This window comes from Neofelis nebulosa, chromosome X, assembly GCF_028018385.1.
Source record: "Neofelis nebulosa isolate mNeoNeb1 chromosome X, mNeoNeb1.pri, whole genome shotgun sequence".
Lineage (NCBI taxonomy): Eukaryota > Metazoa > Chordata > Mammalia > Carnivora > Felidae > Neofelis > Neofelis nebulosa.
In genome coordinates, this window is record NC_080800.1 from 116,100,904 (window position 1) to 116,170,158 (window position 69,255).

Below are 69,255 nucleotides of genomic sequence, written 5' to 3' on the forward strand. Positions count from 1 at the left end.
AACCTAAGGGATGTATGTTAATTGCAGAAAAGTTATTATATCATCAGAAAGAAACACGACCGAACCCCCCATCCAATTCTACCATCCATAGAAAGCCCAGACGTAATCACTCTTAACATGTTGATGTATAGCCTTCCAGGCTTCTTTGTGTACATTCGTTCCTGTCCACATAAGTTATACAAGTGATCGCATTATACATACTGTACAACAACCTGCTCTTATTTCCTTAACATGTAGTCAATATTTTGTCATATTAGTGTTAATATTTACAGATGAAGGTTGTTTTTGATCTGGTTGCAGGTCATCCACTGCTTTTCTGACATATACCTCCAGGAGCCATGCTGATGAGTGGGGGTAAGGACACAGATGAATTCTGTGCATTATTTGTTTTTCTCTGCATATGGTGTATAATAACAACACTGATATGGGGCCTGAACTTCTGTGTGTAATTTGAGGATTGCAGAAGGCATTAGGCATCTCTTTGCTGAGGCCCATGTTTAGGTCAAGGGTCTAATGACCGCATTGCACCAAGGGAGGGCAGAAGAACAACCTGTCCTTAGAATGGAATGTCACTCCAATCCAAAATCTTCCTCTGGAGAACTTGTCATTGAATGCCTGACCCTCCTTGTTACTGACCTGGGGAAAACACATACTGAGCAACAAAATGCTACCAGAGACTAGACCTTGTCGGTGTTCTCTGATGCCTAGTAGGACCACTGCAGAAACCAATATTAATGAGACTGTTGCTAGGAGACGGGAGAGCCAAAAGCCCATGGCATTGTAGGGGTTCCACGGGAAACCAAGGCAATTTAAGTGTGGTTTAGATCAGAGGTTTAGCTATTAAAATCTGTTCCTTGATGCGCATGTGCTTTTTGACATGTGATGTTTAATATGATTTTACGTTTTTGGAGGAATTTGACGATAATCCCAAGGCATTTCATTTCTTTGCATAGAGCTAATCCCTTCTTCAGAACACAGCTCATTTTCAAGTGGCTGCTGCTGTTTTTCCCCCACCCCTTCAGTGCGACAGCCTCAGAGCTGGTGGAAAGGCAGAGCGCAGGCAGCTGGTAAGTAGCTGAGAAATCTTTTGTAAAATAGATCCCCAAAATACGCTTTGCAAAGTGACCAACATGTTTTGATGCAGTAGAATAATACAGAACGATCTAGGAATCCCTGATTCTAATCACCAGTATTTGGAAAATGGATTAATTAAATTCTAAATATTCCACAGTCACGTTACTAGTTTAAAGCTTGTGTCTTACATGGTAAGTGGGCCGCCGGAGGGAAATCTAGAAATGTCCCCTTGTGATTCTGGTAAGATATTTCCCAACATATGACTTGATGAAGTTGTTACCAAGATGAGAAATTGTGTTCGGAACAGTATCTCAGCTTTATGATGTTTGGATGAGGCTTGAGAAAATGGGTTACGATTCAAGATGTTCTCAGATCTGAGTTCCTGTCCCAGTGTGGAAAGAGTATGAGAAAACTGTTACTTGGCAATGGGAAGGATACCATGCCTCATTTTTTTTTTTTTTAATTAAAAAAATCATGTGACTGGATGTCTGTACAGGAGAGAAAGTGAGGAGGGCAGCCTGTAACGTTCGGCTTAATTGCTTCATGTGAGAGATGAACATGTGTTGAAGGGGAAAGATTAAAAGTTGGTTTTAGGCTGAAAAATCGTGAAAATGAAATAATGAATATTGTGGCTGTGCCTTTATTTTGAAAATCATCTATCTGTACTTGTGGACATCAATTTGTACTGTAAAGGCAGAATATTCTCAGTGCCTCTTTATTTCAAAAGGGATGGAAGAAGGAGACCAGAGATTCTTATCAAAAAAGCTTTTATGTTTGTTTCTGAAAAGTGTCTGAAAACGTGTAAGATGTTGTGCCCCCTTTTACCTAGAAATTGGCATTTGTAGATCCATTTCTGCAAGAAAACAAACCAAAAAAGAAAAAAAACTGGAGCAGTTTATTTCTTTTGAAATTCAGACTCTTTTGACACTTCAGCAGGAAGGAAGGAGGAAAAAAAAAGCATACGTAGATTTGTGACTTAGATGACAAACAGCGATGAAGGAGGAAACATAAGAAAGAAAAGCTTTAAAGAAAATCCACAAGATGGGCCATTTTTCCAAGCTGAAAATGTCCGCTGGTGGCATATTTTGCACGGGGAGTAGGGGAGAGCGTGCCGAAGGCAGAGGGAGGGGGGCATTGAACTGAGCACTGCGGCAGAGAGAATGACTGACGCATCCTGGGACATGTGACCGTTCTCTGGTGTAGTGAAGAAAATTTTCCAGGAGTCCATCTTGTATAAGAAATTCTACACCTACTAACCTGAAAATAATACTGTAATCTTCTTGTAACTCACACTGAGTTTGTTTTCCTGGATCTCCCACTGGCCCATAGGTACATTTAGGCTTTGTTTTGCTTGTCTTTATCCCTAGACTTTCTTTTCTGTGCTCCCACTGCTTTTATAGCAGTCATGAAAATACTGTCTTTCCCCTTTATTATAAAAATTTTGCATATTAATTGTTTAACATTTGCAAAAATTACCCTCAGTTCCTCTTTCCTGAATAGGTACAGATGAATGTGTAGAAATGTATATTTGTATAGGAAATGAAAATCTTATGTGCATACAGTTTTGCAACTTGCTTTAATCATCATTAAACAACATATGGAGAGCGATTTGTCATTTTCTAAGCATTCCATAAGAATGCAGGGTTCTATGGATGCATAATTTCTGATCACTTAAGTGTCCCACTACATGTCTAGTTATCGAATGTTTATAGGTGCAGTTTTTGCTGTTATCATTTAAAGAATATCTTTCCATATAAATCTCTGTGTGCTTTTCTGGTTTTTGTTTCCCTAGGATAAATTTGTAGACGTGGAATTTCCGGATCAAATGGTATGAACCAGTTTAAGATTTGTCCTCCACCGCCTCCTTAAACACTATCGCCTAATTTATTTATCATATGTGGTGACAACATTATTTCCCAGTTGTTGTTTGCCTATTGATTTTGTACCATTTATGCAGCTTTTTTTTTTTTTTTCCCCATGTTGCAGCCTTATAGTTTTAGATATCCACAGCTATCAATTTTCTGATTTGGGGATTTATTTCTTTTCATTGATGAGTACACTCACCTGCCTTGTTTTCCGTTCCGTTGCTTCATTTTTTACAGTTAACTCTGATTCATCTGGAATTCATTTTGGTGTATGGTATGAATTTGAAGGAGGATCTAATGTTGTTTTTTTTCCAAATAGGTCACCAATTGTTTCAGCATCATTTATTGAATAATCCAACCTCCTTCCACTGATTTCAAATGGCAACAACTTCTCTCCCGTTAGCTAGGGCAATAGTGTCCACAGGTCGGCCATTTTCTTTCTGCCCCAGGTGGTCCCTTTCCGCAATAGTATTCGTACCTTCTTGCAGCTTCCGGTAGCATTCTAAAGCATCACGTTCGTGCTTATGCCTTTCAAGGATTCTAGACACATGCAGTATAGCTCAGTGGTTTTCAGACAGGATTTAAAAATTTTAAATACTCCCAAACTGTACTTTTATCAGATGCTTTTTACAAATTAAAACTGAGGGAAGTGAATATATAAAACCGCTGTCCCAGATGTCCTATTCCCCTTGGACACAGTTGGCATCCTAATCGTGGGTTCAAAACATACCCCCCACCCCCCGGGGTTAGTGTTACTGGTAAGGTTCCTCCTTCAACCTCTTTTTCTACTCCTCAGGTGCTCGGAGAATTAAAGCTGTCTGGACTCAGTTCCTGGAGTTTTCTAGAATGGTATAAGAAGGAAATGTAAGAGCTGTGAGAGGAGCAGAAATAAATAACGCTCGCCAGCCTGTTGCTGGCAGTAGTCTGATCTAGGGATTTAAAGGAGGTAGACTGCAACCGTCTCTTGTAGGTAAGGACACACCCCAGTGCTTCACCTCTTTTCACTGCAGGCGGAAGGCTCAGGCATGAGACAGACTCTTAGTCTTAGTGGGAGAAGAGTTAAGTGTTGCTCACAGAAATATTTGATTATTAAAATCACCTGCCACCCACTGCTGACACCCCCCCCACCCCCACCCCACCCCCACCCCACCCCCCATCCCCACATCTAACACAGCCTTCTTTGTCTCTTGACTTCAGAGTCTGGCCTCTAGCCTTTGCTGATTCAGGAAGAAACACAGGGGGCATTGGGTGGGAGGATGCCTTGCGTGCCTTCATTGCAAGGGGCTCTTTTGGCTCACAGCCACGGCCCGGTCACTTCTTGACTTGCCGCATTAGGCTGTGATTTGTTTGTGACTGGAGGCTGGTTTCCCTGGCAACAGCAGCTCGTCAGGGCATGCGTGTTGACTCCTCTGCAGTGGCAGAATGCGGCTGTGGGGGCCGCAGTCACTGAAGGCGCGCTTGTGCAGTCATGATGTCAGTTTCTCTGGGCTAAGCGGCCGTCGCTATTGCATATCGAGTGTTGTGTTATCTTGTAATACTTGGAAGGCTTTGAGCTGCTCCCTTTTCCTTTCAAATTACCTGCTTTCGCTGTGTCCAGCAGTGACCACGAAGTATTCCCAGTGTTTGAGGCCACTGATGCCCCCCAGGCCCTAAGGGGATTCATGGTAGTGTGGGCGCACGAAACCGGCTGCTTGCTTTCAGACCTCCACCTCTTGCTAGTTGCGTGGCCATAGGACGATTACTTAATGTCTCTGTGCTTTGGCGCTCTCAGATGTAAAATGCAGATTAATAATGGCACTTTTAGAACAGTGTCTGTTACATAGTAATGTTTGTATGAGTGTTGGCATTATTATTTGTAGATAGTAAAGGACAATTTGCCCTGAAATAGACCTGGGCTGCAATGTACAAACTTACCCTCTAAGGCCCGCCAGTCACTAACACACACACACATTTACCCTTGCAGCACGCACACTCTGCCCACGGCACATGGACAGGCACACAGTCATCTCCCACGTCACTCAGACTCCCCTAAAGACACACATACTCTCTGCGAGGCAGAAAGTCTCACGTCAGGGACATAGACCTGCCCCACATGACGCGACCCGCCCTTCCGTAAAGACTTTCCCACGACCCACCCACAGTCCCGACATCACAGACTGTCCCAATAGCACGCGAGCCCTTGGTGTGGCCCAGGCTCTCTAGCAAATACGGACTTACCCCACAGGACACAGACATGTCCTGCAGGACACACACCACAGAACGTGGCCTCTGCCCACAGCCCACAGATTTCTCCTGGTGCCCCGCTGACTAAATCCAGAGCTGAGATTCTCCCGACTAAATCCAGACTCCCCTCGCGTCCCGAAGACACTCCCTAGAGCACGCAGGCGCCCCACTTCAGGGCACGTGGCCTTACCCCATAACACAGATGCGCCCTAGAGCACGCGGACCGTCCACAGAACACAGACGTCGCCCCAGAACATGGTTCCTGACGCAGCTCAGAGACCCACGCGGGAAGGCACGCTCCCCCACGGCAGCTACACTTGTTCCATGGCACAAAGAGAGGCACCGCGGAACGCACGCACACCGCCAGGCCCAGACTTGCTCCCTAGTGTACAGAGTACCCAAATCGTACTAAACCCGTGGCATGAAGTGTCCCCACAACACACGGGTGCTGCCCCCAGCCAAAAGACTGTTCCATAGAACACGTTCTGTGCCACAAACTGAGACTCCCCACAGCGGAGACGCTCCCTACAGCCTGTGAACTCACCGCACAGACTTTCTGCATGGGACTCGTGGTCCCTACCCACTCCAGGCCGCCGGCCCTGGGATGCACGGTCTCTCCCCAAGACGCAGACTTGCCCCCCAGCACGAGGACATGCCCCTCCGAAGGCACACTCACCCCAGAGCCCGAAGACTTACCCCATGGCACACAGATGAAACCCAGAGCCCAGAGACTCTCCCCGCAGCACCCAGACAAGCTCCCCCCACGTCTCCGAGATACAGTAGCACGTCTCACAGCGCCCACGGCCCCCCGGGACGCACGGGACTGCGCCACAACACACGGGCTTTTCCTGCAGTGTAGCAGTTCGCTCCACAACAAATACAGTTACCACACGACGCCAACCCTTGCCTCACGGTGCGCTCGTTTGCCCCGCGTCTGGGCCTTCACCGGCCACGCACACTTGCCAGACAAGGCGTGCCGTGTCCCTCCGTCAACATACGTGCCCCACTTTCCTTAGACACGCTGCAATAAATAGCCATCCCTCTTCCCCAGTGCACAGCACCGCATCGCAGCATGCACGCGGGCCCGACAACGGACAGGTTGGCTCCACAACAGACACACTCGTGCCGCGGCACCACCTAGTCTGTCTCCAAGGTGTCCGGAGCAACCCCTCAGGGTGCAGTCACAGACATGATCCAGACTACCCTCACTCATTTCGCAACACAGAGGCCACCCACAACACACAGACCCATCCCACAGCACGGCACCACCCTCCCCCCGCCCCGCCCCACAGCGCACATGAACGTGTCCCAGCACATTAGCAGACATACTCGCTCTGCAACACACGCAAACCCGACCGAGCCCCGAAACTCACCCTGAGTGCACGGACGAGCCCCGCCGTGTAATCACACTCACACAACTTACAATTCATGGGCTGCCTGTAAACACATAGATTTCTTCTTCCGTGCACGCATCTGGTCATAGCGTGGACTCATTCTAACACAGCATACCTATACCTCACATGCACAGTCCCCAGTTCGTAGACACGCAACATGCGTATTCCGCCTGCGAGGCGAATGTTTCCATCACGGATCGCGGACATAGCTCACCACATTACTGAGCTCCAGCTCTGACCTGCAGCACAGACACAGCTTGTGTAGTGGTTAAGAGCGAGGCCTCTGGACCCAGACAACCTGGGTTGAAATCCAGATTCCACCCCTTTCTAATTGTATCACCTCGGGTAAGTACATGTCTCTGTTCTTTAGTTTGCTCGTCTGTAAAACAAAGGTAACGGTAGTACCTACTCAGAAGGGTCGTCGTGAGTAGTAAATGAATTAAGATACGTGAAGTGCTTAGTACAGGCACCTAGAAACTATGCAGCTGTTCGTTTATATGACCGTCACTCCCCCCACCGAAGCCTTATGTTAAAGTGAAAAAGGCCTACCCCAGATACCTAGAATCATCCGACAACACAAAGATTGGCCGCGTGATACACGGGCTGGCTTGAGAACATGTAAAAACACGCTACAGCACACAGATACGGCCCCACAACCCCCTCCCCCCCCGAGCACACACAGAACCCTAAACCAGATGCCACTCACAATAGACACAACTGTATCCCAATCAACAAGTTTGCTATTCGGTGCACAGGCTTGCTCTATTATACGCAGGCTCACGCCACAGTATTCGGACCGGATGCGTAAAGCCCGGCCTCACCCCACGAGGCACAGACCCACAACACAACACACACCCACGTACACACACACCAACACGCATCCATACACCCTACAAGTCAGCAATATGCCCCGTAGCACACCAACACATCCTCCCGGGCTCACATTTTTGTTGTATAACATGTGCATATACTTTCTATTCACAAACATGCTCACGAATGTACAAGACTTGCACCATGATACCGAGACTCATCCTGCGACACACAGACTCACCCAACAATTCGGGGGTTCCCCAGGAGGGAGACTCATTATAATACACAGACTCATCCAAAGACACCCAGACACACTACACTACGTAGATGTGCTCCAAAACAGCTTAGCATGTCCAGATAGACCCTGTACGATACACGGAATTGCATCATAACATTCAGAGTAAACCCCCAACGTAAGGCCTCCCCTATAAAGTAAGGCTTGCCTCATGAATACGGAGAACACTCCATAATACCTATTACGTATCCCGGGACACCTAGGGGTACTTCAGGATGGACGGAGAAGCCTCACCATGCTCTCCATTGCACGGTGCACCGTGCACCACAGCCGAACTCCGCAGCACACAAATTCATCCCCCCGCAAAACGCCCACTTGCCTCTGTCGTACAAACAAACATGTCCCACAACACGAAGACGCTTCCCATGGATATGGACCAACCTTAAAATGCACAGACACATTCCTCACGAACGCACCCATGTGCACGTGCCCACACACACACACACACACACACACACCCTACAACGCCCAGAGGCAGCGCACAATGCACAGACGGCCCCTCGGGAAGGTAGCCGTTAGCCCCAGCATACCTGGAGACCCCACGGCACGTGCACACCTCGCACAGCACGCGTGGTTCCCCCGTGACTCGCAGAACTGCGTCACAGTGTACAAACCTACCCTCTAAAGCAAAGACTTGAGCAGCTAGAATGACTCCACAAGGCACAGGTACGTGCCGTAATCCAGGCAGTAGACTCTCAAGGAAACACACCTTTCACAATAGGTACTCACACAAATGTGCCAATTTCTTTGATTGCTCACAGAATCGCATAACCACATGACTTTCCCTTCAAGCAGAGACTTCATGCCACTTACGTAGTTGGCCCACGACAAAAAGCCTGCCCACGCTGACAGTGCACACATGAGCCCCACATTACTTGGATCAAACATATAATCCCTAGGTGTCGTGTGATGCAAGACATGCCACCACAGCTGGGCATGCCCCGCAAGGCCCAGAGACATTCCAGAAGCACAGCACACCCCAAAACAAAGGGGCAGTGTAGATTGCGGTTAGAAGCTGACACTTAGGATTCAGACTGCCTGGGTTCCAGGCCCACAGGGACTGTTGACTAATTGTGTGACGTTGGAAAGGTCTCTTAACTGCTCTGGGCCTTAGTTTTGTCAGGTGCAAATTGGAATAATAATAGTACCCTACTTAGTAGGGCTGTTGAGAGGAACAAATGAGTGAACGCCTATAAAGTGTTGAGAACAGTGCTTGGCACGGAGTTAGCGTTATCGACGTTAGCTAATCTTGTTGTTACTGTTATTGTTGTTGTTTCTACACATGGAACTGGACTGTGCTGCTAAGACTTAATTGGAAAAAATTCGAATCAGCCCATGACACACAGAGTCCACCTACACGGAGCCCAGAATCCCACCATGGCTCCCACTCTCACCACTGTTTGCTTACGATTCCCAAATGACTGCACACAACACACCCACGATACAGATTCACCCATCCATGCGAGGATTCACCATGTCGGATTCACCAACTAAACGCAGCCTCTCCTGTACACACGTGCTCTTACAACACACACGCTCAGCACGGAACACGCTGGCCGGCGTGGCATAAGGAACGGATGAGCCCCACAGTGCTTGGATAAAATGTGTAATCCCGAGTGTTCTCCGTGCACAGAGGAGCCTCACTTCAAAATCCCTGGAAACAGTCCACGACACGTAGCCTTGACCACCACACAAAGTCACATCCCACTGTAGCCGTCACAGCCCACACATCTCACTCGTACACCCCAAGTTGCTCTCTTTCCACAGGGCCCACGCTTGCTCCACCATACCAGGCTTGTCCCTCAGCGCGTGGACTGCCCCCTTCCCTCCAAGCAGATCTGGAGCACACAGAATCACGGGACAAAGCAGACCTACCCCGCAGTGCCCGTGTCAGGCACGTAACACGCACGCCGGCTCCGGTAAATACCTTCGTTTCACAACACCGACGCTTGTCCTGCAACGCACAGACCGGATCCACGGTACCTCGGCGCCTCGCCCGACCACACACTCAGCACCACGGTGCACACTTCTCCCACGCAGCAGAGACAGGCCACACAGCACGCCGTCCTGCCCCACCGTGCACCATAGCCTCACAGCACCCGGACATATCCCCTAATGCACAGGCACTCCCACAGCGCCCAGCTGCCCAAGGGAACAGAATGATATCACAACGCAAAGGCCCCAAACACCTTCGGTTGTCTCCACGTAGTCCCCCGAAAGATATGCAGGTGCAGAGAATTCAGATACAAGCTGTAACCACAGACTCATCCCGCAACCTGCAGACATGTCCCATCATACACAGGCATCTCCCACAATGCCCACGTGTGCCTGCATCACCCACGCTCACATCGGAACATTCAGGGTCACCTCGCTGCCCACAGATTACAACCCACAAGCTTGGCCCACAACGTACGCACGTGCCTCTCAAAGTATGGACCTAACCCTAACCCACAAGCTCGCCCCATATAGCGCAGAGTAATAACAACACGATGCCAGGGTAGGCCCCGCAAGGCCCACACTGTCGCACAACACACACAGTCATTGCGTAGCATAGTCACGTGCCACAGTGCCCCGTATGCCCCCCAACAAAGCACAGGTAAACCCCATGGTGCACAGGCCTGCCTCCTAACGCAGGCGTGCCCCGCAACACAGCCTCTCCATGCACAGGTCGGAATCACAACACACAGACTCACTCTCTAAAGCTGATTTGCTCCACAACATATGCAGTCACGCCACAGTGAAAATACTAGAGCCACGGCACCCAGGCTCACCGCAAAGCGTTCTCCCCCCATTTCTCTACCACACGGAGGCCCTATAATGCATAGATAATGCCTCTCAACTCACAGACTTGCCCCTTCACACCTGGACACACCATACAGTGCGTAGACAAATGTCGGAGCATCTCATGCTCAACACGGACATGCCTCGTGTAACACGTAGTCCACAGTGGACTTATCCCACGACGCACAGGTCCGCCCTACTGAGTTTGATCTAATACCACAACCCCTCGACTTGTCCCCGGACACAAAGGCATATCCTGAGATGCACAGACATGTGTCACAACGTCCAGAACCACCCATACCAGAGTCACTCTACAATACCCCTAGCTCCTTGCACAGCCCACAGAATTGTAAAAAACCCAAAGCATGGACACAAATGCACAACTCAGACGTTTCCCATAAAGTACACAATCATTGCAAAGCACTGATATGCCCCCCACAATGCACAGTATCAAGTTACAGTGGGGACATGACTCTCATGCCACAAGACTTCCCGCAAATCAGAAACATGCCCCAACATGCATCTCTTCCGCGACACAGTCATTCGGACATTCTCTACAGTTCCTAGGTCAAATGCCAAGACTCTGCCCACCACTCACAGACCCACACAAAACCACACCAGAGTGTGCAGATTTTCCATGAGTTGTATAGGGTCAACTCATGGCGCATAGATGTACCACACAATATTCAGAGTTCAGACACACACACACACACACACACACAACTTTTACACACATGCCTCAGCAAAAGATGGAGCCAGAAACACGCGGGGTCCATGACAACACTCGATCTCCTGTCCCAGCAAGGTGTGGAACAGCATCACAAGGCACAATCCATCCTACAACGTGTAGAACAATCCCACAATTAACAATTAATGAATTAATCCCACACTTACCTCACAGGGCAAAGATTTGCCCAAGTGCTGCACGCACATGTACTGCAACTGGTAAGCACACCCTACAACGTAGGGTTGTGCTCCCAGATGCACACTTCTGCGACACACAGGATTACATCACAGCACATCAGCTCACAATTCAAGATGTAGATAAGCCCGACACACTTTTGCCTCACACCACACTAACTCCACAAATCCCAAACTTGCCCCCAAACCCTAACTTGCACAGACTTGACCCACAGCATCTCAAACTCACAGTATGACACACAGACTCTAAAAATCGCTGCCAAGTCATATTAAAACATAAAAATGTGCCCCCATGGAAACCCTCACCGAGCCCATGCTTGCCCTGTAATGGATAGAAAGGAACAATGGCTTTCAAACTCAGCTCAGGTTTTTGAGTTGCCTCACAATGTGCACAACCATGACCAACAACTCACAGACCAACAACTCACAGACCAACGACTCACAGACCTGCCCCAGAGAACAAAGGCTCCCCCACTGCACACTGAACGCAAAATTCCCAACGTTGGGCCAGACACTCACGCTTGGCCCCGAGCGCGCAAACCCAGCCTAGCCTGCATCAGACACAGCATAGCACATAGATTGACCCTCACTTAGAATCAGCTGAGAACCCACATTCGTCCCACAATGCCCAGACGTACGCTACAACGTGCCGACAACGATCACGGCTTAGATGCTCCCCGAACAGTGCCCAGATTCCAGTAACAGTGCAGAGCTGTCTCTGTGATATTCACTCCACAGCGTCCCAAATCGCATGAGCACCCACACTTGTTCCAAAATGGACAGCTTCTCCCACAGCTGCAGACATCCTGCAATACATAGATGTGTCAAATAAGATACAGGACCCACCCCGAAACACACAGTATCGCGTAACACCTTAGAGACGTTTCTCAGAACATACACCCCGGGATCAGTGGACTCCCCTAAAACATCCAGTCACATCCTCAAAGGCCTATCCGACCCCACCCACTGCCACCAGCATTCTTGTCCAGGAGGTCTAAACCACACCACAGAAAACAGACTTGCCCCCCAGTGCATGGATATTTACACAACTCTCAAACTCCTTCTCCAGTGCACAGACTTTCACCCCTACACACGGTGCTATCCCACACTGCAGAGACTCAAACACAAAGCAAATAACGAACCCGTCACCTACCACAACTACCAGATATCTGCCCAAACACACAGACGCACACCATGACATGCCTGTGAGCTTCACAATATCCGACTGGCCCATAACCCCCACACTCACCCCTCAACACTAAGGCCAACTTATGATGTCACACATGCTCCATGACGCAGAATCCCCACCACAGCCCGTGGGATCCCATCACAATGCACAAATTGACCTCACGATGCAAACATTTTCCAAAAAAACGCCGAGACCTACCCTGTAAGCCATCCAATATTACCATAATACCCAGATTTGCCTCAAAACTCAGTTTTTCACCATAACACTACAGAAATGCCTCCCCATACCTACAATGAAGTTACAACGAACAGACTTGCCCCACAACGCCCAGACTCACCCCATAACATCAAGACGTGCCCTGTCACCCACAGTTAAGTTCCACAATGCATCATCTCCCTATAATGTACAGTGTCACTCCACCACATAAAGTTACCCCACTGTGGTAAGAATAGACTGCAGACATCCAGCCGCACCCCCGAATTCGGTCTGGCCACACAATATGAAGACAGGTCTTACCATGCACAAAATAGCTCCATGGTACCCAGATACAGCTAACTTGCTATAGGCAGAGGTGCCTTATAGCACATAGGTTTCTCCCACAAGCACAAAACTGCATTCGGATGCAAAGATTCAACACACACACACACACACACACACACACACACACGCACGCACACACACACAGTCATTGCACAAGACACATACCCCCACAAAGAAAAACGTGTATCCCCCAAACCCAGAATTGCCCTATGACACACAGACTTGCCTCACAGGATGAAGACATTTTTCACAGTTTTCACCTCACCAGACATTCTTTATAACTGAGCCTTGCCCCACAAGGCACCCTTGACCTCCACAACCTAGACACGGTCTATAGTGCACACACCCCCACGACACCTTGGCAAAACCTCCAACGAGAAGATGCGTCCGACAATGTACAAAGTACCTTGAAAACACACAGGCCCTCCGCCACAATCCCAGGCTGGCCACACCATGCTCAGAGTTTGCCCGACACCATGTTCGCGATCAGCCTGTATCATACACACTTGCCCCACAGTACACAGCATTGGACCACAACTTCTAGAAATTCCATATCATGTACAGACACAGTCCCATACCTGAGAGACTCTCCCTGCTTTAAAAAACCCACATAGATACCCCACAAGGCACAGACATACCCTACCACGCACACTGGCTCTATGACAAAACAGTTTGCTATAGAATCTCTAGGAACAACCCATGACACATAGTCTCACCCCATTACTCCAATATATATCCCACAGTGTGCAGATTGCAATGCATACTCCACACCTAGACATGCCCTACAACGTGAGGACGTGTTCCACCATCCCCAGAGTTTCCTGATAGTACCTCCAAAGAACCACAGCCACGAGAGTCTCACAACACCCAGAATCACTCCCACAAAGCAAGTGACTCCAAATCAGAAGCTCAGGACTCACAGGACCCATATTTCATAGAGACACCCCAGAATCCACGGCTTCACCTCATCCCCACCTTGCTACGCTTCCCTTAATGTGCACCGAGAGCAGCCTCGCAGGACACACATGAATCATGCGAGTCACAGACTGACGTCACAAGAAACGCACTCACCAGACCAACAGTTTCCTGATACACCACAAAACCCGCATACGTGCCCCACAACATCCAGACCCACCTACCCTCAGACAGGCTCACCCCACAATGTAAAACATATCACCCCAAAACGTGTAACATCAAGGCACGGTACAAAGGGGTTTTGCCGTAACAGAGCTTCTCCACCGTGGTCAGACTCACCTTACCTTACCAGACTCGCCCCACAACACTTAGCGTCCCACCGTAGCACAGAGATTGTGTTTTAAACATAATTTATTGTCAAATTGGTTTCCATACAACATCCAGTGCTCATCTCAGCAAGATAGCACAGAGATTATAGCTATACCACCAGAGACCTAACTCAAGACACATTCACCACATGGCATCTAGCGTCACAGGGCTGCACAGAGTGCCGCCTAACCCGGGAACTAGATCTGGGACACTCAGACTTGCCCCACAGTCCTCAGAGACTCATACCACGGCACAGACAAGATCCACACACGGAGACGTAACCACGACACGCGCGTTCACCCCAGAAGACCCACACTTGCCCCCAACTGCACAGTCTCATTACACAAGTCTCAGGAGGCCTCATCCACCAAAAAGAACAGCACAGTATGTATGCTCACCCTGGACTTTACGGCTTCCCTTCACGAGGCCCATGCTCACTCTATCACACTTCCTCCTCAACAACACGTTGCCCCACAGGGTACGAACGGAGGACCTCCACGCTCGCACAGAACTTTGACGAGTGACTTGACTTTTCTGAGTCTGGACGCCCATTTGTAAACATGGACAGAGTGCTTCCTTTGAGGTCATCCCGAGAATTCAGTAAGATAATTTCAAGAAGGAACCAAGGTTTAGAGCACGGTCTTTGGAGGCAAACACGCCTGCTTACTGGCGCTGGAACCTGGGCACATTCGATGGTAGAAATGGTCAGCGGTAGAACAGAAGGAACGTGGCTTTGGTGTCCATCAGGCCCGTGTTTGAATTCTGTCTCTGCCACTTGTTGGCCAAATGACCTATAGGACGCACTCGGACTCTCCGATCTTCAGCCCTCACTTGTAAACTGGGGGTGACGCCGGCTCCGGCCTCTTAGTCCATGATAAGGATGAAATGACACCAGGCCTCTTCATCTCAATGTCGAGGCAAAGACAAGGAGGATGAGCAAGAAAGTGGGGGTGACTCTGGAGCCCTCTGTAATAGGCAAGCCTGGGGAAGCGGAAGGTGCGACGGAGGCTCTGTGATGAGTGGGCTTTGGACGGCCAGGCGGCGGCATGCGGGCTCTGCCTGGGGCCGGAGAGGAGGAGGAAGGTGGGTGTGCGCCAGGGTCCCCCACATAAATGCCTGCGACGGCGGCGGGATTTGAAGAACTGAGGAGCCACCCACTTTTTGTCTTCAAATTATAAAAAGCCTGTGTTCTTAGACCATAGTCACCAGCTTCCATAATCTACATTTTTCCAAAGAGTCCATATTGTAATGTTTATTTTCTTGGCTGCTTCAAGAGTAGGAAGAAAAGCTTGAGCTCCTTCTGCTGGCTGAGTCATAGACAAGCAGGTGTGGAAATGACCAGAAACGTTTTTCGGGAAGGAAGTGCTCACATCTGTGCACACATATTCATCATAGATAAGTACACGCTAGAACACACACACACACGCACACACACACACAGTGCCACAGATATTCACACTGGCCCAGACCTACAGGTGTGTCATAATCCCACGCACCATAGATTCCTACAGCCACAGCCAAAGACTATGTTTTCCCAAGTATGAACATAAAATTTGGAGTCCCAACAGGGGTCATCTCCTACATACACAGATACGTATATGCATACACACAGGTACACACAAATGCCCACAGCTCTGTGTGTAGGTGCAGAGCAACATACACTCACAAACACACAATCCACACTCACACAGACCCAGGGAAGCGTGCAGAGGTGTATATGCTGACCTGGCCAGCATCCAGAGGACGTGTTTACTGATTCGTAGCCTCAAAGATGCAAAATCACAGATGCACACGCATATATGCACTTCCAAAAACACGTAGAAGCCTCTAGAGGCTCATGAGGCATAGACACATGCTCAGACACCCCTCGACATTTATGCAGAGATGTAGACAGGCATATGTGAACCCACGCAGACACACATGTTTGCGTGTGTGCATGCGTATAGACAGATGCATAAAGTCATCCATAGGTGGACACAGGTGCATGTGTATTTACTGAGATGCAGACACGGAGACATGAATGCAAACATTGAAACATAAGGAGTCATTCGCGGTTAGACACGTGTGTTTTAAACATGTACTTACCGGTGTTGTCATGCTTATAGAGTCACATACGTGTACACACAGCAGCATTGTTGTTATTGTAGCACACATGTATAAACAAGTTTGTCCACATGCACACCATGAAAATTTAGTGTGCACACGTGCACATGCATGAAAATGCATATGGAAGTACAGAAAGGAATGTTCGTGCATGTGGGTGTACAGATGGAAATACACAAGCACGCAGGTGTACACATATAAATACATTTGTATGTGGAGACGTATACATGCACACAGATACAAACCGGAGCAAACACAGAGGCACACAGAAGCACGCGTGTCTGTTGATCTGTGCACCTAGTCTTAGAAATGCACGCACACACGGGCAGAATCCAGGATACCCTCCAGACATACAGTTGTGCAGACACTTGTATGTACCGCCGTGTGTGTGCATGCAAACATAGATGAGTGTGCACACCACAGAAGCGTGCACAAACACGGCCACACATGTACACACAGACATGCAAAATTCCCACACATACAGAGTCCTTCTATCATGCAGCAACAAGAACATCTGCACAGGGACGCACAGATCCATTCACCTGGAGAGCCAGCCAAAGAAATTCCTTCTCGCGTAGACAGATTGATGTAGACACACTCACGCCCGTCCCCATGGACATGCAGATGGTCACACAGACACACGCAGAGGTGGCTGAACAGATGGATGAGCACTGAGGCACGCACCTGTGGAGGTAGAAGCACCTCGTCACAAAGAGGCTTCCAGGCAAGGATGTACAGGTCCACACCCATTGACTCACACCCAGACACAGGCATAGACATTATGTACACACAGACCCAGACACATGCCCCTACTCACACAGATGAATAATTGCAAGTGGTGAACATGAGGACAAAACATTTCCACACAGACATAGATGCCATTGATACACATGGACTCATGCAGAGATATATACGTGAGAGTATAGGTACAGGTCTACAGACTTACATATGTACACGTAGACATGGGCACTGCCTCCAAAAAAAACAAGATTTCATCTACTCAGATGGTGACACACTCCCAACCCCCCTTATAGGCACATGCGCACACAACTCTATAAGAGCGTATGTGTGTGCAACATACGGGCACATAAATGCACATGCACATGTCCACTCAGATGCCAGCTGTACCCACCCAGAAATACACGCCCTCGGCATATAAGAGAGACGTTCACACATATATTTGCAGACAACACGGACCTAAACATGGTATAAAATACACATCCGCAGGCACACAAATGCACAGACATGCGCCTTCACATGTCAACATGGATACACATTGTCACATGTGTACATACACACAAATAATCTACAAATGTACTCCTGTGCCCACGTGGCACTCAGTCCTAGACGTGCGTCAGATATATGGATGCACGCACATGCATGTGCCAACATACACATATAGATGCATACGTGGACTCAGTCATGCTGCAAACAAACACAGACACATGCACAGATATGGAAACATATGCAGATTTATACATGTGAAAAAAGAGACTCAAATACTTACAAAAAGATACACAAATAACACTTTTTCAAAGGGCACTGTGACTTTTAATGTACCTTTTTCTTAGCCTCTTCAAGAGAAAATGGAAATTATTGAGTTCCCTCCAATGACTATACAGGATAAAAGCAGATGCAAAGATTACCAGAAAGAGATCTAAAAGATCCGGAGTACACAGGTGTTTGTGTGTGTGTGCGCGCGCGCGCGCGCACACACACACTTCCACATGCACAGAACGACACAGAAGCACAGAAAGACAAATATGCATAATCAAATGCAGAAAGACACATAGACAGGTGTGCACACACACACACACACACACGCCCCACTGAAACATCACACAGTATACTATTTAAGGGCATGGCTACTGAGTTAGGAAAAACAAAACAAAACCAAACCTGCATTTTCCTACTAACTGAATGGTTTGGGGCCATTTTTCTGCTTTCTTACCTGTAATATGGGGTAATATTAACACCTATCTCTTAGAGTTGTTTAAAGGTTCAGTGAAATGAAGGTTTTAGCCTTCTGCTTGGAATATCATAGATGCTGCCTTTTGGGTTTGCTGGAACTGAAGTTCTTAGCTGCATAAGGTTTGGGTTTTATGATCAAAGTGCATGGTTCTAGAATAGAATGTATTAATGTTATTTGTAGATGCTATTAATGAAGGGTAGGCTACCTTCATAAACAAGGCCACCTATGAAATTTTCAGAGATGATAAAGGCTTATTACTGTCCCTGGAAAATGGGAACAAATATTTCCTGTAATTATTTGTTGTGATTGTCGCTGTTGGTCATATCCTTTTCCTTTTTGCAGGAGGAGATTGGATGATTGAGAGAGCCCTTGGAAGAGGGGAAGAGGGCTGCATGCCCAGTGCATATTTGCCATCTAGTGACCATAGTGAGTAAGTGCAGTGTTTGTGGATTGCTCGGAATATCCCTACACTTTCACCCATTGCAAGGTTGCATTACTGGCCTGGCAAATAAGCTGGTATACTTCAACTTATAGTGGTTTCTGCTATATTGAGAAATTAAAAATGACAACAAAATAAAAGAAATCTCTCTAAATTTCCTTTCCCCCACTTAGTTTTCCTCTGGGCTTCACTGAGACTGTGTTCTATAGCAGTGGTTTTCAAACTTTCCAATTATAGGCCTGCTAAAATAATTTTGAGGAATCTCAACTCCATCATCCATCTTGAAGCTGGCAACTGAAATTTCTTATCGCGTGTTTAATTATTTGTAGTTATTATTTCTATTCTAGCATATTATAAATACTTAGACTTCTAAATAAAAGGATTTAATCACATTTTTATATTCATTCAGTGAACTAAAACTACCATAATATCTTGATACTTGTCATTGTTGATTTAAAAGCAAACAAAGGGAAAAAAAACATGGTCAGAAACTTTCATGATATTATCTCCCTGAAATCCCCATTCTATGTAACTCCCCTCAATAATTTATCCTAATGTAATGTATTTTTGTGTTTAAAAGCCTTTTACTGGTCATCCTACTGTACATCTCTATGTTTTACATATGGGTTGAAATAAATTTTCCTCTAATGCTAAGTTTATTAACTATTAAACTTTTTATCATTGAATTATTAGTAGTATACAGTTTCTCAAAACAATATGAAATTTTACATATCTTTATAAGTACTTACTAAAAATGAAAACTCAAATTTGGTTGGAAATACATCCTTTGAGTGCCTATAGTTGTTATTTCCCCCAAATTAGTTCATGACTCTAAGGATGACTGTTACTTCTAATGAGACAGTACAGTATAAATTTTATTCCTGTTTTTCACGTATAGAACTCTAAGAACTCAGAAAACTTTGTTCCCATAAATAGGTAGAAGGGAATGGAATGAATGGCCAAGTCATAAGTCAAAAATCACAGTGATCTGTCACCAAAAATAATTTTTAGTGATTTAAATGTTTTAATTAAAATTTAAAATTCTTAACAGAGATCTTTTGATTAGGCCTATCCTTAGTCCCACGAAAGCAAAGAAGCCCCAATTTTACAAAAGGATTTGTTGCCGAATCATTTATTTCTGAGTTTTCTGGTAAGTTTACCAAAATGACTTTACCATGCTTTAGCAAATGACTATAATATCGGTCATACTTTCATTTTGAGGCATTATTTTTAATCCAATGTGCTTACAAAAGGTTGGAAAAATCAAAATACTTAGATGAATATGCCTTAGCCGATACAGTAATTTTGACAAAGTGCCTTGAATTTGTTATACCCTTTAAATATAAAAGTTGGAGGCTGTAACTTCGGGTCATGATTTCATAGAAAATATTTATAATATAACTTAATTGGCAAAGGCAATGTCCATATCAAAATAATCAGCCATATCAGCTGTACCTTCAGAAAAAGTGTTCTACTTCATTTCGCAGTAGAAAAAAGGAACTGACATGCACTTTGAGGAGCAAATAGATTAAATAGACTAAAATTATAATGAGATTTTTATCTACTTCCAAATAAATTAAGAAATTAATTTTGTTTCTCATGTGATTTTAAATTAAAGAATGTAATATGTAGCTAACATAATTCATGTATGAAACAAGAAATCCGATGGCAGACGTAGTTTCCTTTGGTAAACACTTATGCATATGTTTTTACAACTCTGGTGTCGGGTTTCTGGAATAATTAACTAGGAATCATGTACAAAAATTTTAAAATCCATTAATCTTATTAGACCACAGAATCAAACGTTTCAACCATATTTTATCGGAGAAAAGTATACATAGGTAAAGAATAACCGGTCTGGAAAATACCATATTTTGTTTTTGAAAATGGGAGGTAGAAAATACTTATAAAATGAAATGAGGGTTGACTTTGATTGGAAAAGTTATTTCAAGATTCAACCTGAGAAAACAGGTTTTCACTCGTTTGAATGATGGACCTTATAAGAAAGAAATCACATACAATTGCTATGCATCGGTTTTACCAGTGTCACCATTTTGCAATATAGGAAAACACTCTGGTTATATTTGCAAGAATCAGCATCAGCAGTCTATCCTGCTGTTAGTCAAGACGTGCATTTCTTTCCAGTTAATGATGCATTTAAGCAAGCGGTATTGAGAATAGTTGCAAACTAATGCTTAATTTTAAGCACGTGGGGGAAAAAAAGTTGTTTTTAGGCAGATAAATTTTAGTAGAGAAGATCCACGGGAGCTGAGAATCTGAGAGTGGATCCCATGCAAACTATCCCTGCTCGCATACTTCTGGAAAAGATTTCATGTACCAGTAGCCTAGTTTGAAGACCACTGCCCTAGACTGTTTTCAGCAGAATTGCTCTAGAGCATATATTGTTGTCATCATTGAGGTACTCAGTTCATTGTAATTGACATTCACCAGAGTGCCGTGGAAATAGCTGCCACTGTTGAATTTCTGCTGAATGTTCTGGAAGGGATTATTTTATTTTGCCGGTAAACGTATGTGTTGATTTGACCTGCATTGTCCCATACAGGAGCCACATGTGGCTATTGAGCATTTGAAATGTGGCTGGTGCGAACTATGATACATTATAAGTGCAGAGTACAGTCTACGCCAGATTTCAAAGACAGGGCAAAGATAAATACAATATCTCATAAATATTTTTATACTGATCACATGTTGAAATGGCAATCTTCTGGATATATTGAGTTCAATAACACAGATTATTAAAATGAATCTTACCTACTTTGTAAACTTTTAAAAACGTTCGTTGCGCATGAAATTTAAAATTGCATCTGTAGCTTGCATCATATGTATTGTACATGATGGTGCTGCTCTAGACCTTACGTTGGTGTTCTCGAACTTCCTCTAAAAGCATGACCCCAGGAACAACTGATCTGTCCACGAATCTGGTTCAGGATATTGGTAACTCTCGTGAAGCTAGTACCTTTTACCAGTGTTTGGGTTTTCAGGTTGGGGGGTTTCTAGTTGCACTTTGGGTGGCTTCTCAGCGGGTGCATGGGCAGCTTTTCAGACTCTTCCAAAATGCCAGTGGCGGATATGGCATTCTATTGAAGATGTGAGGTATTTCATCACATTTGAGATGCTTTTTTATGGAATTAAGCTTTTATGTAACACCAAGAAAGAAAACAAACACCCCTAAATAAACTATGATGTAATGCTTTCATATCCATAGGATTTTAATTTTATATTTACTGAGAGAGCTCTTTTTGGCGTATCTAGATACATGTTTATCATATGTCATGATACTGCAATAGCCATGACCAGATTTCAGTATATACACAGGCAATGACAGCTCCCTTTCAACTGCCTCCTGGCTGACAGCAATGGTAAAATGCCATTGATTATAAGGTGCATTCTGATTTCACAGATGTATAAAAGGCCAGAAAAAATACATGTTGGAACGGGTAAATATGGTAAGTCATTTCTTCAGAAAAAAGGACCGTGGAGGACAGAAAGCAAACCCTAAGACATCCCCCTAGCGAAAACACCTGTGCTGTGTTTGCAGAAAACAAAGTGTGGCTCTTATCTAAAAATTTATCCCAGCGCACTTAAATGACATTGCATTATGCATTTCATCTTAGTTGTCGTTTCATGGTTTTCTTAGCATTCTTTTCTTTGTTTCCTGGCTCGGGAGTGGGAATCGTGGTAGGTGGAGTATGGCTGGGGAGACTGGATCTCTCCAGACTGAAAAGGTCTAGCATCTCTGTTGTGAGAACCACTTAGCACAGTCTTGTGCGAGGCTGTGCCTTCAATGGCACTGTTTGTTCTTCGTGAGTGGGCTAACAGAGGGGGCCTTTCTCCTTGTGGTAGTTTAGTTTAATTTTAACATATTCATTGTATCCTTTCTTGACTGAAGGGCTTGAGAAGAGGGACGAATGGAGATCGAGCGGCTTTTTGAGTTTTTGTTTTACATAGTATTCAAGAGGGTCAGCAAGATGAATCAGAACTCCACAGGAAGTACATTATCTCAAGAATCAATGAAAACAACCCTAGATTTGCTATCCAGGAATTGTGACACATCTCTGATTCTAATGATACTCTTGACAATAGAAGAGATTTACAAGAGGTAACAGAAACAAAAGTTTTCATGAAATGAGAAGAATAAGAGAAGCAATGACAGTTTCCTTCATTGCCCCTACAGTGAAGCATTATTCTAAGATTTACATATCTCTTAAGGGTTCAGAAGCAGGGCCAGCTTCACGGACTTGTGACTTGTGCGTCTCATAGGGCTCCATGCTTGGTTTAAGGCTCTGCTGTCCTGGTCTTGACATTCTTATTAATAAGTTTGGTAAAAGGGGCCCCACGTTTTCATTTTGCACTGGGCCCCACCAATTACGTAGTTGATCCTGTTCAAAAGGAGACACTTGTGAGAGAGAGAATAATGAACTCAAGCTGCGAAGTTAAATTACAAGTGTTGCTTCTCTAATGTTATGCACTGAAACTGAATTCTTTATGTCAGTACTCATAAACCTAGTATTCATAACCTACCGTTGCTGTTGTTGTTGTTGTTAGGTGTAATAGTTGTCAAAGTAGTAACAGGAATGGTATTACTCAACAGTCCCTTATTTTGACTCCCTCATTTATGCATATGACCTGGGGCATCTTCTGCGTCTCTTTCTTTCTTTAAATTTAAAAATTTTTATTTTACTTCATTTTATTTTAATTCCAGTACAGTGGACATACAATGTAATATTAGTTGCAGGTGTACAAGATAGTGATTGAACACCTCCATACAACACCTGGGGCTCCTCATGACAAGTGCCCTCCTTAGTCCCGGTCACCTATTTCACCCATCCCCCACCCCACTCCCCTCTGGCTGCCATCAGTTTGTTCTCTATAGGCAAGAGTCTGTTTCTTGCTTTGTCTCTCTCTCTCTCTCTTTTTTCCTTTGCTCATTTGTTTTGTTTCTTAAATTCCACATATGAGTGAATCGTATGGTATTTGTCTTTCTCTGAATGAGTTACTTTTTAATGTATTTTTAAAATTCTATTTACTTTAAAAAAAATTTTTTTAGTCTTTATTTATTTTTGAGAGAGAGAGAGAGAGAGAGCAAGTAGGGGAGGAACAGAGAGAGAGGGAGACACAGAATCCAAGGCAGGCTCCAGGCTCCGAGCTGTCAGCACAGAGCCCGACGCGAGGCTTGAACTCATGAACCACGGGATCATGACCGGAGCTGAAGTTGGACTCTTAACTGACTGAGCCACCCAGATGCCCCATATTTTATTTTTTAATTTACATCCAAGTTAGTTAGCATAATGACTTATTTTGCTTAGCATTATACCCTCTAGCTCCATCCATGTGGTTGCAAATGTTGCATCCTTTTTATTGCTGAGTAATATTCCCTTCTGTATATCTATATCTATCTATATATCTCTATCTACCTATCTTTCTCTCTCTCTATATATATACATATATATACATGTATATATATGTATATATATGCCCCCTCTTCTTTATCCATTCATCTGTGGATGGACACTGGGTTGCTTCCATAATTTGGCTATTGTAAATAACGCTGCCATAAACACAGGGGTGCATGTAGCCCTTTGAATTCGTGTTTTTGTATTTTGGGGGTAAATACCCAGTAATGTGATTACTGGATCATAGAGTAGATCTATTTTTAAATTTGGGGGGAAACTCCATACTGTTTTCCACAGTGGCTGCCCCAGTTTGCATTCCCACCAACAGTGCGACGGGGTTCCTTTTTTTCCACATCGTCGCCAACACTTGTTTCTTGTGTTTTTGATTTTGGCCATTTGACAGGAACGAGGTGATATCTCATTGCAGTCGAGATGGGATTACACCTGATGATGAGTGATGTTGAGCATATTTTCATGTGTCTGTTGGCCATCTGGATGTCTTCTTTGGAGAAATGTCTGTTCATGTCTTCTGCCCATTTTTTAATTAGATGATTTGGTTTGGGGGTGTTGAGTTGTCTAAGTTCTTTATATATTTTAGATAATAACCCTTTGTTGGGTATGTCATTTGCATATTCTTCTCCCATTCAGTAGGTTGCCTTTTAGTTTTGTTGATTATTTCCTTCGCTGTAGAGAAGATTTTTATTTTGATGTAGTCCCAGTAGTTTATTTTTGCTTTTATTTCCTTTGCCTCAGGAACATATCTTCAAAAATGTTGCTATGGCCAATGTTAGACATTACTGCCTGTGCCCTCTTCTAGGATTTTGGTGGCTTCCTGTCTCACGTTTAAATCTTCGATCCATTTTGGGGCGCCTGGGTGGCGCAGTAGGTTAAGCGTCCGATTTCAGCCAGGTCACGATCTCGCGGTCCGTGAGTTCGAGCCCCGCGTCCGGCTCTGGGCTGATGGCTCGGAGCCTGGAGCCTGTTTCCGATTCTGTGTCTCCCTCTCTCTCTGCCCCTCCCCCGTTCATGCTCTGTCTCTCTCTCTGTCCCAAAAATAAATACAAAAAGTTGAAAAAAAAATAAAAAAAAAAATCTTCGATCCATTTTGAATTTATTTTTGTGTACAGTATAAGACAGTGGTCCAGTTTCATTCTTTTGCATGTAGCTGACCAGTTTTCCCAGTACAACTTGCTGAAGAGACTGTCTTTTTCCCATCGCATAAACTTTCTTGTTTTGTCAAAGGTTAATTGACCATGTTAACTGTAAGTTTATTTCTGGGTTTTCTATCCTGTTCTGTAGATCTGTGTGTCTGCTTTTGTGCCAGTACCATAATCTTTTGATGACTACAGCTTTGTAGTATAACTTTAAGTCTGAAATTGTGATGCCTCCAGCCTTGCTTTCCTTTTTCAAGATTGCTTTGGCTATTTGGGGTCTTTTGTGGTTCCATACAAATTTTAGGGCTGTTTGTTCTACGCGTCTCTATTTTTCTTATCTATAAAATGGCATTGCCATTACACATACCCTCCTTAGCCCTAGATGAGGCTAATTTAGAATCAGATTGAAATGCCCAGGGAAGTACTTGTGAACTGTAAAGGCTAAAACAGATGTAAGAGCATAGAGTCTGGGCAGCAGCCACCTGCCTAGGGGTCCTGGGGGCCTGAGCTGGGCTCACTGGTGAGGTTGCTCTGGCCCATGACTGTAGAACCCAGAGGGTTCTAAAGCCAGAAAATCAGTGCCTCTGAAATTTCAAGAGCCCAAGCAGTGCATCTCCTTACTGTCGAAAGGGCTGGGTCAAGGCACCTGGATGGAAATCACAAATATGCAACATGGTTAGAGGGTTGAGTAAAGAGGAGAGGAAATGTAGCTGGGAAAGCTCCTCTGAGCCCCCGGGGCAATGCCACAGGGCTTTTTCTAGGGCACCTGCAGCTACATCCAGGGTTGGGGAGGAAATGGCCAAGGATGCTAGCCACCTCAGACTACCACAGTTTTCTTATTGCCTAGAATGGAAGTGTATCTAGAGTTGCCATTACCCGCGTAAGAAAAGGAAACTTTTGTCCCCATTGTGGGAAGGAACTCATTTTCTCAGAAGTGAAGAGGGAAAGTGGCACAACAGAGACCTTGAGGAGGTCAGGATGCAAGAAAGCCTGCCAGTGATTTCCATGGTGAGTCCTCCTGGCCTTTGTTAAAAGCTTTTGCTTTTAACAGTGCAACGGAGAGATGAACGTAGCACTTCAAATGAGGTCACAGGAGATGCCATTCAAAATATCTTGGCAATGTCTCCTTGTCACTGATGGGACATGGAGATCAACCGTTTGCATTATTTCATACATCAGAGATCTCTGAAGACTTTGTCTCTTGTGGGTGACGCAAGCCAGGGTAGGGATGTAGCTTTTTAGGACTGAGTGTCCAGGAGAAGATCGTTTTCTGGCCAGGACGATACAGTGTATTTGGTCGCATGTCTCTGTTGGGAAATAAGGGGTGGCTGCATTGTGCCAGAATGAAGGGGTGAAATGGCTGGTATGTATTTGCACTATTTTGATTTTTTTTTTTTGCACCTGAGTTTGCCCACTAGGCCCAGTCGGTGCAGGGGCTGAGGACCTGGTAAGCCAATAGCAAAGGGCCAATATCTGGTCTGTGAGTGGTTCAGATCTGAGACTTACAGCTACCTAGCACCTTGACTTGAGGAGGATGCATGACAGACCAGATCGGGAATGGAGACAAGGGACAAGTGTGCTGATTGGGCAACTGTATGAGCGCGTCATTGAGCGGGTTCATTTTGAGAGGTTTTCATCACAAGAGAACCTGCAAAGGGGAGTTGGCTGTAGCACATAGAGATCTGGGTGCAGGCAGAGAGATCCGTGCACATGAGAGGGTAAGGAGCTGGGAGGGTGCTGTTGGGGGGCTTCGTGAACTAGTTGGAGGGGGAGTTGTCTGTGCAGGTATCTGTAACTGACTTAGTTAAGCTCTGCTCAGGTCGGGATAGGAGCTATTTTGAGCTACCTGTAGCCCTGCCTGAAATCCCTACCGTGTTCCCAGACCAGCAAAGAGAGGCCGTGCCCATGGGTGAAGGTAGGTTGGGAGTCCGGTAAAGTTCTCATTTGTAATATAGGAAGATTTCCAGTGTTTCTCTTAGGACCCCAGTTGAGGCTGAGGACCAGAGAAGGGAAGATGATAATATAGTCTCAAGTTGCAAAGAACCCTTAAAGACCATTTAGTGCAGTCTCTGTATCTCCATTTTGAAATCTGCGATAAGAAGTTTCTTCTACCTTGGTGTGAACATCTCCAGTATGGGGCACTCCGTGTCTTCTGAGGTGGCCCATTCAGTCTCTGGCCATCTTTATAGTCCTGCTCTTGTTGGACTGAAATCTGTCTCCCCGGGATGCACATTCTGAACCTGGGGCAAGTCACTTCCTGCTGACACATGACCCTTTTAAAAAAAAATTTTTTTAATGTTTATTTTTAAGAGAGAGAGAGAGAGAGAGAGAGAGAGAGAGAGAGCGCACGAGTGGGGAGAGGCAGAGAGAGAGAGAAAGATACAATCTGAAGCAGGCTCCAGGCTCTGAGCTGTCAGCACAGAGCCCGACGCGGGGCTCGAACCCACGAACCCTGAGGTTGTGACCTGAGCCGAGGTCGGACCCTTAACCGACTGAGCCACTCAGGCGCCCCGACACATGACCCTTTTGATCATTGAAGACAGTTCCTGTCTCATTGAACTCTTCTCTTTGCCTAGGTTAGCCTCTCTCTGCCATTCCCCATTTGACAATTTTGGCCCCTGTTACCCTTGTTTTCTCCTTCTCGACAGGGTACAAAAGTCAGGTACCCTCTCACCAGGGTACTAGAGTCTTAGTCTGACCACCTGTTCCTTAAGCTGAATATCATCTCTCTACTGAGCGCATGGCATTTACGATCAGATTGTTGACTCTCTCAGAGTTTCCAGAAGTCTAAACTGAGCTTGAAGATGCCTGAAACATGCCTCAGTAAGAACAAAGGGGTAACCGATGCTTCTGACCAAAAGTAGTTTCCCCACTGAAAGTTAGGTCATGGTGGTACAGGGAGGAATGAAATGGAGGGTAGAAAGTTATGTGGCATGTTGTCTTTTGTTAAGAGCTTTACTATCTGTTTTTCCTCAACATATCCCTAATTTATTTACATATCATTTCATATGGAGTCTGGGAGCCCGAGAAAACATGGAAAAATAAACCTTAAATGGGGTTGAGGAGCTGTATTAATCACACACATCGCTCATGATGCGGCAGGAGTGAGCTTGACACTTCCTTGCTCTCTTTATGTCCCCCTCCCCTGACACAGTCTTAGGAATGAACAACATTACCTGCGAGTAGAGGGAAAGAGGACTCCGTCACTAAAGAATACAGCAAGGTGATTTTTTTTCTTCCTCTAGAATTTCGCTAATAAGTTTGCTCACTAGATGGGCTGAAAAGTGTGCTATGTCCTGTATCTAAATAACTCAACACTAATCCCCAGTAGAAGGTAAAGAAGATGTTATATGGTGCATTCATGCTTCAGACAAATGAGGGGGGAGCAGGATCCGGTGTGATACTCCTTCTTGAGGATGTTCACATTCCTGGCTCATTTACATAGCGCACATCATAGTAATCACTCGCTTAAAATCATGTAATGAACACTCTATGCAAGGGTTATTTTACAACAAGAGAGGTGATAGCTACAAATGTATTTATGGACAGAGCGGACCACACTATTTAGTACTGGGAGTGTTCCAGAAAGAAGAGCCATATGGATGAAGACTTTGCTTGCATTGTACCATCTTCACAATTACATATTCTGCCCCCCCCCCCCGACACCTCCTTGCCCTCTACTACACTTACTGCTCTTTCCACCTTTTATCTTGGGACTGGAGTTTTCCTAGTTTCGAATCTCGTTCCTCGCCTCTGCCCCACCCGAAGTGTCCTGAGGAAAACAGTGTGTAAGCTTCAAATACAAAACTGAATTCATTTAGAAAAGGAAAGAGAAATACATTTTTCCTGCATGGGAGTTTTCTTAGTAGGAGAAATGATAAATACAATAAGCAGGCTTTACTTAGGTCAAGGGTGCGCTGAGCTGGGATATTGTCTTTTTTCAAAGTTTGGAAATCTCTGGACCAGTGAACGAAGAATCACGTTGGAATGTGTTGAATCTTGGCCTGACTTCTCATGCACAGCAGCACGGGCCCTGTGAGCCTGTGAAACCAGGTGTACTGGCTTTGACTGTAGTCGTCTCAGCTGGCAGTGGGAAGGGACAGCCATGCCCAGCTGCCTTCATTGGGAGCAGACCTTTTGGAAGGGGCGGGATGGGGCACAGGCAGCAAAGTTCCTCTGGTGCCCTGGCCCATCCCTGCCCTGGATTCTTCCTCCCCTTCTTTGGCCAATTGCCTGTCAGTAGGGAGACAGTGTAGACAGGTGGCGATGCCTCATGTGGTTAAAGGGCCACTCCATGCTCCTTCACAGATAGACAGCCGAGATAGAAGAATGAAAAGTAGAACTTCCAGTCCTAAAGATACTACCTGACTTTTCATTTGAATGAAACTTTTTTAAAGTTATGAGCTTCGGGTTTAATTTAAGTATTCAGGAAACTATATTTTCTTATTTTATTTATTTATTTATTCATTTATTTATTTATTTTGCGAGAGAGAGAGAGAGAGAGAGAGAGAGAGAGAGTGAGCAAGTCATCAGGGGAGAGGCAGAGAAAGAGGGAGAGAGAGAATCCCAAGCAAGTCAGCGTGAGAGCCCCATGCAGGGCTCGGACCCACAAAACGCGAGATCATGACCCAAGCCGAAATCAACAGCCGGACGCTCAACCTGCCGAACCACCCAGGTGCCCCCAGGAAACGATGTTTCTTGTGTAGAGGAAGTGAAGCCATGAGGCGGCAAAAGTATTTCATTTCTCTGCCATTTAATGGCAGCAGGTGAGCCTTTGATCTGGGAGTTCCTCAGTTCTCTTCCCTCAGCCTGTCCGTTCAAGGTCAGTTCTCTGATGTAATCCCTTCTGGTTTATCCAGACAATGGACGTCTTTGGTATTGAATGCCAGAAAGTTATAGTTTACCCCAGTTGAACATGTTGAACAGGAAGGCAGAAAACATGGATTCGTCATGTCCCTGCACTACTGACTAGTTGGGTAAAATCTTTACCTCATCACCAGTTTCCTCATCTTTAAAATGGGAAGAACAATAATAGTTGCTCTGCTTATTATATCACAGGGTTATTGTGAAGACAAGTGAGAAAATACGTATGAACACATAAAATTTAATGTGATACACAGTTGTGAAGTATTGTTAATTGTAATAATAAGCCTAATAACTTTTCAGATGTGGGAAACAATACCTAACATATTGAACATGGGCGGCTTTTGCTGCCCCAGTAAAGTTATGAATGCTGGAGATTTTAGCATGTACCTCTGTTTCTTAGAATTTGCAGACATCTTTTGATGTATTTTATAAAGATAAAGATAATTCAGCTGAGTTAGATCCCAACCTTTTTCGTAGAACTGGTCAGTTTTCATGGATATGTAAAAAGGGGTGGTTTCCACAATTTGGAAATTGCTTTTATTTTTTTTTTAATTTTTTTAATTTTTTTAAAATTTTTTTTAATGTTTTATTTATTTTTGAGAGAGACAGAGACAAGATGCGAGTGGGTTAGGGGCAGAGACAGAGGGAGACACAGAATCCAAAGCAGGCTCCAGGCTCTGAGCGGTCAGCACAGAGCCCGACATGGGGCTTGAACTCACGAGCTGTGAGATCATGACCCCGAACCGAAGTCGGATGCTCAACCGACTGAGCCACCCAGGCGCCCCTGGAAATTGCTTTTAGATGACGACTCTGTAACCTATCAAACATGAGGCAGTGCTCCGCGTGATACATCCCAAGTAGACCACTGAGAGCAGGAATAGAAAACTTTTGGGTCATTGAGCGTTTTCTAAAATTCTCTGATTATCCTGGGTCACAGGGGGATGGGAGAGTTTTTGTGACGCATTTTATTTACCCCCAGCCCCAAGAGAAGCAAATTGGCACACTTTGTAAAATAATGAAAACTAGGGAAGGAGGTATTGCAGCTCGCAGAGGAAAATGGGTTGATTCTCAGCACACAGGTACCACCAGTCCCTGGAGTTTGAGATCAGTTCCCCTAGGGAAGGCTTCCGGAACCAGACTACAAGCGCAATTTGAGGCCGAGTGAATGACCCAGACACAAGAGTGTTCAGCTTGTGCCCCGGCGGACCAGAAGCGGACCCTGAGTGTCTGTAAATTACAGGAAGGCTTAGGAAAGGAGGAACAGGGGTGACTGGAGAAGGCAGAGAGATAATATCTGTGGGTAACGACTTGGAAAATATTTTAATCTTTGCATCTTAGAAACCGCAAAGCTACAAAACTTAAAAATGACTATTGACAGAGGACCGTTTAATCCGCAACACAATCACTGTGCGTCCAAACCACAGAATACATTCTGGGGAGGCTTCGGTTTCTTTCCGTGGCGGGATGAACAATTTGCTGAGGTGGAGTTTCAGAGGAAACAAGAAGATTAGCTTTGTATTTGATGCAGAATATTAGAGGGCTTCCTAAAGAGATTAAATCAAAACCTGATTACGGTCCACTAAGGCTTTATTAATGTAGCAGACATTTTTTTTTTCTTTTTTTGCTTTTCAAGTTTTTCATTTAAACTTGTGTTTGTGAATATTATTAAACTTCTTGGGATTAAGGACTCTTAAAGTCCCTCGTTTGCAAAGCCCTATTATTCGGCTCTCTGCAGGGGCTCAGAAAGCCCTCTTGGAGTTTACCCCCACCCCCAGTCATTATTGCCCCGGGGGTGGGGGGGGGGATGCTTAGGAAAGCCAAAGGGGAGCTGGAACAGCTTTGGCAGAGGAACTTGGCCAGGGGAAGACAGACCTTTACGATTGTTCCTTCACCTTCCCCATACCATTCTCTCATCCCCTCTCGGATTCCTGGCTGGTGATTATTCTAGGGACAGGGCATGGTGTTTAGCCCCGAAGGAGAACTGTGGCTCGGCCTCTTGAGTGAGTCTGCCCCCCCAGCCCGGGGTCCTGAAACTTCTCTCCTGCTCTCCCTTTGCATGTCACTGCCTTCGCCTAGAAGGCCCCTCTTCCTTCACTTGGCTGTTCAAACTCATCCCATCCTTCAAGGCTCATCTCAAATGCACCCTTACTGTCCCTCCCAGCATAGTCAAGAAACAAAATCTTCAGCGGTCTCTGGCGTCCCCAGCTCTGCCCGCTCAGTGGCAAAACTTAATCTTGTCAGTTCCAAGAGGAGGAGGAAGCGGAGAGCGAAGGTGCCAGACTTTCTTGTGGGGAAAGGCTTCTCTGCCCCTAACATCCACAGCCCCTCAGTGTCATCTGCGTGTGTCTTCTTCAGATGGCTCGTGAATCCTGCCAGAGGAACGGGGCCCTGGCCAAGCCCCATAATGAGGATTTTCTTGCTTACTCTGTGCAGATATTTGAATGTCTTGTAAATGTACTGGGAAGGAAGGCTGCCTTTCTCATTTTTTGGTAAAAATTCACGCCCAACTCTCAGAGGGTACTGTAAAATTGGACAAGCAAGAATGCATTACTCTTCAGGGTAAATGGGGATTTTCTCACCACTCGGTAACGCAAAAGAAAGGAAAACAACCCCTTGCTGTGGAAGCTAAATCCATAGCTCTCCTCCTTAAGCCCTGATTTCAAGTGTTGGAGTTTATCAAAACGGCCTGTCCCTTCATCCCACCCCATCTGTGTGTCCTTTTCTCATTTTCAGTCGAAATGATCTAAAAAATTATTAAGATATATATCTATAAAAAGATGTGTCTCCCATAATATTGCATATGCATGCCCTTGAACACTTAGAGATTTCAGATAGTTCAGCCATTTGTATATTCCCTTCTCATACATGTAAGCATGTTGAAAGTAGCAGTTATATTTCCTTTACTTTTGTGTCCTTTGCAGGGCCTGGCACAGTGCCTTGTATACGGGTGCTCAGTGAATGATTGAATGCATGAAGGACAGAACCAGCGTGTATGTGGCTGTTTGTATCTCCATGTCGGCTCTTTGCTCAGTTATGTGATGTAATGCTGACAAGCCACAGAAAAGCCACTACTGAGTGGGGCAGAGCTGTCTCCAGGTTAACCCTGATGTAAACCACTGAAGAGGATAAGTAAAGGAACAAAAAAGGACCCAAACACATTGGCCCATAACTTTCTCTAGTACACAACTGCATATTAGGGAAACACATGTTGATAGTTACTTAGGCATCTTTTTTGCGGGGAGGAAACACTTTTTTTTTTTTTTTAATTCTCAAGTTAGTTGACATACAGTGTAGTCTTGGCCTCAGGAACAGAACCCAGTGATTCATCTCTTACATATGACATCCAGTTGTTATCCAACAAGTGCTCTCCTTAATGCCCATCACCCATTTAGCCCATCACCCCCCCCCCCACCTCCCCTCTAGCAACCCCCTAGTCTGTTCTCTGTATTAACAGTCTCTTGTGGTTTGCCTCCTTCTCTGTTTTTATCCTATTTTTCCTTCCCTCAGGGAAACACTTTTTAGTTACCACACACTCCTGAGTATTAGGCAGTTTGCAATTAGTATCTAAGTAACCCTTACCGTTTCGTTCAAAAACAGATGAAAGAGGGCCGCCTGGGTGGCTCAGTCGGCTGAGCGTCCGACTTCGGCTCAGGTCATGATCTCACAGCTCGTGAGTTCAAGCCCCGTGTCGGGCTCTGTGCTGACCGCTCAGAGCCTGGAGCCCGCTTGGGATTCTGTGTCTCCCTCTCTCTCTGCCCCTCCCCAACTTGCGCCACATCTCTGTCTCTCAAAAATAAATAAACATTGGGGCGCCTGGGTGGCGCAGTCGGTTAAGCGTCCGACTTCAGCCAGGTCACGATCTCGCGGTCCGTGAGTTCGAGCCCCGCGTCAGGCTCTGGGCTGATGGCTCGGAGCCTGGAGCCTGCTTCCAATTCTGTGTCTCCCTCTCTCTCTGCCCCTCCCCCGTTCATGCTCTGTCTCTCTCTGTCCAAAAATAAATAAAAAACGTTGAAAAAAAAAATTTAAAAAAAAAAAAATAAATAAACATTAAAAATCTTAAAAAAAAAAAAAACAAAACCAGATGAAAGACTAAAGAGGTCTGTGTAACCAACCAGTGGTCCTTAACAGCCTTGATAAACCTTTTGTTTAATTCAGGTCTGTTAATGAAGCTTCTGATTACTCCTACCAGATGTGTGGATTGTTCCAGAAATCACTCTGTTCAGTTGGGGATCTCTTGAGTGAATTTGGCCCTGTATGCGCTGAAATTGACAGTTGACGAGGCATCAGATAAGGTGTCCAAAGCCTGCTGTGCTAAAATAAAAAATCCCAACAAAGTGGAAATTTGGTATTTTAATTTCTAACATAAAACGAATAGCCTTTTGATCAATTTCTGTTTTTATTCAGCATTACAGAAAATACTTCTTTGCTAATCAAGAAAAGGGAGACTTAGCACAGACACCACCTTTTCAATGACAGTCTTTTTCAGGATAGAGAGAACGACCTAAGATGCCAAAGCCGTTGCGCTGTAACAAATCACGAGCACAATCTGGTACAAGCCTTCCCCCCTTGGGCCTTGATCGCTGTTCATAGGTGATGGAGTTGGACCAAATATCGACTGGCTCTTCCAGCTCTGGCCCTTTCAGTGACTCTGCAGATGAAATTACTTAATTACTTTCCAGAGCCCCATTCTGGAGTGGCAGCCCATAGGGAGGTAAAAGCCATACCCATTTGGCGGGTATTCACTCAGACATACAGCTGTGCTGTCCAGTGCAGAGTATATATTGTATGCGTAAAATACACATCACACTTCGAAGACTTAGAATGGAAAAGATCATTCCATGAGTTTTTATATTGATTACACGTTGAAATGATAATATCTTGGGTACATTTGGTGATATAAAATGTTATCGTATTGATTTACCTGGTACTTTCTATTTTCTTCTTTGGATTATGTAAACAATTTAAAATTACATCCATGACTCATACTATTACATTTCTCTTGGGCAGTCCTGGCCTAGAGGGTACCTCCTTCTCCATGTGACCTGAGTTCCAGTTACTTAGAAACCTCCCAAGGTTGAAACCATCTAAACCTGTGGTTCTCAGCCTGGATGCACTTTAGAATCACATGGGGATCTTTTAAAAAATACAGAGCCCCGCTCTCCTTATGGTTCTGATTCACCTGGTAACAGCTCATAGTGATCTCTCTCCTGTGCTCAGAATTTCTTCCATAAGGCTGTAGGTGGCGTCATCATAAAGAGATTGAGTCCGTTAGTTGAAAGCCAGAAGCACGTCCTGGGCTGGACAGCTGCCGGATGCCGGGGGACGTAACACTCAAACAGGCTTAGCCCCTCGGACCCTCAGCTAGTTCTTAAGAGCAAAAGAGCCTTCTCCTTAGCTCTTCAGTTGCAAAACATCAAGCAAACAGACACAAAACAGTAACCTGAATTAATTCTGTCTTAGCCGCTGCCGCTTATTTGAGTTTCTGAAAATCAGCTTATGGCATTCCAGCCGGCCTCCCAGGGAGATGCTTGGCGTTGCTTGGTCTGTCTTCAGAGAGGAAAATGGGGCCCAAGGAGTAGGACCATGAATTCCTTCTGCCACATTCTTGTCATTTTGTTTTACTTTTGTTTTAGTGGGGAGACTTTTTTTTTTTTTTTTTTTTTGACTCTTAAGGGGTCTGAGGAAGGGAACATACAAAAGGCAGTTTCACTGGACTCAGACTGCCCTGTCAGATGGGGCAAACAGCCATCTAGTTCATGTTGAGTCCTAGTGGCATGGGCTGCATTTTCTAGCCTGACCCTCAAACTCGGGGAGCTGCCCTCCCTGGTCTGCCAGCCCCGAGTACTCATCAGAGTCACCGTTGTTTGTGGCTAGACCCTGGCATGGGCCCTAGGTGAGGAGGAAGCTGTTCCCCCTTCTTCATAGTCGTCCTGAATGGCCACATTCGGTGCCACCTGCAGTGACGGGGACACCGTGTCAGAGCACTGGAGAGTTAGTAAAAGTTCCAGTAAATAATCCTGGGTGTCCATAGTGCCCCAAGGCTTCACCAGTCCTCTCTCTGCCTAGGATTTTGGATTAAATGCCACTTCCCTACGATTAAGTTAAAGGTATCTCTGTCGTCTGAGTTATTTTGGAGTGACTCTGCCACTTTACTAGCTATGCGATGTTGGGCAAATGACTTCTCTAAGCTCCACTTGGAAAATAGGAATCATAACAGTAACTACCTCATATTCTTGTGGAGATTTAACGAGTTGCTCTACGTGTCTCCAGCACCCTGCATGGTGACATGCCCAGAACAGCAGCTGAGGAAAGGTTTGTGGAGTGAATAGATGAATGAATTCACAAGTACTAATATAGCAGTGAAACCGCATGCTTACAGAGACGCCCTCTGTTTGGATCCGTCTACGAGTACCAGGGTTTCGTATGCTAAACTAATTGCTGAAGTGTAATTAGTTTCTCTCTCAAATATTTAGACCCCATGTATCTCCATTCCTCTGGCATTTGCATACAATAGATGCTAGACATAGTTGCAGAGCTAAACAACTTCTACTATTGGCTTTGAGGCTCACACTGGCCAGAGTACACGTTTTATGTTGCAGAGATATTTTAGGGGATCAAATTGTTCTCACATGTGAACAATGATAAATATAGATACTTTATAGCTACATATAAGTAAATACTACCGAATAAGGAGCTGTGAAAATGGACAAGCACGAGTTAGATTAGTAATTATATATTATACTGAAATGTGTACATTTTAGTGCTTGAAGAAAATAGTAGGATTCTCTGAACTACCCATATAACCTCTCCCCCCACCCAAGTAGAGCAGATGGGTAACTAGTAACCCAAATTTTTCTTCTCTCTTTAATTTTTTAACATTTATTTATTTTTGAGAGAGGTGGAGGGGGTGGGGGGACGGGCAGAGAGAGAGGGAGACACAGGATCTGAAGCAGGCTCCGGGCTCTGAGCTGTCAGCACAGAGCCCGACACGGGGCTTGAACTCATGAACCATGAGATCATGACCTGAGCCAAAGTCGGACGCTTAACTGAGCCACCCAGGCTCCCCTCCCAACTTTTTCAAGAACAGCTGTAAGAGGATAGTGATATTAACAAAGAGATATTACATGGAGCCATGCACTTAAATTTTTTAAATGTCAGGTGTGGTTTGAAAAGATAACACCATGTTTTTTTGTTTTCTTGTTTTTACTGAGGACAGGTTTTCTGAACGTTCATCTTCGTGCTATAGTCATAATGCAAATTAACTCTGGAAACCTTTTGGATTAAGACATGGTTGTGGCTACAGTGAATAAAAGTGACATGCTTTGAAGTTAGGTCCAGTTTAGGGAACGTCAACCCAGATGCAGTTCATGAGAACTCCAGTTTTAAAGCCAGATCACCTCCGTGGCTTCGTTTTAATTTTTCTTAATCCCATGGATCATTTTCTTTCGGCATCTCCACCACAGATGGGGGACAAGAGCAGAGAATATGAAGACCTGTCACGTGGGCAGGGACAAAGCGAGAAAGAGGAAAAAAAAAAAAAAAAGGCACAACTAGAGTAAGGGAGGCTGGATGTGTAGCCGGCTGAGGAAGGACGACAGGGAGCTGGGTCACAAAGGGAGCTGGGGCTGTACCCTAGCCCATGTGCCTGGGCGAACAGAAGGAAGTATGCATTTGCCATGCCATTACTTTATTTTCAATCTTGTAACAGCTTTTTAAGTCAACATGATATTTTATAGCAATTAACTGTAATTACAAATCTTAAAAACATTTTTGTGGATAATTACATGCTTAATTGTTGTTCCTTCATTTTCATTTAATTCTAAAAGAAATTAACTGTGCCATTTTGACAAGTGCTTAGTGGTTTTTTTTTTTTTTTAATACTGATCATGAATACTCTACTACTTAAATTTGTTGTTACACAGTCTCACAAACTTTTCCCTAGTCTGAAAGTGTCTATGGATGTTTGCAATAAGTCCCCTGTCTGCAAGCCAGTTGCATACTACTCTCACACATACGATTGCTTGGGACTGTCACCACCGCCAAGGAAAGATGACCCACTTAATTAATCGGTGGCAGACTAGAGAAGGATTGGGCTCCATATTTTCTGATGGTGATTGGCCACTTGGTGGCAGACTACCAAGTGAGTTGTTGATCCATTGGAACTCAGCCCATTTGGATTGCCAGGATTGGCTTTCTGTCATCAGGCTACTAAAACTGTGTGTTTGGGGAAGATGAAAACAATTAAAAAGACTAGTAGTCTGTGTAACTCACCAGGTTTAAACTCTCTAAAGGAAAAATATAGGCATCGACGATAGGGTAGATGAATGGGAGAAATCCTGACCACTTGGACTTAGATGTGTTGAATGAATCTCTGAGAAATTCCGTTAACTGGCCCAGATAGCATCTGAAATGCTGTTTGTGGTGGGGAGGGATAAAGGTAAATGGTACTGATGGGGAGTTTCAGTAAGTGTTATATTTGCAGTGAATTCTTAATAGGAGGGGCAGAATAAAGGTAAGCATACAGAAGACATGTGACCAAGTTCCAGTTTGGATGCTTATGAGCCCTGTGACCTTCCATGATTTCTTCAGACCGATAAATTAGATTATGTGGGTAAAAGCACGGAGGATAGTATTTGGCACGTGGTAGATTCTCAGCCAGTGTTCTTATTCTTCCTTCTCTTAAATCTTAAGAGTCGGGTTATTCTATAAAGAACTCAGTTTTGAAGATTACTTCATTCCAGGATATTTTATTTTTACTTCTTTGATGTAAAGATGGCATAAGAATGTCCCATTATTAACCTGTAGACCCATATATTTTTATGATATTTTAAAGCTTTCCTGCCATTGCATTATAATACAAGCTTTTTCATTTATTATTTGTCTTGTGGTGCTAAGATAATGTTTTGAATAATGTGAAAGGAAGGCTAGGATCGGGATATAATCACACTGGCAAACGGATACATCGTGTTTTCCCAGAATGTATATACAGCTATTGTATGAACCTGAAAATAAGTTTTCTTTATGGGTTTTCATCACTTTGTCCTATTCTCTTGGAGGATGTCGATGTTTGTTTTCCTAATATCTCCAGTAGCAGAGCAAAGAATAATGAATTGCCTCTCATGTCAGTACTGACAGTGACAAATGATGGCAGCCTGTGTGTATAGGTGCGAGTGACAGGCCCCATAGCTCACAGCTTTTCCACCACACACAGCTCACCTCAGCCTTCATGGCTGATTCCCACCCAGTTCAGCCTTCTTCCATTTATTCCTTGAGACCACTGGTGAGCCCATCATTAAGGGGCTCCATTCCTTGTGATGAATCATTCATTCAGAAAATATTTAGTGTGCCTGGATGGCTCAGTCGGTTGAGCGTCCAGCTCTTGGTTTCAGCTCAGGGATGAGCGTCCAACTCTTGGTTTCAGCTCAGGTCATGATCCCAGGGTCGTGGGATTGAGCCCCGCGTCGGGTTCTGTGCTGAGTGTGGGACCTGTTTAAGATTCTCTTTCCCTCTGGCCCTCTCCCCCAGTTGCACATGCTCTCTCTCATATAAAAACATTTATCGAGCCCATTTACTAGACCAGGAATTCTGCTAGGTAATGGAACCATGGAGATGCCTAAGGCATAGCTCCAACCTTAAGATGCTTATAGTCTAACAAGGAGATAAGACTAACAAAACGCTAACAAAGATTAAAAAAAAAAAAAAGACACACGGAAGAACAAGGAGCTATTGGTGTTCGGAGAAGGGAGTGATTACTTCTAGTTGGGGAGATTCAGGAAGGGCTTCCCTCCTTCATTCATTCGACAAGCAAATGAGCAGGAGATTGTGCGAGGCTGAAGATACAGAGACAAGCGAAACACCGTCTGCCCGGGCACCTGGGTGGCTCAGCCGGTTAAGCGTGTGGCTCTTGGTTTTGGCCAAGATGTATGATCCCACTGTTCATAGGTCCGAACCCAGTGTCGGGCTCTGCGTTGGCATTGTGGGGCGTGCTTGGGAATCTCTCTCTCCCTCTCTCTCTTCCCCTCCTCTGCTCACATGCGTGCACGCACACACATACTCTCTCAAAATAAATAAACTTTACAAACATACACATACACACACACACACACACACACACACGACCACTGTCCCCCCTCACGGAGTTTACCTTCTTGGGTAAGGCACATACCCGGACGAATGACTGCACCCTGCGGTAAGGTTAAGTTTTACACACAAGGTAAGAACAAAGTGCCAAGGGAACCTGTGAGTTAATATATTTGGGGAACCAAGGAGCCATGGTTGAGGCAGGGGTTGTGCTGGGTTTTCTATAGTGAGGTTATAGTGTGGTGAGTGTGACTGACCGGTACGCATGTAAATAATTCCAATTTCAGGTAAAAGGTACTCAGCACCCTAGGAGAAGCTCAGACAGAGGGCAGTGAGCGAGGGTAGAAGGGTGAGTGTATTTGGTTCCAGCTGGGGCCCCAGGTAAATATTTACCAAAGAGGTTGAATCGCAGCTGGGCCTTAATGGATGAGAAGTTCAACAGGGAAAGGGGTGAGGGAGGGGATAATATAGAAGGAACAACGTGAATCCAGGGTTGGCCTGTTACTGGTAAGCCCTTTGCAGCGGCCACAGCGGACTAGGCTGGAAGTGGCCCAGGGTGGGGGAAATATGAGATGCACCTAGACCACGGAAGGTAGTGAAGGGCAAGCTGGTCACTGGACTTCATTGCGTTGGTGATGCGTCCTTTCTTCTTCCGACTGTGCTTTGGGCTTGAGGCCATATTAATTAGAAGCTAGGGCTCTGGGATCGGACTGCTTTGATTCCGTCGTTGCCGCACCGTGCACGCTCAGGCTCACTACTGAGATTGGGCGAGTCTCTTAGCCTCTCTGGGCCTTGGTGTGAACATCGCACAGGTACAGTCCGTGAGGATTGGTTTAGTTCATGCGTATGCAGCCCCTACTACGGTGTCTAACAAGAGGGAACCCCGTACGGTGTGCGTCGTCGTTAGTAGCAGCAGTGTGGTCAGTAGTAATAGTAACGATAATAGTTGTGATACAAATAGGAGCAACTTTAGGGAGTTCTTGTGCTGTGAACTTGTAGGGACGTACCTAGGATGACCTGATGGGCTTGAAAAAACCAGTAGTGAACCTCAGGGGCTATTTCAGAATGTTCGATTCTACCCTCTTGGCATAACTGTTAAGGTACACCCGGGGTCAGCCATGTACTAGCCCCATAAATAACCAGGCCTCTGTAGCTTAAAATGGCCCAACCGGAACGTTGGCTTCCGGGACAATGGGGGCAGCCAGTAAAATGGTTCCAGGCTCACGTCCGAGCCAGAGTTTGAGAGCGTCTCTATCTACTAATCACACTACCCGCAAAGCTCGCAAACGGTAGGGACTGCCTGTGGTTAAACTGGAGGTGGCGTGGAAAGTCTAGCGATACAAGAATTTAATTCCTATGTCCCAGGGGCCTTAGTTTTCATACTCCCACCCGAAGCCGAAAGTTCAGTATGAAGGGGTGGCTGTTTGCAAGTAATCCTAAAGTGTTCGCACTGGGGGCAGGCTCACCAGAAACAGGCAGGGCCCGAGAACAGTGATCTGCAAAGTTGTGGAAACTGTTCTTTCTTGGGTTGATGCTCTGTGCATTTTTGGACACACTCAACACGTACAGCTGCGTGTAGCAGGCGGCCCATGATTCCGTCCATTCGCACTGTGTGCCCAGCTGTAGACCCAGCAGATGGGTGTCATCGCAAACGTGACTCTTTCTTACGGGTTGCCCTGACCTCTGGTGATTTAATCTGGTTTTTGGTCATCACGAAGCACACAGGCTGCTGCTCTAAGACAGAGGCACTTCGGTAGCTCCTGGAAGAGCCCACAAATCTCCCTTCTTCCACTCTCAAAGCCATATGCAAACAACATTCTGTAGACCTAAAAGTAAGGGGATCGTATTGCATTGAAAGCGTTATTATTATTATATATCTTATATCTTATTATTATATAATAATCTTATGTTTATGTATCTTATGTATATTAATATATATTATATATCTTATATGTTATATATATTAATATCTTAATTATATATCTTAAGGATTTAAAGGGGGCCAGTGTCTTCTGCCCGCTTTTGGCACCTTCCATTTCCCATTAGAAAATGGATCTTAACTCATACCCTGTTTTTGATAAATACTACTTAAAAATTTGCCTGAAAAAAATTGCATTGGCCTTCTTTGAATTTTTTTTTTCTTGAGAAGGGGTATTTTGGATGGGTCATGTTTGTTTTAAGAAACTATCCATGGAAGTTTCCTAAACTATATGTACTTGTGGCAAATAGAGACTTTCAAAATCATTCATAGAGTAGAGCTAGAAATGTAGAAACAAAGGAACTTAAATTCGGAAGGGTTAGGCTTAGCAAAAAGAATGTGGCACTTGGGTTTGAGCCCACCTGTATGACCCTGAATAAGCTAATGTTCAGACTCAGTTTTTTCATCTGAAAAATAGGGCAAAGAAGATCTGCTTATAACACAGCACTTGTTCGGAGGGAGGATTAATTAAAATACTATACGGGGAAATGCTTTGTAAATGGCAAACTGCTATTCAAATGTAAGGAATTGCTCTTATCATCACCGTTCAAGGTCCCAGAGGTTATATAGCTAGCCAGTCCGTTTGTCTAAATAAATAAATCAATAAATCAATCAATTGATAAATAATAATTCACTTACGTCTTCCCCCACTAGATGGCAGGCGAGCCACTTGGTAAAATACTGTCCAGGTTCGGGATCTAGGAACCGCAGCAATATTCGGATTTGCGAGGCAGTGAAGCAATGGACAAAGGGTGAATTAGACATTGTGAAAAGCGGAGACAGCCTATATTGTTAAAACAAATCTCATTCCAATGCCATTGGTTTTCAGTTCACCAAAATTTTGATCTATGGAAATAGGGTCCTTTTCTTTTCACTACGAGAAAAAGGACAGCTAAGCAAATAATTTCTACAAATAGGGAAATGTTTAGCCTGCTCAGAGTTGTAGCTAACAGACTTAACGATTATTTATAACACCGCTTTACAGGTAATGGTTTCATCCATATCAGGAGTTGACAAAGTGCTTCTCTAAAAGGGCCGGATAGTAAAAATTTCTGGCTTTGCAGGTCCGTCCATTTCTGTTGCATTGACTTGACTTTGCTTTTGCAGGCTACAAGCCTGAAGACAGACTGAGACAGTAAGAAAATTAGGGGGCGTGACTGGGTTACAATAAGCTTTAATTATGGATACTGAATTTTGAAATTCTTGTAACTTTCACTTACCACAAAATATTGTTCTTCTTTTGATTCTTTTTGACCATTTAAAAATGTAAAGCTCAAAGACCATTACAAAACATGGCAACAGGCCTGATTTATTCCCCAGGGAGTAGTTTGTAGCCCCTTAATAATCTTAACTATCAGATTGACAGTCTCCTCGGTTAACGTAAATAAACTTTTTACTGTTTTCATAATAAATGTTTCAATGTGGTTTTCTTTTCTTTTTGTGTGTGTACAAATTACTAAGAAAACTTGTGATTTTTTTTTTTTTTTGCCTACTTCTCAATATAGGCTTGTGTCTTGTTTGTTAGACTGACTATAAAAAAAGGACTTCAAGTAGCTGATGCATTGTTATCAGACTTGCCAGGAAAAAAACCCAAACAAACAGGACACCTAGTTAATTTGAAGTTCACTTAAGAACAATGAATAGCTTTTAACATCCAAGTTCTGTATATTGCATAGGACATAGTTACATTAGCGAAGTATTTGTTGTTTACCAGAGATTTAGTTTTAACTGGGTGACTTGTGTTTTTATTGGCAAATCTGGCATTTGTCCTTGTACTTACGGACTTTGCCCATCACTTATATACTAAGGCCTTAAAAATAGCCAAACATCTGAAGGCAGGACTCCGGAAGTGAAGTACGTCTTTAGGGATCTGGAGGAAATGTGCATTTCCACCCTCCCGGTTGTTTTGAGTGTAACTTACCACACTAAAACAACCGTGTGGCATACCCATTTTTCGCATCCTTTTTCCAGGAGTATTTGTTTCCATTCTAGCCGCCGGTCTCACTTGAACAAGCCATGTTAATTGCTTCGGAAGAAACCCGAAGTAACCTGGTGAACTGACACTTGCTAAATCCTACCCCAAATCTGAAGTTCTTTCGGATTTGCCGCTTGCCCCAACGATCAGGCGGACCAGCGACTTTGACCGCTAAGGAATAACCCTGCGGAGTGTCATCACTGGCCTCGAGATGGTTAATCCAGAGTGCGTCTGGGCCGCCGCCGCTGTTGCTGGGACGGAGTGGACGGACTGGGACGCGGGGAAGGGGATGGGGGCGGATTGAACCGCGTAACCGAGGAAACGTCCGGAGCCAGCGACCAGGTGGGAAGTGACGGCACGCGGTCTTCCCATCCCCGCGGGGGACGAGCCCACCCAGCGCGGAGCGAGAGGACGTCCGGCAGCGACGAGCGACGAGCTACGGGCGCGGCGGGCGGCCTGCCGCGGGGGAGGGCAGGTCTCTCCTGGGAGCGGCAGGTGGACAAAGGCTGCGCCGCAGGGCACTGCTTCGGTCGGCACTGCTGCGGGGACCCGGCGCTCGGATCGGATCGTGGCCGTTAGGAGAGGAGGTGGCGGGGCCCGAAGCAGCCAGAGCAGGTATAGCAGCGGCCTTCCGGCCTTCCGCTTTAACCCAGCCGATTCCCCGGGGGCCGCCACGACGTGCCCGAGCCGGGGCCTTGGCTTCCAGCCCCACCTCCGCCCCTCCCCCACGCCCAAACTGCAGCGGCCCAGGCTTCCGCTCCCACCCCCTGCTCGGGGCGGCCCTTTACCTCTTCTCCAGCTGCCACTAAGGCCATCGCGTATCCCGCACTCCAGTCACCAGGCCCGGGCCAAGGGCACATCCGGGGAGGCACCTCGGGCGCGAAATTTAAGAGGGGGGGGGGGGCGCACCAAGACACACGGTAATTAAGATAAAAATTTTAATGCGACATCTTTAAAAATTCAAAGTTAATGCAAAAAGAAAAATCCATGATGAACAAAACATCAACATGTGAAACAAAGACACGATCTGACCCCGACTCGGCACGACTTAGCCACGCTGGCCTCATCCGAATCCTGGGCTTTGCGAATCAATTCCGAAGTGATCCCCCCCCCCCCCCCCCCACCGTGGTCCCCAATCCTGGACCTCGGTCCTACTTCTCATTTGCTTTCTTTGCAGTGAGTTCGGTTTGGAGACACTGCGGCTTCATCACCTCGTGCCTCAAGGAGCAAAGCCCAGTTCTTGGCTCACCGAGGCCATTGGGGCGGTGCGACGTTTGGAGGAGACTGAAGGCCAGAGCTTATGCGAGACCCCCAGGTTGCAAAGCTCTGCCTTCCAATCGCCAAAACACCGCAGAAGTAGGACACAAGAGGAAGCCGTGCTCCCTTAATCAGGGCTTAGGAACCCATGCGGAATTGGGTTGAATATATGTGTTTTGAAGGAACCATGAGTAACTGGGAAGCGCTTTTGAAATTAATTTGCAGAAAGAGGGATGCTTCTATGCTCCGGGCCGCCTTGTTCGGCTCAAGCCTGCCAGGAGCCTTTCCTGGTATTGCGATTCAGTCTGAATTTGCAATGATGCAGGCACCGTGAATGACGATGACACTCCATAATTTACAGTGCATCTCCCTTGTCATACCTCATATAACTCTTCTCAGCCGGTAACCAGACACAGTGCTGGGCGCTGGCTCAAAGTGGCTTTCAGTTGTCATTATCCCTCAGAACCAGTTTCTGCCGAGCTCGTGTGGTTTGCTGTCATTATGGCTGAGAGACAGATGGCACGTGTAGCCCGGGCCTAGGGGACGGCCCAGTTGTATTTCAGGTTGGGACGTGGCTGGCCACTAGGTCGGTGACTGCCGGGTTCCTTACTGGGTTCCCGAACTAAATGCTCCCTTTCGTCTCACCCAGGCCGGTGAAAATGAGGTAAAGGGGAAGAGCAAATGAAAGAGATCAGGAAACTATTGTTCACATTTATGTGCCTTTTCCTAAAAGACAAGAAAAAGAAAAGAAATCTTTCGAAGCTTTGGGTGTGTCCAGTCCCTCAAAAGATCAGGGAAAAGGGGGAATTTGTCCCATCACTTGCCAGATTCCTGGCCTGTTAAGACGAGCTTGCTTACTTTGAGGAGCTATTAAGTCAACATTCTGCTTAATACAAAAGGGGAAGAAATTGAGAAAGGGCAGGCATGGGGGGGAACCTTGTCCTGCGGGGGCGCACCGCATATGGGTGTTGGCGTTTCTTCCCTGTCTCGGTGTAGCTGTTCCACGCTGTAGCCAGCAGAGGGCACTGTTGCCACATGGACTCCATTTGATTTTTTGGGGGTGGGGAGAATTTTCAGAGCTATAAAAAATACTTGGCTCCAGTAAGAAATATGCGTGATTTTCCATGGAACATTAATGTGAAAAATAGATTATTATTAATAACTTGTGGATGTCTATTTGATTAATGACCCATCAAGCCGTGGAAGGAAAGTGAAGATGTTTCCTAACTGTCGTTATCAAACATGAAAATAGCGAGAACAAAATAGCGACGTGATAATAAACATCAGCACGGTGCACATAAATTATTTAGGACACAAATAGGTCTTTTTCTTGTGGGGATGTGTGTGCTGAGACGTAGTAACGAAGAAGAACAGGTCTGCTTCATCCTAAACATCTCCTTAATTTTTTATTTATTGCAAACAAAGCCTTTCGTTAATACGGAGACAGTTAAATGTTAACTCCATCTCACAAAAGAAATCTGCCATCTGAGGCCCTCCATGACTTGCCTCAACAGACTTTCAACGCTGTGTTCTACCATCCACTTTGGCTACCCTGTCTTTCAACCTCGTCTAATTTTCCCCAGCGTTTTCCTGCCTCTTACTTCCCACTCGCTTGCTCTCTTCTCCACGTGCTGGAGATCCTACCCATTCTTCAAAGTCCGATTCAAATACTGACTTTTGCCTGTGTTGCAAGGCAACCACAGATGATGACGCACACAGGGAACCAGATGGCAGCACGGTGCAATGTCATCAATGCTGCAATCGGAGTAAATTGGGGAAGGAGGCTCTGAGAGCTCCGGTCCCTACTTCAGAGCCAGCCGGTGCTTCAGACACAGCCGGAGAGATCAGGGAAAGCTTCCTGGGAGAGGCGGTTCTTGACCTAGCGTTGAAGGTTAAGGAAATCCGGGTGATTGAAATAGCCCCTTAATGGCTACCAAGGAGATTACAGAGGCAGAAACGGAGAGGCAGTGAAAGATAAGCCCGGGAAAGTAGGCAGACAGCACCACACACAGGGAGGTTGGACTTTATTCCATAAGCCGTGGAGACTCACGGAATGATTTCAAGTGGCGGCAGCACTGGCTTAGACACTTATTTTAGAAACGTTGCTCTCTGGGGCGCCTGGGTGGCTCAGTCGGTTAAGCACCCAACTCCCGGTCTCAGCTCAGGGTGCGATCTCGTGGTTCACGTGTTCGAGCCTCGCATCGGGCTCTGTGCTGACAGTGTGGAGCCTGCCTGGGATTCTCTCTCTCTCTCCCTCTCTCTCTCTCTGCTCCTCCCCTCAAAATAAAGAAACTTCAAAAAAAAAAAAAAAAAAGAAAGGTTACTCTGGAGGCAGTGCGGTCAGTAGGTTTGAATGGCAGGCGGACGACTTAGGAAGTCACATCTTTCTTCAGATGAGGAAAGAGAAGGGCCCGAAGCAGGGTACATAAAGTAGAAATGGACAAAACAGGATTAGGCCTCAATAACACATTGTTTGTAACTCTTAGGGAATGTGTGACTTTCTACCTCATAGCGCGTTATCTTCACCTTCCCCGGAACACTTAAGTTTCTTGAGATCAAGGTTTTTTTCTCCGTTCATTTCTGGATTCTTCGTACCACGTGGCCCTTGTACGTGACAAGCATGAGCCGTCTGAGGAGAATGCATGTCAGAAACTTGTTATCATAAGGGTTTACTTTTGAAACGCTCTCTTAGGGTTCTTCGGTCTCAAAAGTCAGTTGCATGGCAGCTTGGTTCATCCTCCTGGTAAACATGTTGTGGGTAGTTTATCAATTTTGGAAGAAAATAAGATTTCTCATGGAAATCTCCCCCTCGGTTGCCATTTATGGGTATTATACTCAAAAGGTGAAATGCTTCCGGGGCTCTGTACTTTTTGAGTTCACCACTTGAGTGTGTGTGTTTTAAGATTTTTGAAGGGGGAGGATGATAGTTCTGCACAGCTTGTATGAAAGCAGCACCCCCCCCCCCCCCCCCCCACCGAGACCAAATGTCCCTTCATAACAGAAGCTTCAAAGGAGCTCAATCCTGTTTGGCTGTTCAAATCCTCACAGGGTGTGGCACTTTTAGAAATCCTTTATTCTTCCCCGTTGTTGAAATGCTGACAGAAACAACATCCTGAGACGCTCCTGCCCTTTCGGGCACTTGAGCGACGTGAGCCTCAACTCAAAGCTCAATTGGGCTTTATTTCTCATTCGACAGCATATCAGGCCTCCTTGGACTCACAAGGGCCGGAAGCATGATGGTATGCTCTCAACCCTTTAGATAAATGCACTTTGGAATAATACCTTGAGAAGAGGAACACTTGATTATACCGTTATTTAATAGCGCCCTACCCACCTCGAAGCTCTGCACAACTCGCAGAACTGAAAGGTGACGGAGGACGTTTATTTCAGAGACTTTATTCTTCACACTGGCCTGGTGCCAGCGCCTTACAAAAGTGACATGTCCCTTAGCAAAAGGTCAAAGAACACAGGGTGAAAGGCTGACCCAAAGTGAATCTTGTGGGTAGAAATGTATTTTCTCATTTGAAAGTTGGTCGAATGAAGTTTTACCCAGTGATTCAGTTACGCACATAAGTAGTCAGTCTTCCTACCCTGGGTTATCGGTTTTTACCCTCTTGTTTGCTCCTGATTTCCTTTCATAAATCTCCATCTCTTGTACGGTGTGGAAAAGAGTTGCTATTAGTATTATGAAGCTGAGCTGTCCCCGGGTTCAGATAATCTCCTTTTGGATAAAATTGCCATAAATCTTCTGTTCCAGTTTGGTAGGGAAAAAGGAGACCTGGAAATTGGTCTCGTACCTTTAAATTGATACTGGGATTCAGGCTGTGTGATGCCTTAGTATTTAATCTATTGATTTAACGGGGGGGAAAATACTTCATTAAAGTGATTCCCCTCCAGTGATCAGTTGTTCTTTAGTTGTATTTTTTAAAAAGTTTATTTAATTTTGAGAGAGAGTACGAGTGGCGGAGAGAGGGAGAGAATCCCAAGCGGGCTCCGTGCTGTCAATGCAGAGCCTGACACGGGGCTTGATCCCACGACCATGAGATTGTGACCTGAGCTGAAACCGGGAGTCGGACGCTTAACCTGAGCCACCCAGGCGCCTCTCTTTAGTTGTAATTCTTAATCTTGTATTTAACCTGAAAAGTCACTGACAGAGACGTGATGGTGCCTAAAATGTAGCCATGAAATACGAGATTATTACCTCATGCACACATGTGCATGGGCACACACACACTTTTTATTATGAGAGTGTTCAAATCTACAGAGAAATAAAGTAGTGAAGTGAATGCCCACTTGCCAAGCACCTGGATTTAACAATTAACATTTTTGGTAAAATAAGTGACTAGTTTATATGTGTATTTGCTTCAGTTCTCCACCCTCAAAAGTGAGTATTCGCCTATCTTACCGCGGTTCCGTTATTATACCTAATAAAGTCAACGGCAGTCACCTATTCTACCTGACAGCCTACTCATATCCAGATTCCTCCAGTCGTGCCCAAACTGTGAGTGACTGTGAATTATGAGTGACGCGATTATTGGCAGATCAGAGATCTGAGAACTTGGTACTGTCCCTCAGCTGACGGAAGTCAGGAGTATAGACCAGTAGCAGAACAGAACTTAAGCCAGAAAAATACAGAGTAATCAAGTATTCATTACTCTCCCCTCCTCGAGCTATAGTGACCTCCGGAGAAAGCTGAGCCATCAACTGGGAATCAGCGTGGGGCTCGGAGTCCACCAGAACTCCTGTCTCCCGTACAGAGGGGAAGTGCCATCGAGAGAGGCCTGACACTCTTGTAGCTGGATGGTCAGTCATTCCACCATCATTCATGAAGGAATCCTTCCTTTCCTCAATACCTTGAAATAATACCACAGAACTATAAAAATATTGGAAGAAAATATGTGAACATATTTTTATCATCTTAGGGAGGCGAAGGCTTTTCAAAGGAAGGCATGAAACGTTTGATTACATAAATATCTGAACGTCTTTATGGCAAAAGACAAAATTAAAAAGTAAATGGCAGGCTTAAAGAAAATGTCTGCAGCATAGAGTTTAAAATAAGAGTTCCGTAGGGGCGCCTGGGTGGCTCAGCCGGTTAAGCATCTGACTCTTGATTTTGGCTCAGGTCATGACCTCATGGTTCATGGGTTTGAGCCCCGTGTCAGGCTGAGTACTGACGGTCTGGAGCCTGCTGGAGCTTCTCCCTCCCTCTCTCTCTCTCTCTCTCTGCCCCTCCTCTGCTCACACACACACACACACACACACACACACACACATACTCTCTCTCTCAAAATAAATAAACTTTTAAAAAAACAAAAAAGAAAAGGAGAGTTCTCTAATATGCTAATAGTGCCTACAAATCAGTAGGAGAAAAATTTTTGAGTGGGCAAAGGATATAAACGGACAATTTAAAGATGGAGTAGAAATGGCTCTCCATATGGAAAGATGATTAAAGAAATGAAAATTAAAACAAAACTGAGATACCTTGCTATTCACCTTCTGTTTGGTGCAAATGACAAAGACTGGTAATATTTCATGTTGGTGAACATATGGGAGAAGAGGGCTCTCCTCCACTGTTGGTAAGCATACAAATTGGTCCAGCCTCTGTAAGGGCAGGTTGGCATATATTATTATTATCCCAAGTTCATGTTCTCCTCGCTAATGTAAAAGCTACTTAGGCAATCTGCCTCTGTTCCTGACTTCATTTCCTATTTTTGTGTCTGCTCTCTCCTAGCTGGTGCTATTTGTGCTTCTCATCCCAGCCAGGCAGACTTGACCTTCACTCCTGACTTCCGCGATCCCTTCACAACTGCAAGTCATTCTCCTACAAAACTGGAGTTTGCCTACTCTGCGCCTTTGAGAGTTTTGGAACAGCATGCAAGTTCACGTCGCCATCACGTTATCCTGCTGACTGTCTCATGTGACGAGACCGACACCCGGGTCGCTTGCTTCTGCCCTTGTTCTTCTGCCTGTTTTCCCCTCTGCAGCCATTGAGCACACGCACGTGTTGTCACACAAAAGCCGTTTTGCTGTTTTTATTTGTCTTGTGAATGTTGTCATTTGCTTCGTGCGTATCACGAATTAGTGTCATGTACTGCTCGGTGATATAAAACTGTCACTAATTAGAAATTTGCGTTGAGTCTGGGTAGGAATGGCGCCCAAGCAGAAAAGCAAGAGCGCAGATGCTAGAAGAGCAAAGAGGGCAAGAAAAGTGATGTTTGCAGCAAACGAAATGAAAGTTCTCGAAATGCTCAATAATGGTGAAACCAAGACCTCTCTAGGGCCCTTTTTCCCCTTTTTTTGGCATTAATAAATCTATGGTTTGCACAATAAAAATAAGAAGCTATTAGGGCCAATCAGTCGAGGGGCACACTAGAATCATCGAGAACATCATACATAACGTGAGATGCCAACACAGAGACCATGGAAAAGATGTGCACGTGTGGCTTCTAACCCAGAGAGAGCTGCATAGGCCTCCTCCTGTATGCGTAATCTGCCAGCGAGCATCACAAAAACGCAAGTTTCAATTTTCATCTGGACAAAAGGTTACAACATTCACTGTGAGTAAAGGGTGGTTGGCTAGGTTTAAGAAATGCTGTGGTCTGTCTGAAAAGAAATGGTCGGCAGAGGAAGCAGATCGTGAGGCTGCTGCTGGCTACCCTGAACACCTGAGGGAATGGATTGAGGGAAATGGCTATTTCTTCAGTGCTGACGAAATGGCCCTGTTCAGGAAGTACATGCCTACTTGCACACCTTTTGCAAAGGATGAGAAAAAGACCAGAGGCTTCAAGCCTGGAAAGGACAAGCTCAAAGTTCTGTTTTGTTCCAACGGTTCTGGTGATTGATTAAACCCACATTGCTTCACAGATTGCGAAGTCCTTGCCCTCTTAAAAGAGAATGCTAGAAACACTTTTCTGTTTACATGAAGGGAAACCATAAAGTAGGGATCACTGAGAAACTCTTTTGGGGCCAGTTTTTGAAGTCTTCATTCCTGAGGTTAGACAATATTTAAACCAAAAACAAACAAACAAACAAAAAACAAAAAACAAAAAAACCCTTGAATTCAAAGTTGCTGCTTTTGGACACCTGCTCCTACTGCCAAAAGTGCGATAGTAAATGCTGATCCTTGTGTTCCAGTCACCTCCACCCCCCAGTACGACTCCACTCCTTCAACCCAAGCATCTGGGAGTGCTGAAAATTGTTTGTGAGGTACTGTACTTGGCATATATTTGATTACCTTGCAGATCGTATGAGAGAGACACCAGAACTGACTGGGAGAGTAGCTTGACAAAATTTCCCCATTTGTAATGCTTTAACAATAGTGGAAGAATCAATGCGAGAAATAACACAGGCAACCCTTAATGGAGCCTGGCACAAACTTGGGAATGAGGTTGTAATGGACTCTGCAAGTTTTCTCCCAGTGGTAGACGAAACTGCAAAGGTTGTAGCATCTGCAAACATTTGGGTGGTGAAGGATTTGAAGACATTGATTTAAGTGACATTTTGCTGAAGTGTTAGATTCTCACCCTCAGAAGATAGTTGAGAACTTTTTCAGAGATGGGATCACATCAAAAGTTGATACCACAGGTCAGCATAGGTTAACATCCAGAACTCAAAGAATGTAGGAGCAGCTGTTCCACAAGTCAAATTGCTGTGATGATTCAGAGGAAAGAGATCCTTCGATGGAATATTTGTTGACCTGAAGGCAAGATTTAAACGATTACCCACAACCCTATAAAGCAGTAATAAGAAACCTTCAAATGAAGGCCAATAAGTCTTTGTCTCTGTTTGCTTCAACAGGGAAGAAGAGGCTGGACCTTCGGGCCATGTCATTCAAACCCATTCTACAAACAGCAGGCAGAAAGGCCACACACAGATAGTTGAGCCTTGGGATTCAGACTCCAACAGCTCTGATGATGATGTGATCCAAGTGCTGGAAGATGAAAGCAGAACGGAAGGTTGAGCTTACTTCTCTCCAGACAAAACCCAATTGTCTTGATTCTTTCCCTGTCACTACTGTGATGACCAGCATTTTCGCTGACGCATGATTGTCCTGACTTCGCGATCAGAGAGAAACAGCAATCGGTTGCCCAGTCATCACTATTACTGATGTGAAATTAGTAAAATACCAACAAGATTCACTTTACTTAGTGTCTTATTTCAGCGAACAGACCAAGTGTCTGGGCTGTCGTAATACCCACTTCCCTGCTGCAATTTCCCCCCGAGGCTCATAAGTCCCTCCGACACAGATTCCTCTACAGTGAGGGTTCCAGGAAGTCAACTCTAATACGTAGGGAGGGGGGTTACTCTATGTGGTTGGACAACTTGATTTTGTACTCTTGATACTGACATTTATTTTAATCTTACTTAAGCCTAACTTGCCATGTTGACAGAAAGAATCTAGACTCATTCGTTTGGTATCAGTTAATTTGTTTTCCAGCAGTTGTAGATGTAGCCATTGGTCAGTCTTTAAGGCAGTGCGTTTAAAATGCATTCTGGGATTTACTCGTGGTATCTACTCAAGGAGTAAAAGCTGCCAGAGTTCATCTCCATTGATCCTCTCTGTTGTCCTATCTGGTCTTCCCAGCGATTTGCATATTTAAACACCCTCTGGGAAAGGGATATCGCAACTTCTTCCCGAAAGGTGGTAGAAATCCAATGATCCACACCACCCTCGGCGGCTGAAGGTTTGAATGCTAGCTTACCTATATCTGAGTTTGAAGTGGTCAGAGGAAAGGGAAGAAAATCCAAGAGTTAAAAGGGCTTGCTTGCATAGGTACAGTTGAGATATCAGGCTTTCCCCAACAGGTTCAAAAGAGGCAAGTGAGGGTTGAAAACTCATTTTCAGGTGCTGTGGGTCGAGCGGCCCGCCACAGTACCAGAGGAGCTCACTCCCTTGCCTTACAGTAGTTCTCGACACATCAAAATCCCGTTGGGGGGCTTTGAAAAATACAGGTTTCGGGGACCTGCCCCTGGATGTACTGAATCAGGGACGGGGTCAGCACCTGCGTATTTTGAAAGCTCCTCAACCGATGTTTTATACAGCCATGGTTGTTAACTGCTGCTCTCAGTCTGAACAGAATTCTAATAGAAAATGTAATACAAATGGCAGTGGGCCCAGCAGCTAGGAAACCCTGATTCTAACTTTCGGCTCCACCACTAACTCAATGGATGGTCTTATTCAAATCACCCTACTTTTCCCTTATCTGTCAAGTGAAAGAATAGGACCACTTGGTCTCTAAGGTCCCTCTCTCTCTGCACCTTGCAAGAAAGGTGCATCAACCTCACTGGTTGGTTGTGAGTGTGCCTGAGCCCTTTCATAGAGACCAAGGTAAGTAGCAGCATTACTGTACCGTGTTCCTGTTATTTTAAAAATCGTGCTTCTGGTTCAAGTTTTACTATGTTTTAGTGCCTTCCAGAAAAGAGAGTTAGGCATGGAAAAACGAGAAACAAACATGGCATCAACTTCCTGAAAAGAAAGACAGAGAGGACTTCCTATGAGTTTCTTCTTTGTGTTAATGGTGATTTTTCTTCCTGAGTTACAGGGCTTGGGGAAAATAATAATGCATAGATATTATGAGTAAAACATCTTAACATGTTGTATCTATCGTTTTCATAAACCAAAGCAGAGAACTCTGTATGGTTACTGTTTCAGGTTTCCATGGATAACTGGTACATTCTTAATCATATCTAGAGGTAAATATTTTTAAGTCGGTGACTATTTTACCAGTATAATCAGTGGTTCCATGTGCCTTTAGAGAATGTGGTTTCCTGAGAATTTTACCATTTCTTGAGATTACTGCCTTGCCATTTTATTTCTCTTAAATTTGACCAGAATTAGAGAAATCAAATTTAAGTTGAACAGCATCGAGCAGGAACCACTAATATAAGAATAATGCAATGGGAAACCAACTATTATATCAGTTTAGTTGTCACAGAAATGCCTAGACTTTGGCTTGAGAGGCGGAAATGTTTGTCTAGGGACCAGGCCATTTGAAATAAAATAATTGAGATAAATCTAATTCTTGTTTAATGCAATATCCAGTTAAAATAATCTAAGAAGTTTCATTGATGACGGTAAAATCTAGAACATTTCAATATGGCTGAGTTTAACAAGTCAGCAGAACTCACAGGTGGATTTGAAAGTTGGTATAGACCTAAACAGTAGAAATAGAAATGAATGCCAACATTGCCATGCAAATGGGCGTTTCCTCTTTCTTGTTTTAAAATTAAGAATAGTCCCCCAAATTGACAAGCTGAAATTTCTTCTAGAAGATGGTATGCACAGTTTGGGTGAAAAGAACCATTGTCAAATGGTTCAGGTAAGTTGTTGTGTTCACTATTATGAAATGCATGGAGCTTTCCTTCTTTACAGACATATTTAACCACTGGAAAAAGAAAAGAAAAGGAAAAGGAGGTGGGGAGAAAGGGCAGCCCAGGTTGATGACACTTGTAGAGAATATTAGAAAACTGGTATTACATTTAAAAAGAGCCCTTTGTTTGTTTAAAATCTTTTCCGTTCAAAATGCAGACAAGGCTCTTTAAACCACACATTTGGATTACACAGCTGCCACCACCTGAATGCTAATAAAGGGCTTCTACGGCGTGTCTAGCCGAAGAGTGTGCGAAGCACGTTTGTGCCATGGAATATATTGATCACTGAACTTTACATAGAGTTACCTTTTAATGGTCTTGATGTCAATGTGCTATGGTTGTTTATCTAAGAATTCAGAAATAAATTGTGGCATGAACAGAGTGTATATGTTCTTGGGAGCCATAAAATCAAATAGAAAATAGATGAAAGCCCAGATAGGACATTTCACTAGCGCAAACAACAAACGTTGGGAAATTAAATAGGAATCTAGTGTGCTTGAGACACTGCACTTCATCTTTCTTGCATTACTGCATAAAGCCCGTGATATAATTAACCCATTTTTGCAAACACCTAGAATTAACTCCTGATTTCCTGGCAGGGGCATGAGGAAGGCCGTGATGAGAAGAACACGGGACATAGATAAATGAGGGCTTTGCCATTGGCTTCTTGTCTGCCTGGGGTGCGGACTCCCTCTCTTTGCGTGAGTGGCGCTTGGTCCCCGCAGGATCACCCTTGAGCTATTGGGGTGCGGCAAGTCAGCGTGGGGCCTAGGTTTGGGGACCAGAGTTGCTTTCAATCCTGTCCCTGCCAATTACCAGCTATGTGACTGTGGGCATGCTTTTTAACCATTTCAGACTTGAGTTTCTAATCTGTAAAACGGGGTCGAAAAATACCTGCCATTATAGGATTGCTATGAGATTATATGAAATGCCTAGTACAGTGCCTGGCACATAGTAAGCGCTCAATAAATTGTTGCTATTATTATTATTATAACAAGCATTATAGAACTAAAGATGATAGTTTACTCATGTTTTTGCAGGATTTTAATATTTTGATATTTTATCTAATTTCCTTCAAAAATGGTATGCATGATGGTTTTAAGAAGAGAGAAGGAATAAAAATTGATTTTCAATATTTTTCTTTGCTTGTGAAAGATACCTGAAATGATAATTCCTTTGCCCCTATGGTACCCCTTGACTGCAGCTCCATTTATATGTGCTTTATTTATCAAGTGGTTATCCTTGCACGATATTTATTCATATAGGGATGACTTTTAATGACTTTTTTCACATGGATATATTCCTATTCTCTAGAAAATAATCCATCCACTTGGTTCCACTTTTAAGATAATTAAGTCACTCTGTGTTAATAGGAGCTAACAATAAAGCTCTATAGGACCTACTTTGCTTAAACCACCATATTATTAGCTCAGCTGCCTTTGAGAGAAAATTGGATATCTAAGTACTCTTACGAGGGGAGGACAATTCCGCATAACTCGCTTCTGAACATCTTTGCTATTTCATGCATTCTGTGATGGCATTCAAGAAACTTAGCATCATGCTTTCCAGAATGCTGAGTATTCATCATCATCCAAATGCTGGATCTGTTGGGTAACAGAGCTGTTACTGCCTCAGTTCAAGCCCCCATTACCACTTAGCCTGGATGATTATAGTGGCTTCATGACTCACATCCCAACTCTTTTAGTGTTTGAACTTGGGAGTCTTTGATGTTCTGGTATATTATGTCTGGTAGTCTTCGGCACTTGGCTGCTTGACAAATTTTCCTCGTGTACAATTCAGATGCTGGTACTTCCTTGTTCAAAAATCTTCAGCGGCTGCCCATTGTCTATATATTCCACTACTTAACCTTTAAATCATGACCCAGTCCCAGCGTATTGTAACCAGTTTTGCTGGCCGGTGTTCATTTTTCCTACAGTGTATGTGATCACCCGTGTCTTCCTCAGCCCTGTCTAAGTACTAAAGATCTTCAGCTTACAACTCAACCCTGATCTCTTAACGTTTGTTGCTTAAGCTCTGGTGGGTAAGAGCAGAAATTAGACTTATTACCTGAAGCCAGAGTGCCTGAGATGAGACTTCAAAGCTGTAGTCTCCTTCCTCTTCTCCTCCATTATTACAAACACCTAGACTTGGCTCTTGATTAATTGGCGGTGGCATGATCAGTGTCCTAATGAGAAGAATATGGGACACAGAGTGAAGGCTTTGCCACTTACTCTCTGCCCTGGGCTGGGGACTCCCTCTCTTTGGATGAATGGTGCTTAGTCCTGGAAGGATAACCCCGGTGTGTAAAAGTGACTTTCTTCTTTAATATTCTTTTTAAGCTTCCAGCCTATCGAGTTAGGGTATCCTCACTGAACCCCAGCCCCGTTTGCCTGGGGTCCTGAATGCTACCCATTCAATTCTGGCTCTAAATACAAATATTCTTGTTGTGCCCCTGGAATAATTAAGTGGAGATCTAAACTCCATTCTCAGGCTCTTGCTAGCCTCCTATCCTGAGCATCATCACATACATGGTATCTTTATTTACCACCGGGCTTCAAATTGCTCGACACACTCTTTTGCATGTGAATGCTAGCCTGGGATGTACTTAATATACTTACTATACCCTAGATTTGGCATCTAGAGCAGGAACTGGCAAACCAAGGCCTTTGGGTCAAAACTGGCCCAAATTTTTTTTAAATAAAAGTTTTATTGCAACACAACCATGCCCACTCATTTATGTATCGCCTATGGCTACATTATAATGATAGAATTGAGTAGTTGCAATAGAAACCATACGGCCCGCAAAATCTTAGCTATTTACAGAAAACATTGGCTGGCTGACTCCTATTTAAAGTCAAGTAGTTCTCCAAGCTGGATATTCCTTCATCTTTGAAAATTCCTCATTCACATCCTGTCAAACGATACAAGGCTAGTTCACTGGGACTATGAAAATAGGTTCCAACCCATTCAAACTACTTGCTTTCGCTTGAATTTCCCTGCTTCCTCTTTGTCATCTTCCTAAGATGTCCTTTCTCTGTGTTTTGCTTTTTAGTGAGAGATGCCATAGTTATAAAGACTACTAGAGTAGCCTTATCATATGTCTTTAAATGTCACATCAGGTCCATATGTGAAAGTCTTTCAACATTGCCAATATCTTTCAACATGACCTTCTAGTATCTCTAAGATTAGGCCTTTTGATTCGCTAGTATCTCTAATAGACATCAGGTTTTCTGAGCTTCACAGCTTCCAACATCTCCAATTGCCAGGTCTTCTAAATGTTACAATGCCCACATCTTCCACTCTCTGGCCTGAAGCATCTCCAATGCCAGGGTTTTCTAATCTCCTCATCATCGGGGACATTAAAACTCTAGGTCTTCTACTTTCTCCAATAATCAATCATCAAGTTCCAGGTCTTGTCTCAGGGTCCAGAGTTCTAAGTTCCAATTTCTCTACGTTCCCAATCCTCCAGTGTCCCATATATGCACGTCTTCTAGAGTCCACGTTTTATTGTGTCCTAGTGCAGCTCTTCTAATATCTTCTAGCTCTCACATCATTTGGTTCCTACAATTTTTAGTGTCTCCTAAATTCTGATTTTACAATGTCTCATTATCACCATTTCTTCCACTGCCCAAGTCTTTCAATATCTCTAAGAACCAGGTTTTCTAATGGTTAGGTGTTCCAACATCCCCAATGTCTGGATGACTTGGTCTTTTGACATCCTGACATCTTACTGTCCAAGTCTCTTAATGCCTAGGGCTGCCAACGTCCTTGACTTCCAGCATCATGAAAATTATAGCTTCCAAATTCTGTGTCTTAACATGAATGTGTCAATATCCAGGTTTCCCAAATATCTCCCGATACCCAGGGCTTCCAATTTTAGGATTTCTAAATGTCTAGATCTTCCATTGTCTATATCTTCCAATGTTTAGGGCTTCCAAGGTGCAGGACTTACAATGCCTCTAAGTATTCAGGGCTTCCAATACCCATGAATTCCAAACATTTAGGGTCTCCAAAGTCTCCAACGTCCAGAATAACCAATGTCCACAAAATCTAAGGTTTCCAATGTCTCCAATACCCTGTGCTTCCAATGTCTCCAATGTCCAGGGTTTCCAATGGTGCCAGTGTCAAGGTCTTCCAACAACTCCAGGTCTTCCAGCAACTCCAAGTCTTCCAACAAGTTCTAAGTCTTCCAACATCAAGGTCTTCCAGATAATCCATGTCTTCCAGATAATCCACGTCTTCCAGTAATTATAGGTCTTCCATAAAACCTGTATCTTCCAGGAAAATCCACGTCTTCCAGGAAAATCCACGTCTTCCAGAAAATCCATGTCTTCCAATGGTTTCAAGGTCTTCCAGACAATCCACATCTTCCAGCAATTTCAAGGTCTTCCAGCCAATCCATGTCTTCCAGAAAAAAACTGTCTTCCACCAAATCCAAGTCTTCCAATCAATCCAAGTCTTCCAGCTGACTTATGTCTTCCAGAAAATCCAGGTCTTCCAGTCAATTGATGTCTTCCAGAAAGAAATCCAGGGCTTCCACTCACTCCATGTCTTCCAGAAAAATATACGTCTTCCACCAAATCCATATCTTCCAGAAAAGTCCAGATCTTCCAACCAATCCATGTCTTCCACCAAATCCAGTCTTCTAGTCAATCGACGTCTTCCAAACAAAATTTATGTCTTCCACTAAATAAATCCAGGTCTTCTAATAAAGCCACGTCTTCCAGAAAATTTATGTCTTCCGCTAGATCCAGGTCTTCCAACAAATATATGTCTTCCTAGAGATCCACGTCTTCCGGAAAAAAATCCATGTCTTCCAGGAACCTCCAGGTCTTCCAGCAAATCTACGTCTTCCGAACAATCCAGGTCTTCCAGACAACTCGGGTCTTCCTGAAAATCCATGTCTTCCAGGAAATCCACGTCTTCCAGTGACCTCCAGGTCTTCCAGAAAATCGATGTCTTCCAGAAAATCGACGTCTTCCAGCAAATCCACGTCTTCCAACAAGGCTGTGTCTTCCATCAAATTCATGTCTTCCGGCCTACCCACGTCTTCCAACAAATTTGTCTTCCAGAAAATCCACGTCTTCCAACTAAGCTGCGTCTTCCAGAAAATCCACGTCTTCCTGCATCTCCAGGGCTTCCAGCATCTCCAGGGCTTCCAGCATCTGCTCGTCTTCCAGCAACTCCACGTCTTCCAGTATCTCCACGTCTTCCGACAACTACCCAGTCTTCCAACAGGGGGCTCAACATCCACATCTTCCAACGTCTCCAGAGTGCCGGTCTTCTAACATTGGGTCTTCCAGTGTCTACAATATCCAGGTATTCTAACATGTTCCATAGTCCAGGTCTTCTGACCTTTCCCCAGGTCCAGACCTTTTTAAAATTAGTCTTCCCAAGTCCAAGCCTTTCTGTGTCAGATCTTTCTACAGACAGGCCCTCCAACACAAGTAATCCTGCCTACAGTAGATTTAGCCTCAAAAAATCTAATAAGGTGTTCCTTCTTACAGACCAGATTTTATGGATTAACTGTATTGCAGCTTAATAGTGTTTTCTGCTATTAGTAAATATGTATTTATGCTTTACAACTTTTTAAGATAGTGTTCATAAAACAGCCTCTGGAAAATAAACACACTGATGGGATTGCTGTGAGAAATTTTGCTACTTCCCTGATGCTTATAGGTTTCATATAGTCAACTATGTTTAGGTGCAAGTGAAATTCTTATTTAATGAAAAAAAATCCTGTTTAGAGACTGTTTATTAGAGTTAACATACAGTGGATTTACCCATTTCTTTTAACACCAGTTTTTGTTTGGTCTTATGTGACCAATTAATAATAATAGTAATCATAATAATAACACTTGACATAGCATTTGCTACGTCCAGGCACTGTTCTAAGGTTGTAACATGCATCAACTCATTTAATCTTCCCAAGAACCCACTGAGGTAGGTGCTGTCATCTCCGTTTTACAGATGAGGAAACTGACACACAGAAGTGAAGTAACTTGTCCAAAGGACACAACTAATAAGTGAAATGAGAAAGCTGGGATTTGGACTCAGCTAGCTTGTGACCAGAGCCCATGATCCTAACCGCTATGCTATAATATCTGCTGCTGAAAGTCAAGATGAGAATTATGGGATCCAAAGCGTGATTGCTCCCGTTTTGTGTGCAGACTATTATCAGATCTTATGTCCAAATGGTCTCACTTTTTCCTGTCACTATCAGAACATATTTGTATCCACAGATCTCATTCCTCAACTATTTACTATTATTCCCTTGCCCATGTGTATGGAACTAGGCACAAACACTTCCTGATACCGTTTTCAATTTGGGCAGAAATAAGGAAGCACTGAGTTCAAGAGCCATTTGCTTTAGAATCATATTCCTAAGTCCATGCTTTGAGTCCTGGTGCTTGGAATTTGACCCTCCCATCAACTTCAATCTCTTATCACTGACCACTCTCCAGTTTTACCTTACTATATAGACCACTTATCATGAGTTTGTTTCTGACCTCCAGGATTTACCTGTCTCTTCACATATCATTGATCTCCTGGATTCCTGACTACTGTCTTGTGTTCAACTAATGGTAACTACAACTCCCTAACCCCCAGCATGCTGACCTAGAGAACTAACTACTTGGTTCTCCAAGTCTCACCTCCTAACAGGTGCTTCCAGCAATATTGCTACCATGCCTCTGGGTGGCATGACAAGCATTAAAGCTACATAATGAAATTATGGTTGGTCAAGGGATCCCTAAAGATCTAGAATTGTCTACATGGTAATACAAATGAATAATAATTATTATTAAAATTGAAATACCTTCCAAATGTCTAATGATTTATTTTGCAAAGTGCTATCATTTCATCCATCATCCATGTCTTCATCCATTCAACAAATGTTTATTGAGCGCCAACTGTGTGCCAGGAATATTTTAATGGAGCTCAAAATCACCTAGGGGAAACTGACAGTGTACAAATAATTGAACAATTATCTATCAGTTGTTGCAAGACCATGAAGGAAAAGTAAGTATAGGATGTTGTGAGAGTCTGGAAAGTTAAGGAAAGCATTCCTGAGGAAGTAACATTTATGGTGACTGAAGGATCTATTTTCTCACTTGATTAGTAAGATGGATGTTTTATGTCAGTTTCACCTAATCAGGTAAAACAGCAAGTACTAAAGATGGGCATGGGATGCGTGTATTTTGACTTGTTTTTTTCCCTACTGCTCCATGCTGCCTTAAAACATGTATAGTAAGTATAGTTTTGGCACTATATATCAAGGGATATAAAAATGTTGGTACTCTTTGACTTCGTATTTTCATCTCAGTGAATCTATTCAAGATTTCATTTCAAATTATTTCATTTAAATGCGGATCATTCATGCACAAAGATGTTCCTCACGTAGTACGTGGTATAGTGAAAAACAGAAAAACCTAAGGGTCTCACTTTAAGGGCATGGTTAGGTAAATGTGCTATTTCCATGTGATGGAATGTTCTTTCATTAAAATATTTGTGGTATGTTGATATTATATAATGTTAAGTGAAAAATCAGCACACAAGATTATATAAAGTGTGGTTGCAATTATCTTGAGTATATATAATCAGAGACAAACGACTAGAAATAAACATATTGGAGATTGTGAACTAATTATCTCTAGGTGGGTACGTTTATGTGTGACTTGTGTGTACTTCTTGGTGTTCTTTTTTTTTTTTTTTCTCCCAAAGTTCTTACAGTGTGAAAGTATTTTATATTCAGGAAAAATATTTAAATGATTGTGCATAAACGTTCATTATTTATTCATCTTATTATACATGTAATCAAGTTTTACTGTTGAAAACACTTCAAAATGAAAGAAACCAAATTGAAAAAAATTAAGATCTCAAATAAACTCAATACTTAGAGATAATTTCTGTAAGGTTTTTGGTGTATATTTTTCCACCCTCTTTCACAGGTATGTTTATTCTCTTTCACAAAATGGAATCATACTTATATTTAACCCAGTTTTCCCCTTAACAATAAATTATAAACGTCTTCCCATGTCAGTGACTGTGAGTCTATGTTCTAATTTTAATATCTAACTTTAATATCTCCTATTGGCAGGCATCAGGTTCTTCCTAGTTGTTTTGTATTCTAAAAACTGCTGTGATGAGCACATACGTTACACAAGTTGTGCAGAACACAAACTGTGTCGTCTTCCATGGTGGCCCTGTACGTGATTGTGTGCAAATTTGTTCAGGTATCACTTAGGATAAATTCTTAAAGGAGAGTTGCCGAGTTAAGGGATATGTACATCATAATGCTTATCAGAGCAAAAAACCGATAAGCAGTCAAGATGTCCAAGAATCGGGGGTGGTTAAATAAAATTATATGGTAACTCTAGGACAGAGTACTATGCAGCCATTTAAGTTTGTACCACAGAAGAATATTCACTGAAATAGGAATATGTTGACAAGATCTCATTAGTGAGAGGAACAGGTCACATGGAAGTATGTATAACAGTCAAATCTTTAGAAGGCAAACTATATAAATGTCCTCTGAAAAATGACCAGAAGAATATACACTACTATGTCAGTGGCAGAAGTCCCAGGAGGAAAATGGGTAAATCGTGGTATATTTACACAGTGTAATATTATACAGCGGAGAAATGAACTACTGCTGAACATAATAATATGGGTAGATTGTACTTCTATAATGTCAAATTAAGGTATCAAGTCCCGGAAGAGCACGTATAATAGGATGTCCTTCCTATATTATTCAAAAACAAGTGAAACTAAACACTGTGTTATTTAGGTACACACATATATTTGGGATTTAAAATATTTTATTAAAAAGCAAAGGAGAATCAATAAAAACTTCGGGATAATGGTCATTGGGACTGAGGAAAGGGGCTGGAATAGGAGAAGATCATAGAAGTGGATTGAAGTTATCGTCTGTATTCTAGCACTCAGGTTCAATGGGTGGGTGGGTGTTCCTTATATAATTAAAAGCATACCATTGACTAAGAATTGTACGATTATGAAAATTAAATCCAATAAGTTAATGGCTAAAAATAAAAGCGGGCCATGCACAGATCGATGAGACACTGTGCGTGGATTACTCATAATACAATTCGGTGAATTCAAATCGCATGGTATTTCTTAAGCAGTTATCTCTGGGTGGCTGGAATACATGGGCTTTTTATTCTCTTGTAGTTCTTTATTCTCTAAATTTCCTATAGGGAAAATACAATTTAACAATAATTGAAAGACAAGCCCCAAACTACATAGAGGAAGATCTCAGATATGTTTAATGTGCATACCAGAGACTGAAAAAGTGTTGACGGGTTAATAATAATTGCCTTTGTCTAGTGACATTTCGCATCATTTTTTTTCTGTTTCCTTACAGTTGTTTTTTTAATCCAAATGTTACAGAGCGAGCTTATTTTTTTGTTGCTACAAAAGTAATATATGCTTACTGTAAATGCAGTAGTATATAGAGTAACAAGTGACAGTTCCACTGTCCAGAGACAGCCATGATTACTTTTTCTCTGTATGTGCATGTGTTCTTGATGTTTCACAAAATGAAGTCATCCTGTACATATTATTCTACAACTTGCCCTCCCCAGCCGCGCTCAATAGAAAGTCATTAAAATATTTTTTAATGTTTATTTATTTTTGAGAGAGAGAGAGAGAGAGAGAGAGAGAGTGAGCAGGGGTGGGAGAGGGGCAGAGAGAGGGAGACCCAGAGCTCAAAGCCCTCTCCAGGCTCCACGCTGTCAGCACAGAGCCCGATGCGGGGCTCGAACTCATGAACTGTGAGATCATGACCTGAGCCGAAGTCAGAAGCCCAACCGACTGAGCCACCCATGTGCCCCAATAGAAGTCATTTTGTTGTAATAGCTGAGGGAATTCCATAGTAAGGTGTACTATATAATTTATTCAACTCTTCCCACATAAATCTTGAGATTGTTAACAGTTGTTTTTTTTTTCTTTACCATTACAGATAATGCTATAAAAACATTCTTTTTAATCTATCTTTTGCACATTTACAAGTATTTTTACAGGCTGGTACCTTAGAAGTATGATGGCTAGATCAAAGGGTGTGAGCTAACTTGACCCCTGGCATGCTGGACCCTGTCATTCTTTTTAATTTTTGTCAGCATTTTGGATGAAAAATCCAATCTCATTCCATTAAGTTATTTTCCCCTGATCACTAGTAAAGTTAAGCACCTTTTAATATTTTTATTAGTTATTTGTATTTCTCCTGTTGGAGATTGCTCGTTCATATCCTTTGCCTTATTTTTCTGTTGAATCATTTGTCTTTTTCCTTGTTCATTTGTACGAGGTCTCTGGATATCAGAGCTGGTATCCTTTTGTCTGCCGTATACCACAAATGTCTGTCATTTGTCTTTTTCAACATTTATTTATGGTGGTATTGCCCTAACAATCTAATTATAGAAATGGGCAAACATATTAATCTTTCTTTTATAGTTTCTTGGTTTTGTCTCATACTTAGGTTGGTGTCTGTATCTCAACATTATAAAAGTATTATCTTCTGTTTTCTTCTAATACGTTATTTATTTTTTTTTTATTTTTTTATTTTTTTAAATTTTTTTTTAACGTTTATTTATTTTTGAGACAGAGAGAGACAGAGCATGAATGGGGGAGGGTCAGAGAGAGGGAGACACAGAATCTGAAACAGGCTCCAGGCTCTGAGCTGTCAGCACAGAGCCCGACGCGGGGCTCGAACTCACCGACCGCGAGATCATGACCTGAGCCGAAGTCGGCCGCTTAACCGACTGAGCCACCCAGGCGCCCCTATTTTTTATTATGTAGTGCCTTAATCCATATGTCCATATGGAATTGATTTTGTGTGTGTGTATGGTGGAAAGTAAGGGACCTATGTTTATTTTTTCCTATGTTATTTATGGAATTACGTCTGCACTAATTTGGAATTCTTTTTTTTTTATCAGGAAGTATATGGGTATACTTATGCTTCTTTTCTGTCCAGTTTTGTCTTTTACTGAGCTGGTTCCTTTCTGCTTTAATTACTATAGCACTATAATATGTTTTGAAAACTGATGGGGCTGCTTTTCTTCCTCCATTATTCTGTTTGATTTTTCAGGATTTACTTAGCTATTCTTGTACATTTTCTTCAGATGAATTTTAGAATCAGCTCATCAACTTCTGTTAAGAAAAAAAAAAAATCCCTTGAATTGCCTCAGGCCTTTTGAGTAACGTGTCAAGAACTGATATCTTTATGACACCAAGTTTCGCATTTATCCTGTATCCAGGCATCATATTAAACTCTGTTCTTAGCCCTGTGTTATTTTTCCAGTTAATTATCTTGAATTCCTAGGTACAGGAGCATGTCAGTTGTAAACAATGGCACGTTTGTCTTTTCTTTGCTAATGTTTGTATCTCATTTTTTCCCCCTTGTACAACATCGATAAAGATCTTATGACTTCTAGGACAATGCAGATTTATACTGATTCATAAAGAGCAAGCATCCTTCCCTTGTTTTTGACTTGAACACAAATGCCTTTTTTCACTTTAAAACATGATGGTTGCCATCGTTTATGATAGATAACCTTTTTCCAGTTATGGGAATACTCTTCTAGTCTTGATTCCTGATTGACTTCTAGTTCTGTCAGGAACAGACAAAGAATGGTATAAAGTCTCTTCTGGCATCTGCCAGGGCGATAGTATGGTTGTTCTCTTTAATCCCTTAATGTAGTTCATTACACTGATAGGTTTCCTAATGTTGAGACATTCTTGCATTCTTGGAATCCAGTTGACTTGGTAGTGGTGTTTTGGTTCTGTCAGTATTTGATTTCGGATGTAAAGCTCTGTATTAACAAGTGCCTACAGCGCCGCCTTCCTTACCTTTTTCACATGTTGGCACACTGGGGCAGATGGGCAGGACTGCTCAGGGCAGAGGCAGCTGGCTTCTCAGGCTCTGCCTGTTTGCCCCCAAGGCCTTAGAAGGTAAATTACACACACGCTTGTTGGGAAACTCTCATTTATTGTTTTCCTTTGTGTGATGTCCTTTTCCTGCTTTAATATCATGATTGTGTGTACTTGTGAATGAACTGGAATTTTTTTCTTATTTTACAGTGTGCCTTAGACACAAGCTGTTCCCTTGAAAAGTTGGTAATACCCATAAAACCATTTTGTCCTGGTGCTTATATGGGAAGTGGGAGGGTAGAAATGCAAATCTCTCAGTTTCTTCCTTATGTGTGTGAATTTTTAGTTTTAAAATTTCATTTATATTTTTTTATTGAATTAACATGCGGTTTATATTAGTTTCAGGTGGACAACAGAAGGATTCAACAATTCTATACATTTCTCAGTGCTCATTGAGATAAGTGTACTCTTAATTTCCTTTATTTCACCCATTCCCCCACCCGCCACCCATCTGGCAACCGATCTGTTCTCTGTATTTAGAAGTCTTTTTCCTGCTCTGATGATCAGTTTATGCAAGTTTTCCACCTCTCCTTGGGGCAATTTGTGAAACTCTCCCATTTCATTTAGATTTTCAGATGTATTCATTAGAAGTTGTACATAATCGTCTAATGTGTCTTAACTTGCATATATGTGGCGATATCCTCCTTTTTTTCTTTAATAGAACTGTTCGTAGATTTGTGTATTTTATTTTCAGTTTAACTATTTTTAAAAGTTGTTCCTTAATATCACTTTCTGCTTTTGTTAATACTTCTTTCTATATTCTTTGGTTCTGTTTGGTCTCTTTCTAGAATAATTAAGTGAATGCTTAGTTTATTTTTCAGTCTTTCTTATTTTATACTTAATGCATTTAAATGAGAAATTTTCCTCTGGATGTGTTTGACCGTGCCCCCAGTTTCCACATAAACAGTGTTACCATAAACAGCATTAGCCAAAACAGTGTGACCTTTTTTTTCGGGGGGGGGGGGTCACTTCATCTGTAGTTAGTTTTGTTTTCCTTTTTAATCCAAGAGTTATTTAGAAGTATTTATCTATTTCAGCATGGTTAGATTTTAGTTGACATTTTGTTTTTCTACCCTTTTTCCCCTCTTATTACTAATCCTACTGTCTCATGGATGGAGAATGTTTCCTGTGTGGATTATACATTTTGGAAATTTTTTGTGTCCTAATGTAATAAACTTTTATAAATATTCCATGGGCAATTGAAGCAAATGTATGTTTCCTTTTTGTTTGGGTAATATTATATCATATTTCTACATATTGAATTGTTACTCAGATTTTCCCTTTTGATGTGCTCAATCTAAATTTTTGATGAGAGTATGTAAAATCT

General features: G+C 43.7%; 1 long non-coding RNA gene across 4 annotated transcripts; it reads left to right on the forward strand.

The window, feature by feature from the left end:
• Positions 1 to 874: 874 nt before the first annotated feature.
• Positions 875 to 56,362, forward strand: LOC131501911 (uncharacterized). 4 transcript variants are annotated; one of them, XR_009256922.1, is made up of 6 exons: positions 875 to 1,067; positions 2,867 to 2,902; positions 3,736 to 3,909; positions 18,794 to 18,881; positions 51,346 to 52,820; positions 53,412 to 56,362. It is a non-coding gene; the product is annotated as an uncharacterized LOC131501911 (long non-coding RNA). The 4 variants fall into 4 exon arrangements; XR_009256924.1 differs by having other exon boundaries at positions 881 to 1,067; positions 51,346 to 52,171; XR_009256921.1 differs by having other exon boundaries at positions 885 to 1,067; positions 51,346 to 56,362.
• The last annotated feature ends 12,893 nt before the right edge of the window (positions 56,363 to 69,255 follow it).